This window comes from Phyllobates terribilis, unplaced genomic scaffold, assembly GCF_046119375.1.
Source record: "Phyllobates terribilis strain yellow unplaced genomic scaffold, ASM4611937v1 Scaffold_5__5_contigs__length_657084704, whole genome shotgun sequence".
NCBI lineage: Eukaryota > Metazoa > Chordata > Amphibia > Anura > Dendrobatidae > Phyllobates > Phyllobates terribilis.
Genome location: NW_027362765.1, coordinates 296,643,990 through 296,716,078, shown reverse-complemented (window position 1 = coordinate 296,716,078; position 72,089 = coordinate 296,643,990). Strand labels below are relative to the sequence as shown.

Below are 72,089 nucleotides of genomic sequence, written 5' to 3'. Positions count from 1 at the left end.
TAGCCAAAATAACTGCGAACAACCGCTTCCGGTAACCATCAATGAGTTTCTTACAATGCTCTGCTGGAATTGTAGACCATTCTTCTTTGGCTCCAGGTCCCTGATATTTGAAGGGTGCCTTCTCCAAACTGCCATTTTGAGATCTCTCCACAGGTGTTCTATGGGATTCAGGTCTGGACTCATTGCTGGCCACCTTAGAAGTCTCCAGTGCTTTCTCTCAAACCATTTTATAGTGCTTTTGGAAGTGTGTTTTGGGTCATTGTCCTGCTGGAAGACCCATGACCTCTGAGGGAGACCCAGCTTTCTCACACTGGGCCCTACATTTTGCTGCAAAATTTGTTGGTAGTCTTCAGACTTCATAATGCCATGCACACGGTCAAGCAATCCAGTGCCAGAGGCAGCAAAGCAACCTCAAAACATCAGGGAACCTCCGCCATGTTTGACTGTAGGGACCGTGTTCTTTTCTTTGAATGCCTCTTTTTTTTTCCTGTACACTCTATGTTGATGCTTTTTGCCAAAAGGCTCTACTTTTGTCTCATCTGACCAGAGAACATTCTTCCAAAACGTTTTAGACTTTCTCAGGTAAGTTTTGGCAAACTCCAGCCTGGCTTTTTTATGTCTCGGGGAAAGAAGTGGGGTCTTCCTGGGTATCCTACCATACAGTCCCTTTTCATTCAGACGCCGACGGATAGTACAGGTTGACACTGTTGTACCCTCGGACTGCAGGGCAGCTTGAACTTGTTTGGATGTTAGTCGAGGTTCTTTATCCACCATCCGCACAATCTAGCGTTGAAATCTCTCGTCAATTTTTCTTTTCCGTCCACATCTAGGGAGGTTAGCCACAGTGCCATGGACTTTAAACTTCTTGATGACACTGCGCACGGAAGACACAGGAACATTCAGGTCTTTGGAGATGGACTTGTAGCCTTGAGATTGCTCATGCTTCCTCACAATTTGGTTTCTCAAGTCCTCAGACAGTTCTTTGGTCTTCTTTCTTTTCTCCATGTTCAATGTGGTACACACAAGGACACAGGATAGAGGTTGAGTCAACTTCAATCCATGTTAACTGGCTGCAAGTGTGATTTAGTTATTGCCAACACCTGTTAGGTGCCACAGGTAAGTTACAGGTGCTGTTAATTACACGAATTAGAGACGCATCACATGATTTTTCAAACAGTGCCAATACTTTTGTCCACCCCCTTTTTTAGGTTTGGTGTGGAATTATATCCAATTTGGCTTTAGGACAATTCTTTTTGTGTTTTTTCATTGAAGACAAATTAAATGAAGATAATAATACCAAAGAATTTGTGATTGCAATCATTTTTAGGAAGAAAGTGAGTATTATCTGACAGAATTGCAGGGGTGCCAATACTTTTGTCCACCACTGTATGCTCATACAGAAGCAGAGGGAATGAAGTGATGAACCACTGAGAGAACGAATCCCTCACGCTAGAGTTGATTACTTTTCCTCGGGCAGGAAAACTTTTGCTTGAGCAATGTCAAACAGCATTCCCAGAAAAACAATACGTTGGACTGGTATCAGAGACGATTTTGCGGTGTTGATGATCAAGCCCAGACGAGAAAGTGTGTTCAGAGTAATCTGTAGAATCTCAAGACATGCTGAGGGGAAAGCCGTTCTAAGACCGAGACCAAAGTGTGGGATACTTTGATTAGGTCAACTTCTGACTGGGAGACAGCTGTAGCCCACTCAGGGGGTAACGCGCTCTCGCAGCGGGCAGTGGGGTTTCCTGGTGGGGGCATATTGTATGTATTACAAGTAGGGCAGATGGACGAGGTCTGACTGGAGGGAAACTTTATTTCAGGAAGAACATGCAAAGTGAAGTACAATAGGGGGAAGATGGGAGTGAGGCTCCCTGGGGTTAGGCATAGCTGTAAAGAGAGAGAGAAAAAAGTGCCAAGGTGTACTAGTGCTAGGGATAAGTGCTGCCCTCTCATTACCAGAGCTTACTGGGACCTTGGATCCTCTGAGTTTGCGGTGATGTTGAGACTCGATGTGCAGATTGCACTGCAGGGAGTGTGGAGCTGCTGCGGTAATCAGGATCCAGTATGGAAGATGGCGCTGAGCAGGGCGGGCGGTGTTTGAAAACGTACACAGAGTTCCCGCTCGCTGAAGCCGGCAAGGAGACAGCGTCAGGAGAAGGAGCCCAGTGTTCCCTTCGCTGGGAGAGAAAGGAGCTCCCTATTTGGCCGGAGGCGGGGACGTGTCCCGTCTCTAGAGAAGGCTCAGGCTGGAGCCGGTGACTAAATTTATACTCCGAGGCCACAGGGAGATAAAAGGGAGCGCGGGCGTCGCCGCAGGGCATAAAAAAGAAGGGGATTTATTATTCGGCAGGCAGGTAATGAGTCCGACACTGTGCTCCCGGTCTCTAGGGGTGATGACAACCACTCCATCACCCAGAATCACAAGCTGTATCTGAAAAATAGAAATCGTTAATAAAAAAAAAACAAACCTAAGTTAGAAATGGGGCTGAATGCAGCCCTGTGTCCACCTCCTACTTGACACTAAGCTAAAACTGATTAGCTTCATGCCAGTTGGTGGGTATATACTGCTGGGGAGGAGCTACATTTTTTGCATAGTGTCAACTTCCTAGTGGCAGCAGCATACACCCCATGGTTTCCTGTGTCCCCCAATGAAATCTCAGTTTGCAGACACTGTGTTTCGGGGTATGATAAAGTGTAAGATATGGTTTGGCTGGGTGACAGGCATCTGACCGGTATCCTTGCGGAGAATAACATGTTGGGTGAAACACAGTGTCCGCAAATTGATATTTTGGTTTTGGTTATTATCATAACTAAATCATGTGACAAGGCTCGTTGGAGAGTCAATATTGACTTTTAGGATTGCTACTTCCTATAGGTGGCCCTAGAGTTTTAGTACTCTTCCTCTCTGAAGAGACAATGTGCATGAAAAAGTTTTGAATGTTTCACGAAACGACCACAAGGTGGTAGTGCTGTTATATGAGTGTAGTATTTGATATAAATGACAATACTTAGACTTCAATAAAAGAAATATGATTTCTCCACAACCTTCTCCCAGACACTTATGATGTAGAAATTGCTATGCAGTTGGGTAACTAACTATATTAGATAGTGACCTAAGAAAGTAGAACTTAATATGTTCCTTTGCTTTTTTTTTTGTTCCCCCCCCCCTCTTTTTTTTTTTGAGAATGTCACTGTACTATGCTTGGGGAGGGTGTTTATTGTTTATCAGCGATTAGACAATGGAAGAGGTAAAATTGTAAAGTTCTGCGGAATATGTTGGCGCTATATAAATAAAAATTATTATTATTATTATTATTATTATTATTATTATTAAGTCAGCAGTATCTAAAAAATAAAAAAAAACAGGGAGGGGGATGGGCTCCCACGATGATAAGCAGTGCAATATTCCACAGTAACTGTGCGGGTCTGTTATCAAAGATGGCCATTGTGTGGCAAAAGTTGGTGAAAATGGCACCTTAGCAAGAAATTATATCAAGGGGAAGGAGGAGAAGGAGCTCCCGGGCGCCTATCAGTCCACAAGGCCCATTCACAGCCTGCCGTCGAGTAACCTGCAATGCAGACACCTGCAGCGTGAGAGTCCCAGTGTTCACCTACCCCTCAGCTTCTTCTGTGCTCGTTGCGAGCCACGCCGCCCAGTTGCTACAGGGATTCCCCCATCACCTCTCATCTAAAGGCTCTGGCGATGCTCGTCTTCTGGATCCCCGCCACAGGTCTGTAAAAGCGCAGGGTCCGGGTAGATGAGAGGACTGCAGGTCAGCAACCCACCACAGCAGGGAGCCTCCTGGAAAGCCGATGTAACGGGTCTGGGAGGCGGAACCTCTGAGCTACTATACAAGGGGGCGGTCCTTGTAAGGGAGCGGGTGGCGACCAGGCAGGCAGTCACAGCAGGTGACCGGGACAGTCTCTGGAAGAACGGGCAGGAGATCACGACAAGTGACCGGGACAGTCTCTGGGTAAACGGGCAGGAGGTCACGGCAAGTGACCGGGACAGTCTCTGGAAGAACGGGCAGGAGATCACGGCAAGCGACTGGGGCAGTCTCTGGGTGAACGGGCAGATGGTCACGGCAAGTGACCGGGACAGTCTCTGGAAGAACGGGCAGATGGTCATGGCAAGTGACCGGGGCAGTCTCAGGGTAAAGGGTTGGTACGACCTGTGGCGGCTGATGGAAGACTTGAGCTCCCAGGTGAGCAGGCGAGAGTCTCTGGATAAACGGGTGGTCACAGCATGTGACGGCGGAGCCTCCAGGAAGACCAACAGACAGGCGGCAGATGAGCGCTCCCAGATGAGCAGCCGAGAGTCTCTGGATAAGCGGGTGGTCACAGCACGTGACGGCAGAGCCTCCAGGTAGGCTAACGGACAGGCAGCAGATGAGCGCTCCCAGGTGAGCGGACAGGAGTCACTGGACAGGCAGGTGGTCACAGCACGTGACGGCGGAGCCTCCAGGTAGGCTAGCAGACAGGCAGCAGATGAGCGCTCCCAGGTGAGCGGGCAAGCTGGTCCATAGACAGACTGACAGGAGTTGGAAGGCAGACCGTCGGACCTCAGGCAAGCAGGCAGGTAGCTGAAGTGCGCTCCCAGGTGAGCGGGCAAGCTGGTCCTTAGACAGACTGACAGGAGTTGTAAGGCAGACCGTCGGACCTCAGGCTAGCAGGCAGGTAGCGGAATATCAGGCAGGAATAAGACAGCAAGCTGGCAGGAATCTGGCAGGTATCTGGCAGGTAACTGGCAACGGGACCTGAGGGCTGAAGCAGAGTAGTGAACAGTGCAACAACATTGCTCGGGCACCTCCATTTTGGAGGAGGTGCCTTATATATGGTGAAGTCCTCCGGCCATTGGCCGGGGACTCCTTAGGACGGCGCGCGCGGCCCCTTTAAGAGGGAGGGAGAGCGCACGCGCGCGCCCTAAGCACAGTGGCCGGGAAGGAGCGCGCGCTGCCAGCAGAGCGGGAGGAGGACGCCGGGCACGGAGCAGGGAGGTGAGGGGAACAGTGTCCCTGCCTAGCAGAGGGCAGGGACGCCGGCGCTACAGTACCCCCCCCTTTAGGCCCCCCCTTTTTTAGGCCAGACAGAAATTTAGCAAGGATAAGAGGGGCATGGATGTTCTCCCGGGGCTCCCACGTTCTCTCCTCAGGACCAAACCCCCTCCAATCTACTAGAAAAAAGGTCTTTCCTCTTACCCTTTTGGTGGCAAGAATGTTCTCTACCTCAAACTCGTCCTCAGCAGAAACCGGAGCAGGAGGCGTACCTGTAGACTTGGAAAAAGAGTTAAGTACCACAGGTTTGAGGAGAGATACATGGAAGGAGTTAGGGATCCGTAAGTTGGCCGGGAGTTTCAATTTATAGGCCACCGGGTTGATCTGACTGATGACCTCCAGGGGGCCGATGAACCGAGGCCCTAACTTGTAAGAAGGTATCTTGAGTCGGACATATTTAGATGAGAGCCAGACTTTATCTCCGGGACGAAATTGTGGAGGATCCAGGCGTTTTTTGTCAGCGTGTCTTTTCATCCGTTCGGACGACTGAAGGAGTGCGGATCGGGTACTCTCCCAAATGGAGGAAAATTTGCTAACGAGAGATTCCGCAGCCGGGTTGTCCACAGAGGTGGAGACAGGAAAAGGAATCCGAGGATGCTGACCGAAGACTACAAAAAACGGGGATTTGGAGGAGGATTCGCTCTCGTGATTGTTATAAGAGAACTCGGCCCATGGTAGGAGATCCACCCAGTCAGAATGATGGGCATTAACGAAGTGCCGGAGGTAACTGGTCAGGTTCTGATTGATCCGCTCCACTTGACCATTGGACTGTGGGTGGTAAGCGGAAGAGAAGTCCAGGGTGACATCTAGCAGTTTACAAGTGGCTCTCCAGAAGCGTGAGGTGAACTGTACCCCACGATCCGACACGATGTGGAGGGGCAGGCCATGAAGACGAAAGATGTGATGAATAAAGTCTTTAGCTAGCTCGGGTGCAGACGGGAGGCCTGGCAGGGGAACGAAATGAGCCATCTTGGAGAAGCGGTCAGCGACCACCCAAATGACCGTACAACCGGCAGAGACTGGGAGGTCTGTTATAAAGTCCATTGCTATATGCTGCCAGGGGGCAGCAGGTACTGGGAGCGGAAGGAGGCGACCGGCTGGCAGATGTCTCGGAACCTTGTTGCGGGCGCAGGACACACAGGCAGAAACAAAGTCTATTACGTCCTTGTGCAGGGTAGGCCACCAGTAGTGCCGGGTAATAAGCTGGAGGGTCTTTTTCTGACCGGCATGGCCAGCTAGTTTAGACGAGTGACCCCAGTGAAGGATCTTCTCCCGATCAGGTACTGATACGAACGTCTTTCCGGGAGGGAGACGATTTAGACTCACGGGAGCCACCTGCATTACTCTGGCGGGATCGATGATGTGTTTCGGATCTTCCTCGAGATCAGACACCAGAAAGGATCGAGACAAGGCGTCCGCCTTGACGTTTTTGTCAGCCGGGCGAAAATGAAGAACAAAATCAAAGCGAGCAAAAAACAAGGACCACCGGGCTTGGCGCGGGTTAAGTCTCTGGGCATGCTGGAGGTAAGCCAAGTTCTTGTGGTCAGTGTAAATTATTACCGGGTGAAGAGCCCCCTCGAGCAGGTAACGCCACTCCTCCAATGCCAGTTTGATGGCCAATAACTCTCGGTCTCCTATGGAATAATTGCGCTCTGAGGAGGAGAAGAGTTTAGAGAAGAAGCCGCAAGTTACCATCCTCCCGGAAGATGATTTTTGAGTAAGTACCGCTCCGGCTCCAGAGGAGGAGGCGTCAACTTCCAGGAAGAACTGCTTGTTGCCGTCCGGGCGATGCAGCACCGGGGCGGAAGAGAAGGCCTGTTTTAAGGAAAGAAAGGCCTCCTCTGCTTCGGGTGGCCACTCTTTGGGATTAGTACCCTTACGGGTGAGCGCGGAAATTGGGGCAGTCCGGGAAGAGAAGTGTGGTATGAAGAGGCGGTAGTAGTTGGCGAAGCCCAGGAACCGCTGAATGGCCTTCAACCCCTCCGGTCGAGGCCATCTCTCGATGGCAGACAGTTTCTCTGGATCCATTCGTAGGCCGGTCTGAGAAATAATGTAGCCCAAAAACGGAAGCGAGGTCTGCTCAAAGAGGCACTTCTCGTATTTAGCGAAGAGGTGATTCTGCCTGAGCCTGAGCAGGACCTGACGAACGTCCCTCCGGTGAGTCTGGAGATCCGGAGAGAAGACCAAGATGTCGTCCAGGTACACCACTACGCAGGAGTAGAGAAGGTCCCGGAAGATGTCATTGACCAACTCTTGAAAGACGGCAGGAGCGTTACAGAGACCAAAGGGCATTACCAGATATTCATAGTGGCCGTCCCGGGTGTTGAATGCCGTCTTCCATTCATCCCCCTGACGGATACGAACCAGGTTGTACGCCCCACGGAGGTCCAGTTTGGTGAAGATTCTAGCCCCTCTCAGACGATCAAATAACTCCGGAATGAGCGGAAGGGGGTACTTATTCTTCACCGTGATCTGGTTAAGGCCTCTATAGTCTATACAGGGACGGAGAGAGCCGTCCTTCTTTTTTACGAAGAAGAAGCCTGCTCCCGCCGGGGAGGTAGATTTCCGGATGAATCCCCTGGCCAGATTCTCCTCAATATATTCGGACATCGACCGGGTCTCAGCAGCGGATAATGGATAAATACGCCCACGGGGAGGAGTAGTACCGGGTAACAAGTCGATAGGGCAGTCGTATGGTCTATGAGGGGGTAGTGTCTCTGCTTCCTTTTTATTAAAGACATCAGCATAAGACCAATAAGGAATCGGAAGTCCAGGTAGATTAGCTGGGGTAGGAGAAGGACGGACGGGATGGACGGGAACCAGACAGGTCTTATGGCAGTCCTGTCCCCAGCGAAGGACTTCTCCGGTCTGCCAGTCAAGCACGGGTGCATGTCTCTGGAGCCAAGGTAGACCTAGCAGGAGGGCGTGAGAGAGTCCAGGCAGAACATGAAAGGAGATACTCTCAGAATGCAGCATTCCCACCTGCAGAGTAATGGATTCGGTGATGAGTTGGATGGGGCGTGGTAAGAGACCCCCATCCACGGCAGCAACAGACAAGGGTACAGCCAGAGGTTTGGTGGGGATGCGGTATTTCTCTACCAGGGACTGTGAAATAAGATTCCCGGCTGCTCCAGAGTCCAGTTGGGCTAGTTCGAAATAACGGTTCTCCCCGCAGACGATTGAAACTGACAGCAGCAGAGATGGAGAGGATTTATTCTTGTCTAGGTCGACCTCTCTGAGCGAACCTAGACACAGGCGTTTCCCGACCTCTCTGGGCAGGCACGGATCCGGTGCTCCTTACTGCCACAGTAGAAGCAGCTCCCCTCGGCACGGCGTAAGTCCTGACGGGTTTTGACCATCTTGGTCTGGTCGACCTGCATAGGCTCAGGAGAGTGTACCTGGGGAGAGACGGAGGGAGTGACGGGTTTCTGAAAAGTAGGAGCTAGACGTGGAAACCTCCTCTCACGGGTGACCTCTTTGGCACGCTCCTGGAAGCGTAGGTCAATCCGGGTGGCAAGAGTTATTAGGTCATCGAGAGTGGTAGGAACGTCCCGACCGGCAAGTTCATCTTTAATACGGCCGGACAGACCCTCCCAGAAGACGGATACCAGAGCGTCGTTATCCCAAGCCAGCTCCGAGGCAAGGGTACGGAACCGTATGGCATATTGGCCCACGGTGAGACTTCCCTGACGGAGGCGTAGCAGAGATGATGCGGATGAGGTCTTCCGTCCGGGTTCGTCGAAGACTTTCCGGAAAGCCGTGAGGAAGGCAGGCAAGTCGGACACCAGGGGGTCTCCTCTCTCCCATAGAGGATTTAGCCAGGCCAGGGCCTCCCCGGTGAGATGGGACATGATGAAGGCAATTTTGGCCCGGTCAGAGTTAAACTGGTGGGACAATAGTTCAAAGTGCAGGGTGCACTGATTAATGAAGCCCCGAGCCTGGGCGGAGTCGCCTCCGAAGCGAGGAGGTGCAGAAAGCCGGGGTCCGGGGAAGGATACCATGGTATTGGTGGGCAGCGGAGCTGCCGGGTTGCAAGTCATGGCACTGGCGGTGGTTGCTGGTGGAGCAGTCAGAGTGTCCAGGCGAGAATTGACATTCCGCAGGTGACCCAGGATGGACTCCTGTTGGGACCTCTGACGGGACAGTTCATGACAGAGGTCCGAGAGCGAGGGAGCTTGGGTGCCACCGGGTTCCATGGCCCGAGCAAACTGTAACGGGTCTGGGAGGCGGAACCTCTGAGCTACTATACAAGGGGGCGGTCCTTGTAAGGGAGCGGGTGGCGACCAGGCAGGCAGTCACAGCAGGTGACCGGGACAGTCTCTGGAAGAACGGGCAGGAGATCACGACAAGTGACTGGGGCAGTCTCTGGGTGAACGGGCAGATGGTCACGGCAAGTGACCGGGACAGTCTCTGGAAGAACGGGCAGGAGATCACGGCAAGCGACTGGGGCAGTCTCTGGGTGAACGGGCAGATGGTCACGGCAAGTGAGCGGGACAGTCTCTGGAAGAACGGGCAGATGGTCACGGCAAGTGACCGGGGCAGTCTCAGGGTAAAGGGTTGGTACGACCTGTGGCGGCTGATGGAAGACTTGAGCTCCCAGGTGAGCAGGCGAGAGTCTCTGGATAAACGGGTGGTCACAGCATGTGACGGCGGAGCCTCCAGGAAGACCAACAGACAGGCGGCAGATGAGCGCTCCCAGATGAGCGGGCGAGAGTCTCTGGATAAGCGGGTGGTCACAGCACGTGACGGCAGAGCCTCCAGGTAGGCTAACGGACAGGCAGCAGATGAGCGCTCCCAGGTGAGCGGACAGGAGTCACTGGACAGGCAGGTGGTCACAGCACGTGACGGCGGAGCCTCCAGGTAGGCTAGCAGACAGGCAGCAGATGAGCGCTCCCAGGTGAGCGGGCAAGCTGGTCCATAGACAGACTGACAGGAGTTGGAAGGCAGACCGTCGGACCTCAGGCAAGCAGGCAGGTAGCTGAAGTGCGCTCCCAGGTGAGCGGGCAAGCTGGTCCTTAGACAGACTGACAGGAGTTGTAAGGCAGACCGTTGGACCTCAGGCTAGCAGGCAGGTAGCGGAATATCAGGCAGGAATAAGACAGCAAGCTGGCAGGAATCTGGCAGGTATCTGGCAGGTAACTGGCAACGGGACCTGAGGGCTGAAGCAGAGTAGTGAACAGTGCAACAACATTGCTCGGGCACCTCCATTTTGGAGGAGGTGCCTTATATATGGTGAAGTCCTCCGGCCATTGGCCGGGGACTCCTTAGGACGGCGCGCGCGGCCCCTTTAAGAGGGAGGGAGAGCGCACGCGCGCGCCCTAAGCACAGTGGCCGGGAAGGAGCGCGCGCTGCCAGCAGAGCGGGAGGAGGACGCCGGGCACGGAGCAGGGAGGTGAGGGGAACAGCGTCCCTGCCTAGCAGAGGGCAGGGACGCCGGCGCTACAGCCGATCTCTCCTTGCCTGAGACCGAAGGGTAAGCCCAGAAAACCAGGTCCTCCGAAACTTCCCTGCAGAGGTCTGTCTGCCCGCCTAGAGGGAGATGTGAATGGGGGATGTATGCAGGTCTGATGGGGTATTTTTTTTATAATATTCCCCCAGAATAATTGGTCAGAATCGGGTTTTGAATCAGGAGCTGATCTGACACAAGTCTGGTGAGTCTGCTCCATTCATCTTAATGAGACTGCCAGAGATAGATGGGCGTAAGCTCGGCTGGTCTTCGGAACTCCAGTTAAAATTAATAGTGGTGCACTGTGCACGATCAACCTCTATTCAATTCACAGAGGCCTAGTTATGTGGATTGGTGGGGTCTCAGCAGTTAGACCTCTTGAGAATACCCCTTTAAAAAACAGTTCTACCCAAGTTTTCTGATGGTAATAAACCATTGGCTCCCATTTGTAGTCCAGTATTCAGTGCCTAAATTTGCTTACATACCATAGAGGAAGATCATGCAAGTGCAATGGGGTTGGTGGTGAGTGACGACCCGGCTCTGATATACTCTTCTCTATTTCTCTTTTGAAGCATTTAAGTAAAAGAAAGTGACTTCAGCGTCCAATAATAATCAACTGGCTTTATTATGGCATCACAAATACAGAAGCAGCAGCAAGGTTTCGACCTCTAAGTCCGTGTCTTTGTCAAGCTAATACAGTAGTGCACTGCCCTCCCATTTAAACCCCATACAACCATTCAAAACATGTGTACATATCTACCAATAAATACAATTCTGATAGCCAGCAGGTCATAAAACACTATAATAGCCTTACAAATATAAAGTAAATCTGTATGTTAAGGGCCAAGTGTGATTGAGTGAAAAATATATATAAACAATACAGAAAAAGATAAAATAAATTCATACCTCACAACTTTTACAGAACAGAAAGCTGCGCCCATTTACCATTTCTTTCTTCCCTGGCAGGAGGAGTTGTCAGAGGGTGCTGGTAGTGAGGGAAATTCAGCAGACGGCCGAGACTGCAAGGCGTAGACCCAAATCCGGGACTGTCTGTTGTATCCAGGACAGCTGAGACTAAAGATGAGCGGATGGATTCCCTGGTCTCTGGTTCACAGTCTAGTTCTACCTGGTGACTGGACAGGATGTTGCGAATCTCTTATTTTCCGGTGTCCTCGGCGCAGCTTTGATTAGTCAAGACTGGCGCAACGTCATCTGTGCATCATACTCATCTTTTTTTTTTTTTTATCAAGAATGTCATGCTCATCTCTAGTTGGGACCTATGGATTTATTTTTTGTTCATTCATTCATTCATAGTCTTAGCAGCCTGAACTTTCTCATCTTTATGTGAGTTTCACAATATGACATCTTGCTTTTTCTGTCTGTAAGGCCGTGTTCACACATTGCATAAATACTGTGTAAATACATAACAATCCTCTCAGATAATTGCATTTTTTTTCTGCCTTTTCCCTTTTATTTGATGCGTTTTTAGTGCTGATGTGAAGCAACGTTTTAATAGTACAGAAAATTTTGATTCTGCACTTAAAAAAGTACTGTATTTTTAAGACTATAAGACGCACCCTAAATTTGGGGGATGAAAATAGGAAAAAAATATTTTTAATAAAATGGGGGTCTGTCTTATAGTCCGAATTTACAGCAGATCACCTGGGGGGTGGTTGCAGTGGAGCGGGTTCACAGGAGGCAGGATCCATGCTGCAGGCAAGCTGGCGGCGGCAGCAGAAGTGAGGCAATGCTGGCCCTGGTTGGGAGGAGAGGGTGTCCCAGCGTTGTGAGGCTGCGGGTCCTGAACTGGAAGGAGGGGTGTTGGTGGTGAGGCAGAGCGGAGTGCATTAATTTCCCAGAGGCTCACCGCCGGGAAATCAATGCACAGAGTGGGGACTCCGCTACTGCCTCATCGCCGACACCTCTCCTTCCCACCCAGGGCCTTTGGCATCGCCTCACTTCTGCCGCCGGCTTCCAGCAGCAGGGACCCGGCCTCCTGTGACCCCACTCCACAACTGCCCACCCTTCCCCCCCAGTAAGCTACATTCGGACTATAAGACGCACCTCCATTTTCCTCCCAAATTTTGGGGACAAAAGTGCGTCTTATAGTCCGAAAAATACGGTAACTTCCGTTTTTTACATGCATTTTTATTAAGGCTCCCAATAGAAGACTTTAGAGATAAAAAAAAGTGCCAAAACTGCACAGTTCCACAAAATCTTCAGATGCACAAAGGGCGCAGTTTTATTAAAATCAAATTGGATTTGCTTGGACAGTTAAAATCAACAGTTAAAGACAACATGTGAACACGGCCTAAATGTCCAAGCAAAGTGGATGTGATTTAATAAAAACTCCTGCACTTTTGGTGCATTTTTTCACTATAAACTGTTATGTGCAGGCTGAAAAAATGGATGCCAAAAAAAACCTCTGTTGCACTCTTAAGTGTAGAATCAAAACTATTCTGTACTATTAAAAAAAGCAGTAAAAACTCTGCTTCATATGTGCACCAAAAACGCATCAAATAAGAGGGAAAACGTATAAACAAATGCAGCAAACATGTATTAATCAGGGAATTTGTTAGTTATTGCGTCGTGTGGTGCGGACACCTCCAGAAAACATGCAGAAAAAAGCGGAACAAAAAACGTTACATGTGAACACGGCCACAGCATTACATTTTTATTACATTTTTTATGGGTTCCATGGAGGAAAAAAAATCAATCACAGGATTTTTTTTTTAGCCTTTTACCAATCCCCGTAAATAATCTGATTGCTGTGTTGTGCGATTACAGGGTCACCAAATGTGACTGTTATTTGTTGATTTGTGATGTTTAGGATTTTTTTTAAAAAGCGTATTAAAAATGACATTTATGTAATTGTTTTTCATTATTTTTTAATAATTTTATAGGAAGAAAAAATCTGACATTTATCTTCCCTCTAGAATACAGGGTTATGGAAGAACACTTTGGGAATCATACACAGTATTGGATCATTATTGATTTGTTATATTGTGCTGTTTTGTTGCTATGCAATAAGGTTTGCCCTCTCTAAGTTTGTCCTTCCTCTCTCCTTGTCTTTCTCTGATGTAGCTTTGATGTCAGTAATCCCTTCCTTCTTCCACATTCTTCTTTCTCATTTACTATCTATCTATCTATCTTAGAAGCCCATGTATTTGAAGGTCTGGTCAGAAAAGTCTTTTTTACCTACTGTATGTGTGCATATCTACAAGAGTTCAGCTGGAAAATAAACATTCTTCTGGAATCTTCATACGTGCCTCCTGTAGTCGAGTTCAAGCTATCTGACGAGGAGACAGCCTAGAAACTGTGTCTCAAGCGCACTACATTCTCAGCCTAATTATGGAGTCAGAATAGTATCTCTATGTATCAGTATAATCTGCCTGTGGGTTCATAGCCTGTAATGCAGATTCAAGTATAGAAAATCCCTCCCATTCGTGTTAGTGTTTGCTGTGGCTCATAGCTTTAGCTGCTGCCTGCCTGCAATGATAGAGGCAGTGGGTTTGATTTCCGCGGAGACTAGATCAGAATTGTTTAATTAATGTAAGTTTGTACAGAGCAGATACACCAACCCTCCAAGGAGGAGGAGCTATGGAGCGATGAAGAGGCAAAAAGAAGACTTCGCACAGAGAGAGAGAGTGACAGTCCGTACAAAACCCTGAAAAATGGAATGCCGCCTCAAATCAGGGACCATCCCACTGAATCCGGGACGGGTGGGAGTTATGATAAATCTGTGGACTGTCACTGTAAACAAACCTAATTGATATGATCAGAAAAAGTATCACTGATTGGTTAAGACTTGAGTGCTAGCTAGTATAGCACTGAGGCAGTCCAGCATACTATGAAGGCCGACATTGGTCAGCATAAACTGGCTCCTCAGATCTAATTTGCTGCATCACTCATGTGATGATAAATGTGAGCTCTACAAGTAAGTCACAGGCGGTGACATAAGGAATGACAGCACTGTGGGTCATACTTAATAACTACTGTGAAATAATAACCAGTATATCTTAGATGAGAATCCATTTACAGTAGCTTTAATGATGGCACATATACAGTTTCAGTGAAATACATACTTATGGTGATATAATTAAGCATCTAGGAAATACAAATCTGAAATTTCCAGAATATACAGTAGAAATAAAGTAACTTTTGTTTAAAATTAGAATATTAGATAGAAAAGGAAAAAATGTCACAGCACTAGCAAGCAGAAAGAGAATGTTAATAAGGGTGCAAATCTTCCAGGCAATTACCAATTCTCGAGGTAGCTAAAAAACAAAGCAGTAGTCCATTTAAATAATTAGGAAAATGTGATTTAATAGCCATTTGAGGGCTCAGTAATACAGAAAGTCTGCATTATCACTTGTACACTGCTTGAGAAAAGTTCTCAACAGAACCGAAACGTTGCTGAGCCCCAATGGGCTATTAAATCACATTTTTCTAATTCTTTAAAGGGAACCTGTCATATCCTTTGTACTATTTAAAATGCCCCCATTGTGTTGTTAATTATGCAATGTGCATCACTAACACGCTTTTTTCATTAAAATCGGCGGTCTAATCATGTGTAAAAAATACTTTATATATTTATGTAAGGTGCCCCAGCAAGGTAGTCATGGGCGAGTTGTAGCCCCTGCTCGCTTTGACACCCTACAGACAATTTGTGTCCTCCCTCTGATGTGTGGCTGGGTATGTGACATTCTTCACTTACTTCACACCATCCGGTCACGGCTGTCTCCAGACATTTTTTTTCTGGGACCAGGGAAGGAATAAATTCAGAGGACACCAAGTTCTTAACCATAACTGGGACTTTACTTGGGGGAGAGGAGTATATACAGTATTTACAGTCAGGTACATTGAATAAGGCCCAACGGGTTTTCATCTCCCATACAGGTACTAGAAACATCTTCAGTCTTGGTGCCCTCTTTAGGTGAAGCATCTCTCTAACTCTATCATCTAGCTGAAGAGAAGTTTCCTCACCAGCGAGAGTGTATCCAGATCCTATATCGCCCTCATGGCTTAGCCTGGAGTCCTATCTTCCTCTGCTACCTGCAGACTAGAAGTGCCCCAGGGTCCTCAATACCTCTGTTGAGTTTCTCCGGCCGGCTAATGGGACTCCTGCGTGAGGAAATATTTACACTGCTTAACCACTGTCTGAGGGTAGCGAACACCCGTCTACCCTAGCAGCCAATTTCCCTGGCTTTCCGCCCGTAAGGCTTCCTGTCCGCCCGTAAGGCTTCCTGTCACAACTCTGACAGGACTCCAACTGACACTTTCTGGAAAATTCTCCAGAGGTTACCTAGGATGCCCCACCCCCAGCAGCAGTTAATTCCTCGCTGTCATTCTGGTAGCAGGCTCTCACTAATAGTTGCGCCCGACAGTGGCATCTTGTGACCGATTAAAAGTACTTTAGCCCCACAAGAAAATATGTCAAACTAAACCCCAGATATACTCCACTCCTGACTGAGACACTGCATTCCCCCCTCTACTCTAGTGACTGTACCACTGAAGCTAACCCCTTAACTTGACCCTACAGCAGTTCAGAGAGACATAACTATGGGAACATGTTATTCTAACTACTTTAGTACCAAAGGAAGGTTACACCCTTCTTCACTATTACACTTATATCATACCTGCTCGTTTAGTCATAGGGGTGTGATTCATTGCATTCAGTCCGGCTTGTTGCCACCCACGCCATTTTAATATAAAAAGCAGCGCTTGTGCAGTATGTCATGGCCAGCCGCGCTTGCGCAGTTTGTATATTGGCCAGCTGCGTTAGTCAATCTGGGAGCCGCGCATGCTCTTTGATGAGCAGCTTCCCGCGTGTGTGCAGTGAAGCTGTGTGTAGTTCCCAGCATCACTGTGTGCGGCCGGAGCCGCTCGTCACAGTGCATGCGTGGCTCCCAGATTGACAAGCGTGGCTGGCCAATATACACACTGCGCAAGCGCGACTGGCCATGACCTACTGAGCAAGCGCGGCATTTTAACACCGATACTAGTGACGTCAGCACAGACCCGGGGACAGTATTCAAATGGCATGGGCAGCGACAAGCCGGACTGAATGGGATGAATCACACCCCTATGACTAAACGAGCCGGTATGATATAAGTATATACAGTGGTTTTTACACATTATGTTAGCGCCGATTTTAATGAAAAAAGTGTGTTAGTGATGCACATTGCATCACTAAAAACGCAACGGGGGCAGTTTAGATACAAAGGGCTTGACGGGTTCCCTTTAAATGGAGTGCTGTTTTTTTTAGCTGGAATATTAGATAGACAGAAAGGAGGTTAAAAACTTTTGGCTGCCTTCAGTCACCATTAGGGGAAATTTTGGAGATTACTGCATAATGAGCATAGGTTATACTCAATAATTCTGTATGCAGTGCTCTCCCCCTAGTGGTGGCTGCAGACAGATGGGATTTTATCATTTAAAGGGAACCTGTAACCGGAAAAAATGCTATTAACCTGCAGATATTGGGTTAATCTGCAGGTTACTAGCGCTCTGAACCTGCCCAGCGCCTACACTTACCCGAACGTTGTGAGGAGAAAATAAACTTTACTCTCCCCAGCAGCGTCCTGGTCTCAATCATGTGGGTAGCGCTGGCGCTGGTTCAGTAATCGCTCTGAATATACAGAGCGGCAGCTGTAACCGCGCCCTCAGCCATGAGTGACAGTCTGCCCCAATGCTGAGTCAGTGTCAGTCAGGGCCGGGGGCGCTGTTACAGCTCCCGCTATGTATTCTCAGAGCAGTGAGTGAACCGGCCCAGTCCCTATGACTGAAACCGGATCACTGCCGGGGAAAAAAGTTGATTTTCTCCCCACAGCGTCCGGTTAAGTGCAGGCACCGGGCTGGTTCAGAAGACTATTAACCTGCAGATTAACCCCATATCTGCAGGTTAATAGTGTTTTTGCTGGTGACAGATTCCCTTTAAATGATAAAATCCCATCTGCCTGCCGCCACCAAGGGGCTGGTGACAGATTCCCTTTAACTCTATGTAAAATATTTTATTTGTAGCTATGACCTTTTCATAAAAGGATAATTAAAAGGTTATTCCCAGAATCGAAAGTTAGGCTTTATGCATAGGTTAGGGTATAACATTCTGATTACTGGGTGTCCGACTGCTGGGACCTCTAGTGATTCTGAGAATGAGGTTTTCTTCAGCAGTCCCATACTCGGTGAATAGTATGGAGATTGGAAATGCACACTTATGCTCCATTCAAGACTGGTTGTTCTCAGGATTGCTCGGGTGCCTGACAGGCTTATCACCATTGATCATTAAGGAATCTCCTATAATATGAACAGGGGATAACTTTTGACTATGGGAATGAATAAAGTATACCACCTCCATGAAATGAGCAAACAATTGGCCGTATGGCACTTTCAAGCTCTTCATCTTTTATAGACTTTCAGGAAAACCTTCATGATGATCTAGTGGTTAAAACTATCTTCTAATATGTAATCAAACTTCAAAGAGATCCACCAGATGAAAGCAGACATACATGTCCATCATAGTACTCATCACATCTACTCATGAATATTCTCTTGAAGCACATACCAGGGTTTTTTCCTGACATGGCTGCAGAAATCGCATGCATACAAACACTTGGAGGCTCCAGTCATATATAAGGGATTCATTGTTCAGTATGATGCATAAAGTAGGTATCAGTACATCGACTGGGGTGGGATTCCACATTGTGCCATCTGCAATAAATGGATAGAAATGAAAAGTATCTTAGTGTACATGAAAATAGGAGCTGATCCAACCAGCACCAACTACCTGGTCTATCTAGTGTTCATAAGTATGCAATTTGCATGTATGCATCCTCTTTCAATTACACAAGCTAGGCACGTCTACTCGGCATCTAACCACTTGTATGCTAATCGCATACTTGTGGTCATGTGAACTTGCTCAAAATCTGAAACCTGGGCTCACTCTTTAATTACTTGGGGGGTAGCAATAATGACCATAGTAGAAGGCATAGGTGAATGTGACTGACCGCTCTCACCGGTAATGTTGGTAACTGCAGACTTTATGTAGAAGTCCAGGCAACCCTTTTAAGTCATTTCTAGACCATGCTCCTGAATCCTTATGTACAGTCATTCTCTCGCAAGCTCAGCTCTTTGTGCTCCAACATCTCCAGTCCTCGATACTTATAGCAGTAAGTAGCTGTTTGACAGTGACCATTGCCACCTCTCAACTGGTAATCGCTGCCTTTCAAGGTTTCTCTACTTTTTTAAAACCAAGATTTTGACCTACAGTACAGACCAAAAGTTTGGACACATCTTCTCATTTAAAGATTTTTCTGTATTTTCATGACTATGAAAATTGTACATTCACACTGAAGGCATCAAAACTATTTATTAACACATGTGGAATTATATACTTAACAAAAAAGTGTGAAACAACTGAAAATATGTCTTATATTCTAGGTTCTTCAAAGTAGCCACCTTTTGCTTTAATGACTGCTTTAAACACTCTTGGCATTCTCTTAATGAGCTTCAACAGGTAGTCACCGGAAATGGTCTTCCAACAATCTTGAAGGAGTTCCCTGAGATGCTTAGCACTTGTTGGCCCTTTTGCCTTCACTCTGCGGTCCAGCTCACACCAAACCATCTCGATTGGGTTTAGGTCTGGTGACTGTGGAGGCCAGGTCATCTGGCGTAGCACCCCATCACTCTCCTTCTTGGTCAAATAGCCCTTACACAGCCTGGAGGTGTGTTTGGGGTCATTGTCCTGTTGAGAAATAAATGATGGTCCAACTAAACGCAAACCGGATGGAAAAGCATGCCGCTGCAAGATGCTGTGGTAGCCATGCTGGTTCAGTATGCCTTCAATTTTGAATAAATCCCCAACAGTGTCACCAGCAAAGCACCCCACACCATCACACCTCCTCCTCCATGCTTCACGGTGGGAACCAGGCATGTAGAGTCCATCCGTTCACCTTTTCTGCGTCGCACAAAGACACGGTGGTTGGAACCAAAGATCTCAAATTTGGACTCATCAGACCAAAGCACAGATTTCCACTGGTCTAATGTCCATTTCTTGTGTTCTTTAGCGTAAACAAGTCTCTTCTGCTTGTTGCCTGTCCTTAGCAGTGGTTTCCTAGCAGCTATTTTACCATGAAGGCCTGCTGCACAAAGTCTCCTCTTAACAGTTGTTGAAGAGATGTGTCTGCTGCTAGAACTCTGTGTGGCATTGACCTGGTCTCTAATCTGACTTGCTGTTAACCTGTGATTTCTGAGGCTGGTGACTCGGATAAACTTATCCTCAGAAGCAGAGGTAACTCTTGGTCTTCCTTTCCTGGGGCGGTCCTCATGTGAGCCAGTTTCTTTGTAGCGCTTGATGGTTTTTGCAACTGCACTTGGGGACACTTTCAAAGTTTTCCCAATTTTTCGGACTGACTGACCTTCATCTCTTAAAGTAATGATGGCCACTCGTTTTTCTTTACTTAGCTGCTTTTTTCTTGCCATAATACAAATTCTAACAGTCTATTCAGTAGGACTATCAGCTGTGTATCCACCAGACTTCTGCACAACACAACTGATGGTCCCAACCCCATTTATAAGGCAAGAAATCCCACTTATTAAACCTGACAGGGCACACCTTTGAAGTGAAAACCATTTCCGGTGACTACCTCTTGAAGCTCATCAAGAGAATGCCAAGAGTGTGCAAAGCAGTCATCAAAGCAAAAGGTGGCTACTTTGAAGAACGTAGAATATAAGACATATTTTCAGTTGTTTCACACTTTTTTGTTAAGTATATAATTCCACATGTGTTAATTCATAGTTTTGATGCCTTCAGTGTGAATGTACAATTTTCATAGTCATGAAAATACAGAAAAATCTTTAAATGAGAAGGTGTGTCCAAACTTTTCGTCTGTACTGTATATCAGATTAGTATGTTTGTGTATGTAAGGAGATGGACATATTTCCCTGTTGCCCCTTGAAGACTTCAGTGCTGTGTACAATGTAAAGTATATTGATTATAATGTCATACGTTATTGTGAGGGTGATGTGAATTGTGTTGTGATTAGTGTTGAGCGATACCTTCCGATATCGGGAAATATCGGATCGGATTGGATCGGACCGATACCGAAAAAGTATCGGATATCGCCGATTCCGATACCGGAAACCAATGCAAGTCAATGGGACAGAAATATCGGAATGAAAATAAACCGTTTCTTTCCTTGTAGGTTAATTCTACATGAAGGAAAACAACTAAGAATAATGTAGAATGTATTGGGGGAGGTGGAGGAGACAATAAAGGCATAGAGGTTTAGCCCAATCAAATGGAATAGCAGGAATTAATATTTTTTTTAAGACGTTCTGAGTTACGGAAATATTGACTATGTTAAGTATTTTTATATTTTGTCAGATATTTATGTTTCACTACTTCCATGCTCTTCACCTTCTTTTTTACTTCTCCCACACTTTCTCCTTCATCATCCTCAGCATCTTTTTCATCCACTTCTTCTTCACCTTCTTCATCTTCTTCTTCTTCACCTTCTTCGTATTATTCTTTTTTTTTCATTCTTCATATTCTACTTCTTCATCTTCTTCATATTCTTCTTCTTCATCATATTCTTATTTGTGACAGGCATTCCTGTAGTTGTTATCTATAAAAGGTTGGACATTACACTTTTCGTTCTGCCCGTCACAAAAGATTTACAACAGGATTTGTCAGCGTTCAGTTTGGCCTGCAGCAGCAGGTCTTTTCCAGGGGCACCACGAGGAGGAACGGACTCACTCCCATACACTGCTTAGTCATCTTCTGCTTATAATTTAGATATTATCTTTTGCTCTGATTTTTAGTCTTATGCTTAATGTTCTTCCGCTTTTTGTTCTGCATCTTCTTGTATTTCTGCTTCTTGGTTTTCTGTCTCTTGTTCTTCTGTATCTTGGTGCTTGTCTTCTCTTCTTTGTCCTCTTGGTCAACTTCTTCAGGGTCATCTTCTTGGTCTTCTTCAGGGTGGTCTTCAGGGTCGTCGTCTTCGGGGGTCCTCGTCTTCGGGGTCCTCGTCTTCTTCGGGTTGGTCTTCTGGGTCCTCGTCTTCGGGGTCCTCGTCTTCTTCGGGGTGGTCTTCAGGGTCCTCGTCTTCTTCGGGGTGGTCTTCAGGGTCCTCGTCTTCAGGGTCGTCGTCTTCGGGGTCCTCGTCTTCTTAGGGTTGGTCTTCAGGGTCCTCGTCTTCAGGGTCCTCGTCAGGGAGATCCAGAGTGATTACCAAGAACCATTTCAAAAAGCTTGAACTTGGAAATGTAGCAGAAGGTACAAGAAAGCTGAGGAACTACCAAGGACCAGCTGACGGTAATGGAACCCGGATGGGTAGCAGAAGGTACAAGAGCCAATGGAACTGCTGAAGACCAGCTGACGGTACTGGAACTCGGTTACTAAGCAGGAGGTACCTGTGCCAGAAAGCACTACCAAGGACCAGCAGACGTTGGTGGAACTTGGATACCGAGAAGGAGGTACCTAATCCAAAGGCACTGCCGAGAACCAGCTGACGGTACTGGAACCCGGATGGGTAGCAGAAGGTACCCATGTAAAAAAAAGTTCAAGGCCGCGAGCCGGCCGCAGTTACCAAAACCCACAGTCCTATAGGGGGTGCTTGTCCTATTGGCACTATGGAACCAGCCTTCATTGCCAGATCCCGCAGCCCACATAGGAGTCACCTAAACTGCAGGCACCATAGAGTCGGCTAACCCGACCACAACACGACAGGACAACGCATTGGAGGCAAAGTGACGTTGACACTACCCGGAAACAGCTGGCGTGCTGGAACCAGGCTGGGCAGGAGGGAGTACCCGTGCCAAAGTCACTGCCGAGAACCAGCTGACGGTACTGGAACCCGGATGGGTAGTAGAAGGTACAAGAGCAAATGGAACTACCGAGGACCAGCTGACGGTACTGGAACCCGGATGGGTAGCAGAAGGTACAAGAGCCAATGGAACTGCCGAAGACCAGCTGACAGTACTGGAACTCGGTTACTAAGCAGGAGGTACCTGTGCCAGAAAGCACTACCAAGGACCAGCAGACGTTGGTGAAACTTGGATACCGAGAAGGAGGCAATTAATCCAAAGGCACTGCCGAGAACCAGCTGACGGTACTGGAACCCGGATGGGTAGCAGAAGGTACCCATGTAAAAAAAAGTTCAAGGCCGCGAGCCGGCCGCAGTTACCAGAACCCACAGTCCTACAGGGGGTGCTTGTCCTATTGGCACTATGGAACCAGCCTTCATTGCCAGATCCCGCAGCCCACATAGGAGTCACCTAAACTGCAGGCACCATAGAGTCGGCTAACCCGACCGCAACACGACAGGACAACGCATTGGAGGCAAAGTGACGTTGACACTACCCGGAAACAGCTGGCGTGCTGGAACCAGGCTGGGCAGGAGGGAGTACCCGTGCCAAAGACACTGCCGAGAACCAGCTGACGGTACTGGAACCCGGATGGGTAGTAGAAGGTACAAGAGCCAATGGAACTGCCGAAGACCAGCTGACGGTACTGGAACTCAGTTACTAAGCAGGAGGTACCTGTGCCAGAAAGCACTACCAAGGACCAGCAGACATTGGTGGAACTTGGATACCGAGAAGGAGGCACCTAATCCAAAGGCACTGCCGAGAACCAGCTGACGGTACTGGAACCCGGATGGGTAGCAGAAGGTACCCATGTAAAAAAAAGTTCAAGGCCGCGAGCCGGCCGCAGTTACCAAAACCCACAGTCCTACAGGGGGTGCTTGTCCTATTGGCACTATGGAACCAGCCTTCATTGCCAGATCCCGCAGCCCACATAGGAGTCACCTAAACTGCAGGCACCATAGAGTCGGCTAACCCGACCGCAACACGACAGGACAACGCATTGGAGGCAAAGTGACGTTGACACTACCCGGAAACAGCTGACGTGCTGGAACCAGGCTGGGCAGGAGGGAGTACCCGTGCGAAAGACACTGCCGAGAACCAGCTGATGGTACTGGAACCCGGATGGGTAGTAGAAGGTACAAGAGCCAATGGAACTGCTGAAGACCAGCTGACGGTACTTGAACTCGGTTACTAAGCAGGAGGTACCTGTGCCAGAAAGCACTACCAAGGACCAGCAGACGTTGGTGGAACTTGGATACCGAGAAGGAGGCACCTAATCCAAAGGCACTGCTGAGAACCAGCTGACGGTACTGGAACCCGGATGGGTAGCAGAAGGTACCCATGTAAAAAAAAGTTCAAGGCCGCGAGCCGGCCGCAGTTACCAAAACCCACAGTCCTACAGGGGGTGCTTGTCCTATTGGCACTATGGAACCAGCCTTCATTGCCAGATCCCGCAGCCCACATAGGAGTCACCTAAACTGCAGGCACCATAGAGTCGGCTAACCCGACCGCAACACGACAGGACAACGCATTGGAGGCAAAGTGACGTTGACACTACCCGGAAACAGCTGGCGTGCTGGAACCAGGCTGGGCAGGAGGGAGTACCCGTGCCAAAGTCACTGCCGAGAACCAGCTGACGGAACTGGAACCCGGATGGGTAGTAGAAGGTACAAGAGCAAATGGAACTACCGAGGACCAGCTGACGGTAATGGAACCCGGATGGGTAGCAGAAGGTACAAGAGCCAATGGAACTGCCGAAGACCAGCTGACGGTACTGGAACTCGGTTACTAAGCAGGAGGTACCTGTGCCAGAAAGCACTACCAAGGACCAGCAGACGTTGGTGAAACTTGGATACCGAGAAGGAGGCACCTAATCCAAAGGCACTGCCGAGAACCAGCTGACGGTACTGGAACCCGGATGGGTAGCAGAAGGTACCCATGTAAAAAAAAGTTCAAGGCCGCGAGCCGGCCGCAGTTACCAGAACCCACAGTCCTACAGGGGGTGCTTGTCCTATTGGCACTATGGAACCAGCCTTCATTGCCAGATCCCGCAGCCCACATAGGAGTCACCTAAACTGCAGGCACCATAGAGTCGGCTAACCCGACCGCAACACGACAGGACAACGCATTGGAGGCAAAGTGACGTTGACACTACCCGGAAACAGCTGGCGTGCTGGAACCAGGCTGGGCAGGAGGGAGTACCCGTGCCAAAGACACTGCCGAGAACCAGCTGACGGTACTGGAACCCGGATGGGTAGTAGAAGGTACAAGAGCCAATGGAACTGCCGAAGACCAGCTGACGGTACTGGAACTCAGTTACTAAGCAGGAGGTACCTGTGCCAGAAAGCACTACCAAGGACCAGCAGACATTGGTGGAACTTGGATACCGAGAAGGAGGCACCTAATCCAAAGGCACTGCCGAGAACCAGCTGACGGTACTGGAACCCGGATGGGTAGCAGAAGGTACCCATGTAAAAAAAAGTTCAAGGCCGCGAGCCGGCCGCAGTTACCAAAACCCACAGTCCTACAGGGGGTGCTTGTCCTATTGGCACTATGGAACCAGCCTTCATTGCCAGATCCCGCAGCCCACATAGGAGTCACCTAAACTGCAGGCACCATAGAGTCGGCTAACCCGACCGCAACACGACAGGACAACGCATTGGAGGCAAAGTGACGTTGACACTACCCGGAAACAGCTGACGTGCTGGAACCAGGCTGGGCAGGAGGGAGTACCCGTGTGAAAGACACTGCCGAGAACCAGCTGATGGTACTGGAACCCGGATGGGTAGTAGAAGGTACAAGAGCCAATGGAACTGCCGAAGACCAGCTGACGGTACTTGAACTCGGTTACTAAGCAGGAGGTACCTGTGCCAGAAAGCACTACCAAGGACCAGCAGACGTTGGTGGAACTTGGATACCGAGAAGGAGGCACCTAATCCAAAGGCACTGCCGAGAACCAGCTGACGGTACTGGAACCCGGATGGGTAGCAGAAGGTACCCATGTAAAAAAAAGTTCAAGGCCGCGAGCCGGCCGCAGTTACCAAAACCCACAGTCCTACAGGGGGTGCTTGTCCTATTGGCACTATGGAACCAGCCTTAATTGCCAGATCCCGCAGCCCACATAGGAGTCACCTAAACTGCAGGCACCATAGAGTCGGCTAACCCGACCGCAACACGACAGGACAACGCATTGGAGGCAAAGTGACGTTGACACTACCCGGAAACAGCTGGCGTGCTGGAACCAGGCTGGGCAGGAGGGAGTACCCGTGACAAAGACACTGCCGAGAACCAGCTGACGGTACTGGAACCCGGATGGGTAGTAGAAGGTACAAGAGCCAATGGAACTGCCGAAGACCAGCTGACGGTACTGGAACTTGGTTACTAAGCAGGAGGTACCTGTGCCAGAAAGCACTACCAAGGACCAGCAGACGTTGGTGGAACTTGGATACCGAGAAGGAGGCACCTAATCCAAAGGCACTGCCGAGAACCAGCTGACGGTACTGGAACCCGGATGGGTAGCAGAAGGTACCCATGTAAAAAAAAGTTCAAGGCCGCGAGCCGGCCGCAGTTACCAAAACCCACAGTCCTACAGGGGGTGCTTGTCCTATTGGCACTATGGAACCAGCCTTCATTGCCAGATCCCGCAGCCCACATAGGAGTCACCTAAACTGCAGGCACCATAGAGTCGGCTAACCCGACCGCAACACGACAGGACAACGCGTGCTGGAACCAGGCTGGGCAGGAGGGAGTACCCGTGCCAAAGTCACTGCCGAGAACCAGCTGACGGTACTGGAACCCGGATGGGTAGTAGAAGGTACAAGAGGAAATGGAACTACCGAGGACCAGCTGACGGTACTGGAACCCGGATGGGTAGCAGAAGGTACAAGAGCCAATGGAACTGCCGAAGACCAGCTGATGGTACTGGAACTCGGTTACTAAGCATGAGGTACCTGTGCCAGAAAGCACTACCAAGGACCAGCAGACGTTGGTGGAACTTGGATACCGAGAAGGAGGCACCTAATCCAAAGGCACTGCCGAGAACCAGCTGACGGTACTGGAACCCGGATGGGTAGTAGAAGGTACAAGAGCAAATGGAACTACCGAGAACCAGCTGGCGGTGCTGGAACCCAGGGTAAATACTAAAAACAGAGGAGCCAGAGGTGTATTTGGAGGAGGTTTTAAATCAGTAGTACAGTGGATGTGGACAGAGCAGGAGAAATTGCCGTCCGCACAGCAGGGGAACAGCTGACGTTACTGAACCCCAATAACACGGCAGCAAGTGTTGACTGTGCAGACGGCACTTCCAAGCGCCAACTGGCGGTGTTGGAGCTCAGGGATAATACTGAAAACAGAGGAGCCAGAGGTGTAATTGGAGCAACTTTAAAATCTGTAGTAGTGAGAATGTGGACAGAGCAGGAGAAATTGCCGTCCGCACAGCAGGGGAACAGCTGACGTTACCGAACCCCAATAACATGGCAGCAAGTGTTGACTGTGCAGACGGCACTTCCGAGCGCCAACTGGCGGTGTTGGAGCTCAGGGATAATACTGAAAACAGAGGAGCCAGAGGTGTATTTGGAGGAGGTTTTAAATCAGTAGTACAGTGGATGTGGACAGAGCAGGAGAAATTGCCGTCCGCACAGCAGGGGAACAGCTGACGTTACTGAACCCCAATAACACGGCAGCAAGTGTTGACTGTGCAGACGGCACTTCCAAGCGCCAACTGGCGGTGTTGGAGCTCAGGGATAATACTGAAAACAGAGGAGCCAGAGGTGTAATTGGAGCAACTTTAAAATCTGTAGTAGTCAGAATGTGGACAGAGCAGGAGAAATAGCCGTCCGCACAGCAGGGGAACTGCTGACGTTACTGAACCCCAATGACACGGCAGCAAGTGTTGACTGTGCAGACGGCACTTCCGAGCGCCAACTGGCGGTGTTGGAGCTCAGGGATAATACTGAAAACAGAGGAGCCAGAGGTGTAATTGGAGCAACTTTAAAATCTGTAGTAGTAAGAATGTGGACAGAGCAGGAGAAATTGCCGTCCGCACAGCAGGGGAACAGCTGACGTTACTGAACCCCAATAACACGGCAGCAAGTGTTGACTGTGCAGACGGCACTTCCGAGCGCCAACTGGCGGTGTTGGAGCTCAGGGATAATACTGAAAACAGAGGAGCCAGAGGTGTATTTGGAGGAGGTTTTAAATCAGTAGTACAGTGGATGTGGACAGAGCAGGAGAAATTGCCGTCCGCACAGCAGGGGAACAGCTGACGTTACTGAACCCCAATAACACGGCAGCAAGTGTTGACTGTGCAGACGGCACTTCCGAGCGCCAACTGGCGGTGTTGGAGCTCAGGGATAATACTGAAAACAGAGGAGCCAGAGGTGTAATTGGAGCAACTTTAAAATCTGTAGTAGTGAGAATGTGGACAGAGCAGGAGAAATTGCCGTCCGCACAGCAGGGGAACAGCTGACGTTACTGAACCCCAATAACATGGCAGCAAGTGTTGACTGTGCAGACGGCACTTCCGAGCGCCAACTGGCGGTGTTGGAGCTCAGGGATAATACTGAAAACAGAGGAGCCAGAGGTGTATTTGGAGGAGGTTTTAAATCAGTAGTACAGTGGATGTGGACAGAGCAGGAGAAATTGCCATCCGCACAGCAGGGGAACAGCTGACGTTACTGAACCCCAATAACACGGCAGCAAGTGTTGACTGTGCAGACGGCACTTCCGAGCGCCAACTGGCGGTGTTGGAGCTCAGGGATAATACTGAAAACAGAGGAGCCAGAGGTGTAATTGGAGCAACTTTAAAATCTGTAGTAGTGAGAATGTGGACAGAGCAGGAGAAATTGCCGTCCGCACAGCAGGGGAACAGCTGACGTTACTGAACCCCAATAACATGGCAGCAAGTGTTGACTGTGCAGACGGCACTTCCGAGCGCCAACTGGCGGTGTTGGAGCTCAGGGATAATACTGAAAACAGAGGAGCCAAAGGTGTATTTGGAGGAGGTTTTAAATCAGTAGTACAGTGGATGTGGACAGAGCAGGAGAAATTGCCGTCCGCACAGCAGGGGAACAGCTGACGTTACTGAACCCCAATAACACGGCAGCAAGTGTTGACTGTGCAGACGGCACTTCCGAGCGCCAACTGGCGGTGTTGGAGCTCAGGGATAATACTGAAAACAGAGGAGCCAGAGGTGTAATTGGAGCAACTTTAAAATCTGTAGTAGTGAGAATGTGGACAGAGCAGGAGAAATAGCCGTCCGCACAGCAGGTGAACTGCTGACGTTACTGAACCCCAATGACACGGCAGCAAGTGTTGACTGTGCAGACGGCACTTCCGAGCGCCAACTGGCGGTGTTGGAGCTCAGGGATAATACTGAAAACAGAGGAGCCAGAGGTGTATTTGGAGGAGGTTTTAAATCAGTAGTACAGTGGATGTGGACAGAGCAGGAGAAATTGCCGTCCGCACAGCAGGGGAACAGCTGACGTTACTGAACCCCAATAACACGGCAGCAAGTGTTGACTGTGCAGACGGCACTTCCGAGCGCCAACTGGCGGTGTTGGAGCTCAGGGATAATACTGAAAACAGAGGAGCCAGAGGTGTAATTGGAGCAACTTTAAAATCTGTAGTAGTGAGAATGTGGACAGAGCAGGAGAAATTGCCGTCCGCACAGCAGGGGAACAGCTGACGTTACTGAACCCCAATAACATGGCAGCAAGTGTTGACTGTGCAGACGGCACTTCCGAGCGCCAACTGGCGGTGTTGGAGCTCAGGGATAATACTGAAAACAGAGGAGCCAGAGGTGTATTTGGAGGAGGTTTTAAATCAGTAGTACAGTGGATGTGGACAGAGCAGGAGAAATTGCCATCCGCACAGCAGGGGAACAGCTGACGTTACTGAACCCCAATAACACGGCAGCAAGTGTTGACTGTGCAGACGGCACTTCCGAGCGCCAACTGGCGGTGTTGGAGCTCAGGGATAATACTGAAAACAGAGGAGCCAGAGGTGTAATTGGAGCAACTTTAAAATCTGTAGTAGTGAGAATGTGGACAGAGCAGGAGAAATTGCCGTCCGCACAGCAGGGGAACAGCTGACGTTACTGAACCCCAATAACACGGCAGCAAGTGTTGACTGTGCAGACGGCACTTCCGAGCGCCAACTGGCGGTGTTGGAGCTCAGGGATAATACTGAAAACAGAGGAGCCAGAGGTGTATTTGGAGGAGGTTTTAAATCAGTAGTACAGTGGATGTGGACAGAGCAGGAGAAATTGCCGTCCGCACAGCAGGGGAACAGCTGACGTTACTGAACCCCAATAACACGGCAGCAAGTGTTGACTGTGCAGACGGCACTTCCGAGCGCCAACTGGCGGTGTTGGAGCTCAGGGATAATACTGAAAACAGAGGAGCCAGAGGTGTAATTGGAGCAACTTTAAAATCTGTAGTAGTGAGAATGTGGACAGAGCAGGAGAAATTGCCGTCCGCACAGCAGGGGAACAGCTGACGTTACTGAACCCCAATAACACGGCAGCAAGTGTTGACTGTGCAGACGGCACTTTCGAGTGCCAACTGGCGGTGTTGGAGCTCAGGGATAATACTGAAAACAGAGGAGCCAGAGGTGTAATTGGAGCAACTTTAAAATCTGTAGTAGTGAGAATGTGGACAGAGCAGGAGAAATTGCCGTCCGCACAGCAGGGGAACAGCTGACGTTACTGAACCCCAATAACACGGCAGCAAGTGTTGACTGTGCAGACGGCACTTCCAAGCGCCAACTGGCGGTGTTGGAGCTCAGGGATAATACTGAAAACAGAGGAGCCAGAGGTGTAATTGGAGCAACTTTAAAATCTGTAGTAGTGAGAATGTGGACAGAGCAGGAGAAATTGCCGTCTGCACAGCCGGGGAACAGCTGACGTTACTGAACCCCAATGACACGGCAGCAAGTGTTGACTGTGCAGACGGCACTTCCGAGCGCCAACTGGCGGTGTTGGAGCTCAGGGATTACAGTTCAGGTGGTAGAAACATGAATAGAACAGGAGACCTGGATACTGTTGCCAACCAATTATTTATTCTGGAAGAGGACTGGCAAATTCATGAGAGATCCAGGGCTTGTTCATTTTGAGAAAAGTAAGCCGGTCAACGTTATCGGAGGATAGTCGCATGCGACGGTCTGTTAGTACACCACCTGCGGCACTAAAGACGCGTTCCGATAATACACTAGCAGCAGGGCAAGCTAGCACCTCCAATGCATACTGACTAAGCTCTGGCCATGTATCCAGCTTACAGACCCAAAACTTGAAGGGAGAAGAGCCGTCTGGGAGTACACTAAGAGGGCAAGACATGTAGTCTGTCACCATCTGACGGAAACGTTGCCTCCTGCTGACTGGAGCCGTCTGTGATGGTGTAGACATTTGTGGCGGCGGGGACACAAAACTTTGCCACATTTCGGCCATACTGGTCTTGCCTTGTGCTGAGGCGCTGCTTCTGCTCCCTCTTTGTGCAGAGCTTCCTCCACTGCCTCGACGCACTGAGCTGCTTTGTAAAGCACTAGCAGCACTGCTCTCGGTTGGAATGGAGAACATGATGGAATGCACCAGTGCGTCTTGGTACTCCCGCATTTTACGCTCCCGGTTCAACGGTGTTATGAGGCTTTGTAAGTTGTCCCAGTAGCGAGGATCTAGGAGGGTGGACACCCAATAATCAGCCGTGTTGAGAATGTGGGCGATGCGGCGGTCGTTTCTCAGGCACTGCAGCATGAAATCAACCATGTGCTGCAGACTGCCAACTGGCCAAGAAACGCTGTCCCCTGCTTGAAGCGTGATCTCTGCCTGCTCTGCATCACCCCACCCTCGCTCTAGATGCTGACTACTAGAGCATTGTGTACCTCCCTCCTCTGGACAGATGTCTTCCTCATCCATTGACTCCTCCTCATCCTCCTCACAAAGTGTCCCCTGCCTAGGCCTTTGTGAGGAACCACGTTGCGCAGACTGTAGAGAAGGAGATGGCATTTGTGACTCCTCATCCTCCACCTCTTCCAAAACCTCGTCCCTTAGTGCTTGCAGTGTTTTTTCAAGCAGGCAGATAAGGGGGATAGTCATGCTGACTAGTGTATCATCTGCACTCGCCATCCGCGTGGAATAATCGAAGGCACGCAAAACGTGGCAAATGTCCTTCATAGAGGCCCACTCAGTGGTGGTGAAGTGTGAACGGCGCGCACTGCGACTTCTTTGCGCCTGCTGCAGCTGGTACTCCATTACTGCTGCCTGCTGCTCACACAACCTCTCCAACATATGTAACGTTGAATTCCACCTGGTGGGTAGGTCACATATGATGCGATGTTCCGGAAGACGTAATCGGCGCTGCAGAGCTGCAATGCGTGATCTTGCATTGCTGGAACGCCGCAAGTGAGCGCACTCTATGCGGACCTTGTGAAGCAGTGCATCAAGATCCGGATAGTCCCTCAAAAAACTCTGCACGACCAAGTTGAGCATATGTGCCAGACATGGGATGTGAGTGAGGTTGCCTAGGCCCAGAGCTGCCACCAGATTTCGGCCATTGTCACACACTACCATGCCTGGCTGGAGATTCGCTGGCACAAACCACACGTCGCTCTGCTGCTTGATGGCATTCCAGAGCTCCTGCACTGTGTGGCTTCGATTCCCCAAAGAAATTAATTTTAATATGGCCTGTTGACGTTTGGCCACGGCTGTGCTCATATTGGTCACCATAACAGGTAACCGTTCACGGGTCGATGTGGAGGTAGACCGTGACGGCTCCTGCAGCGCTGATTCAGAGGAACTGGAGTATGAGGAGGAGTCAATGTGTACAGACTGGATTCCTGCAATCCTTGGAGTTGGCAGAACACGTACAGCGCCACTCTCAAGATCTGTACCCGGCTCCACAACATTTACCCAATGGGCAGTGAGGGAAGGGTATCGTCCCTGTCCATGCTTACTGGTCCACGCATCGGTGGTCAGGTGGACCTTGCTACTGACGGCGTTTTGTAGCGCATGTTTAATTTTTCCCTCCACATGATGTTGCAGGGCAGGGACGGCTTGCCTGCTGAAATAAAAGCGGCTGGGCACGTTGTATTGTGGGACTGCCAATGCCATAAAGTTACGGAATGTGTCAGTCTCCACCAGCCTGAATGATAGCATTTCAAGGGCCAGTAGTTTAGCAATGCCAGCATTCAGAGCCTGTGCTCGGGGGTAGTTTGCCGAGTATGGGCGCCTTTTCTCCCATGCCTGTGCTAACGATGGCTGTAGACTGGCCTGGGAGTGTGAGGATGACTGGGAAAGTGGTGCTGTGGGTGGAATTACACTGTGTCTCTGTACAACAGTGCCAGAGATTCTTCCATGGCGATTCTGTGAGGAAGCCGAACCAGCTGTGTGTGAGCTGGAGGAAGAGGCTACAACACGAGCTGAAGAGGTGGTAGGTGGCGCTGTAGGTTGGCCTAGGTCTTCAGTGTGTTTTTGTAACTCCACCACGTGCTTGGTCCGCACATGTTTCCACATATTTGTGGTATTGAGGTTGCTGACACTTTTCCCTCTTTTCACCTTCTGATTACACAGCTTGCATTTGACAAAGCAAATGTCATCTGCAACTGTGTCAAAAAAGGACCAGGCACTGCAAGTCTTGGGAGCGCCCGCTTTGGATTTTGGAAGAGCCATGCTCCTAATGGGTGCCGAAGTGGAGGCAACAGGCAACCAAGTCTGCCCCCTCCCTCTCCCTCCTTTTTGGGCTGTTCGGGGAATCTCTTCCTCAGAGCTGCTCCCACCACCTTCCTGTCCCTCATGCCATGATGGGTCAAGGACCTCATCATCTACACCACCCTCTTCAAACAACTGCTTCTCCTGGGTAGTCTCGACAGCACAGTACGCACCAGAAAGTGGCACCTGAGTCTCATCATCAGATGCGTACTGAGGTGTGCTGCTGACCATAGGCACTGGCCCACCCGCCTCTTCAGATTCAGAGAGACAAAACGGTTGCGCATCACTGCATACTACCTCTTCTTCAAATTCTCGAATTCTGCTTGGCTGGCCCCCTCTTTCCAAGCCAAGAGATTCAGAGAACAGAAGTAGAGATGGCTCCTGTCCAGGGCTCTCTGACTGCCTGGGCAATTTGGCAGGTGGTGAAGAGACAGATGGGTGCTCTTCAGTGCTCAGGACCTGAGAGGATCTGGAACTAATTGAAGTCGATGCGTTAGCTGCCATCCATCCGACAACGGCTTCAATTTGGTCCTCCCGCAGCAGTGGGGTACGGCTAGCTCCTACAAAGCTGCGCATAAAGGACTGTTCCCTGGTAAAACTGGGGGATGCTGAGTCACTGGTGCCCGCAGCAGGCACAGAATCCCCACGTCCTCTCCCTGCAGGCACAGAATCCTCACGTCCTCTCCCTGCAGAAACTCCACGCCCACGACCACATGCCTTACTCCCTGCCTTCTTCATCTTGGTAGACTGATAAAGATAGGCAGAAAAGTACTAAGGGCTTAGTGTGCTTATTCCTGAACAGCTGCTAACAGGTATAAGAAACACTAATTTTATAAAGTGTGGACTAGACTTTAATATGAGCTAATGTGGCCTACACAACTGTAAAGTGGAGTGTTTGGTGAACTTTATTTAGGTTTTTTTTGTCACAAAAAGACACTGGATGTGCCTAAAGATGTAATAACGATAGTATCACAAACTTATTGTAGCTATTACAATGTAGGAAGGTAACCTACAATGCAATAGATGAGGCTACAAAAAATAGGCTAATACTAATCTGGCTGGGGCTGCAGGGCCCAATGCTGCAGAAAGGCTCCTCTATCTACTCCTATATAGTGTGTTTGGAACCAATGTAGCTGAATACGGATGGAACCACACTAATAGGAGAAATCAGGAAAAATTATGAATTGGCAAAAAAGGACAATGTATGAGGCAGTGACACACACTGAGTGCACTACAACAAGACGTGGTTGAAGCACACACTACAGGGTGAGCTGCACTCACACACACAGACCTTGCAGACAGCGGTGAACAGTACAGATGCAGAGCACTGTGCACTAGCGCTGCAAGACCAAAAAAATTTCTCTATCTACTCCTATATAGTGTGTTTGGAACCAATTTAGCTGAATACGGATGGAACCATCACACTAATAGGAGATATCAGGAAAAATTATGAATTGGCAAAAAAGGACAATGTATGAGGCAGTGACACACACTCAGTGCACTATAACCAGACGTGGCTGAAGCACACACTACAGGGTGAGCTGCACTCACACACACAGACCTTGCAGACAGCGGTGAACAGCACAGAGAACTGTGCACTAGCACTGCAAGGCACAGCGATTTATAAAGTAGCTTGGGTAAAGCAGAATAGACCAAATAGGTAGCTAAAACTGTCCCTCAGAACAACAGCGTCCTATCCCTAACTGAATTCACAGCAGACTGAGCTCAAAATGGCGGCGGCGGCTTTTATAGTGCATCATGACATCATTTCAGCAGCCAATCACAGCCATGCCATTAGTTAAGATGCCTACATGCCTAACAGGATGTGCCCACACTTCTTAGGATCCTCATTGGCTGAATAAAATGAAAATGGCTCATTGCATTATGGGAACTTCCGATTCCGGTATACGATATTGCAAAAGTATCGGAATTAAGTATCGGAATTCCGATACCGCGAATATCGGCCGATACCCGATATTTCAGTATCGGAATGCTCAACACTAGTTGTGATGCATTGTAGTGTTCTGTAAATCAGAAGTCGCTTTTACAATGTTAGTTTGTAGAACATTAGAATGAGGACTGGAGCGACGCTGGAAACCGGTGAAGACGGCATCCGTGAGTATATTAATACAGAATTCTAGTCCTCTTCCTCTCTGAAGAGACAATTTGCATATTTCCCAGAGGAGCATTGCGGCTTTAAAAGTCTCCTCACCGTTTTGTGCTTAACATGTCACTCTCCGCAAGGATAAATGTTGCCCCTTGGATTTATTAATACACCTACACTACACTGCATATGCATTACGTATACATTTAGACATGATTAGGGAATAAAAAAAATTGTGGGAGTGCTTCTTTAATTCAATTGGTGTTACAATGTGATTAAATGTTCCCTTCATTATATTTTTAGCAATTTAAATATATTATAGAATTTTTACCTTTCTGGAGAATCCTTAACATGTATTTTGACTGGTGGAGGAACACGAGAAAATAACCATTCATCACCATCAACATCCCGAAAACCCTTGGCAAATGGGTTGCTGGCAATCTTCAGTTGTGTAATCTAGAAGAACGTTAATATATATGATATAAATTATAGTTATTAATTTATGATGATATATCATAGACTGTCTTTTGTGAGCAACAACTAATGGAATCCGGCACTCATTTGAAGATTTTTATGCAGATCAAAGAATAATGTATAGAAAATTATTTTGACGTTTCGGTCTCTATGTACTTCTTCAGAATATAAATTAGAGATATATAATTTAATATCTATACACGTATAACGAGACAAGATTCCGGCTGATCAGAATTCAACAAAACAGCCCTATCTTCCTGGGCTCAGGGGTATACTGTATGTCTGGTGAGGTTGCACAGTGGAGGCATGTGTCGCAAGAGAAGGAGCCAATGCCTATGTATCCCCTGTAGTCCTAAGTATGGGTCTGATGTGAGGGCAAATGTGGCCTGTGTCGCCGTCTCAGCTAGTATGTGTCATTGGCTCCTTCTCTTGCAACACATGCCACCACTGTGCAACCTCACCAGACATACAGTATACCCCTGAGCCCAGGAAGATAGGGCTGTTTTGTTGAATTCTGATCAGCCGGAATCTTGTCTCGTTATACCTGTATAGATATGAAATTATATAGTGGAAATTGATGGATATTCCCTCCATTTCCGACATAATTGACATTATGTTCTCCCATAACTCTCTACCTAAATATAATTCCAAATGGTCCCCTTGGAACGCAATTTTTCCTCTAAGCAAGAGAAGCCTCTTTATATGATGTTTTATTACTTTGCCAGAATTCTTTTAATCTGAACTTCATTCTATGTTGTTTTTGCACTTGGTATGTTAACTTTGTGGTGCAACTATGTTAAGATGATCTTCATTTCCTTTTTTTTTCTCTCTCTCCTCTTCCTCCCTACCCCATTTTGTCTTTTCCTTTGTTTGGTTGCCTTTCCTTTCCCTACATCCCTTACCTGACCCCTTGTCACCTATACTGTAAAAATCCCCTAATAAAAAGAATTTTGGAAGATCTGAAATTATATATCTCTAGTGTATTTTCTGAAGGTCATGGAGACCGAAACGTCAAAATAATTTTCTATACACTATTCTTTGATCTGAATAAAAATCTTCAAATGAGTGCTGGATTCCATTAGTTGTTGCGTTATAAGGATTGGGACCCTATCCGTGCACCTCTAGAATTAAAGGAGTGCTGTTCTTTTCATAAATTGTCTTTTGTGAGCATCAGCTGTTGAATCCACCTGTGTGAGCCTAGCCTTAGACTTGTCCAGAGCTTCCTAAACTCTCAAGGTTGAATACAAATTAGCCACACATAAAGAGCTAACAAGAGTCATCTCATAGTTCTGCAATCAACTGAAGTTCTATGTAAACTTCCAAATCACAGCATTTGATGCCTTACCGAGTTTTGTCACGGGTGCCTTTTATAGCATTCATATGTCCTTTGCAGGCTTCCCATTGGTCCCATTGTACAAGCTTTTATACTTGTATGTATCAAAAAGAGCAGAGACTCACCCTCTCTGGGTCCAGTGACGACTTTCCACCGATGCTCTGGTCTATGCAGTTTTGCTTCAGTGGAGGCATCACGTCGACAGTGCACATCACCACTGCAGCCAATCACTGTGCCAGAGATGCCGGAGTCACTGAGCTGAATGATTGACTGAAGCGGTGCTGTGATCTGTCGAAGTAACGTCACCACTGCAGCCAAAACACAGAGACCAACGCAGTGGTTGAGAGCCAGCTCTGCACCAGGGGAGGGTGAGTACCAGCTCTGTTTGTTGTTTTACAGCTATAAAAGCTTTTGGGGACCACTGAAGAAAGTGGAAAACCCCTTTAATCCACTCCTGGATAAAAGACAGTGGCGTAACATATGACTGCAGCTAATTGATTTCTCATTCTAGATGCACTGAGGCAATATTAAAAAAAACTGCAATTATATAATACCTATCTATATAATTGTCTTATCCCATCTGTCTGTCTGTCTGTCTTTCTGTCTGTCTTTCTGTCTGTCTGTCTGTCCAGGAAATCCTGGGTCGCTGATTGGTCCGGCCACGGCCAATCAGCGACGCGGCATTTCAGAAAAACATGGCGGCCATTAGCGGCTCATGTGCGGCACGGAGGTCAGCGGCGATGCAGCCGGCTGCTCGCAGCATAAGTCCCCCGACCGCAGGCGCCACTGACCTACATGCGGCTATCGTCGGAAGATCAGCGGCTACAGCCGCCTATCTCCCGAGGACAAGTGTGACGCCCCTCCCCTCCCCTCCCCTCTCCTCTCCTCCCGTCCCTCCCCCCGCTCGATCAGGACCCCGGCACCCGGCGTCATACTTACCCCTCCCCGTGCCTGCGCAGCAGCTCATGTGTCTTCCGCTGATGCTCTGTGACGTCTCAGGTCAGAGGGCGCGGTGACGTCTTTACACCGCGCTCTATCCTGAGCGGTCACAGCGCACAGCGGGAAGATGCCGGCTATGCTGGAGTCCAGAGAAGCAGTGAGGTGAGTATTGGATTTTTTTTTTTTTGTATGGGGCCATAGGGGACCTGCATGGGGCACTATGGGGGGATGTGACATCCTGCATGGGTTATTATATAGGGGGGATGTGACAGCCTGCGTGGGGCACTATGGAGAGATGTGACATCCTGCATGGGGTATTATATAGGGGGGATGTGACATCGTGCATGGGGCACTATGGAGAGATGTGACATCCTGCATGGGGCACTATGGAGAGATGTGACAGCCTGCATGGGGCACTATGGAGAGATGTGACATCCTGCATGGGGTATTATATAGGGGGGATGTGACAGCCTGCATGGGGCACTATGGAGAGATGTGACATCCTGCATGGAGTATTATATAGGGGGATGTGACATCCTGCATGGGGCACTATAGGGGGATGTGACATCCTGCATGGGGTATTATATAGGGGGGATGTGACTTCCTGCATGGGGCATTATATAGTGGGGATATGACATCCTGCATGGGGTATTATATACGGGAGATGTGACATCCTGCATGGGGTATTATATACGGGGGATGTGACATCCTGCCTGGGGTATTATATAGGGGGGATGTGACTTCCTGCATGGGGCATTATAAGGGAGGGGGGGATGTGACATCCTGCATGGGGCATTATAAAGGAGGGTCGGGAGTAGAGATGAGCGTTGTTCAACTCGAACTGTTCGCCAATCTCAAATTCGAGCTGTTTTGGGCGGTGTTCGAGCCGTTCGGCGAACACGAACGATTTGAGAAAAATTCGGCTGTTCGAGGTTATGTTCGATAACTGTTCGTGCACCAAAATCATAACTGGATTTTTTCTCAGTAATGATGAAAATTAATGTTAATACGCAGTTTGAGTGTACAGTGGGGTGGGGGGAGGGGCAGGGGATGGATCTCTGCAGGAATAATGAAAATCTCCATTTTTTTTTCTCTTTCCCGCATTTACAGTGGGGAGGTGCAATCTGTCAGCCTATCAGCAGCGCACACACGGAGCGAAGTGCTTTTTTTCCACACAAGCAAGGGCATGTGTCATTGGCAGTGTATGTCACATGTCCTTGCCCTATAAGACCAAGCCATTTTCCTCGTCGCCACCATTTTCTCACTGCTGCAGCTGCGTGTTAGACGGCACTGCTGTTGCTGTGTGCGCTATACCTTGTTAATTTCAAGCCAATTTTCGCACAAATCTACAGATAGCTTGGGAGTAGGGAATAGTTGTGATTGCAGTCCTTTTAAGGACTAGGTTACAGCATTTCCTACGACTTTTATCAGGCAGGTCTGTGCTCTTAAATAGATAGATTGTGGGAGTAAAGACTAATTGTAATTGCAGTCCTTTTCAGGACTAGGTTACATCAGTTCCTATCAGTTTTTGCCAGGCAGGTCTGTGCCAGTGCTGTGCAAGTTTTTTTCACAGCATTTGGCTGAATCTAGCAAAGCTAATCCTTTTTGGCCTATTGCAGAGTGTGTTAGTCAGTGGAGTAGCCTATCTGTGTTGCAAGATATACCACCTGTGTATAGAATACCAATTTTTTTACTGCACCTAGTGAAGTAAAATCTTTTGGGCATAGCATCATTCTATTAGTCCATCTATACTGACCTCCATCAGGTTGCAAACTGAATATAATTTTTTTCTGCATCTAGCTCTGAAAAAATATTTGGCCTTCTAGCAGTGTGTGGGACTTTCTCTATTAGTCCATCTATACTGACCTCCATCAGGTTGCAAACTGAATATATTTTTTTTCTGCATCTACCTCTGAAAAAATATTGGGCTTCTAGCTGTGTGTGGGACTTGTTCTATTAATCCATCTATACAGACCTCCATCAGGTTGCAAACTGAATATAATTTTTTTCTGCATCTACCTCTGAAAAAATATTGGGCTTCTAGCTGTGTGTGGGACTTGTTCTATTAATCCATCTATACAGACCTCCATCAGGTTGCAAACTGAATATAATTTTTTTCTGCATCTACCTCTGAAAAAATATTTGGGCTTCTAGCTGTGTGTGGGACTTTCTCTATTAGTCCATCTATACTGACCTCCATCAGGTTGCAAATTAAAAATAATTTATATCTGCATCTAGCTCTGAAAAAATATTTGGCCTTCTAGCAGTGTGTGGGACTTTCTCTATTAGTCCATCTATACTGACCTCCATCAGGTTGCAAACTGAATATATTTTTTTTCTGCATCTACCTCTGAAAAAATATTGGGCTTCTAGCTGTGTGTGGGACTTGTTCTATTAATCCATCTATACAGACCTCCATCAGGTTGCAAACTGAATATAATTTTTTTCTGCATCTACCTCTGAAAAAATATTGGGCTTCTAGCTGTGTGTGGGACTTGTTCTATTAATCCATCTATACAGACCTCCATCAGGTTGCAAACTGAATATAATTTTTTTCTGCATCTACCTCTGAAAAAATATTTGGGCTTCTAGCTGTGTGTGGGACTTGTTCTATTAATCCATCTATACAGACCTCCATCAGGTTGCAAACTGAATATAATTTTTTTCTGCATCTACCTCTGAAAAAATATTTGGGCTTCTAGCTGTGTGTGGGACTTGTTCTATTAGTCCATCTATATTGACCTCCATCAGGTTGCAAACTGAATATAATTTTTTTCTGCATCTAGCTCTGAAAAAATATTTGGCCTTCTAGCAGTGTGTGGGACTTTCTCTATTAGTCCATCTATACTGACCTCCATCAGGTTGCAAATTAAAAATAATTTTTATCTGCATCTAGCTCTGAAAAAATATTTGGCCTTCTAGCAGTGTGTGGGACTTTCTCTATTAGTCCATCTATACTGACCTCCATCAGGTTGCAAATTAAAAATATTTTTTTGTCTGCATCTAGCTCTGAAAAAATATTTGGCCTTCTAGCAGTGTGTGGGACTTTCTCTATTAGTCCATCTATACTGACCTCCATCAGGTTGCAAATTCAAAATAATTTTTTGTCTGCATCTAGCTCTGAAAAAATATTTGGCCTTCTAGCAGTGTGTGGGACTTTCTCTATTAGTCCATCTATACTGGCCTCCATCAGGCTGCAAATTAAAAATAATTTTTATCTGCATCTACCTCTGAAAAAATATTTGGCCTTCTAGCTATGTGTGGTACTTGTTCTATTAGTCCATCTATACTGACCTCCATCAGGTTCCAAATTAAAAATAATTTTTTGTCTGCATCTAGCTCTGAAAAAATATTTCGCCTTCTAGCAGTGTGTGGGACTTTCTCTATTAGTCCATCTATACTGACCTCCATCAGGTTGCAAACTGAATAGATTTTTTTTCTGCATCTACCTCTGAAAAAATATTTGGGCTTCTAGCTGTGTGTAGGACTTGTTCTATTAGTCCATCTATACTGACCTCCATCAGGTTGCAAACTGAATACAATTTTTTTCTGCATCTACCTCTGAAAAAATATTTGGGCTTCTAGCTGTGTGTGGGACTTGTTCTATTAGTCCATCTATACTGACCTCCATCAGGTTGCAAATTGAATATAATTTTTTTCTGCATCTAACCCAGCCAATAGTTTTGGCCTAATACCACAGTTTGGCCACTCAGCTCTGCTCGGTTCCCATCCATTGTTTTTTTGTGCAAACAACTCCAGAGTTGTGAATTAGTTAACCACCAAAATGAGTGGAAAAAGGCCTGCTGCTGGTGGAAAGGGGAATAGGCGTGTTGGGAAGGGGAAAAAAGGTTGTGTCCGTGGGGTAGGTGTTAAAGCAACAGTAACATCTGCAGAAGAAAGACCATCTTCCAGCCAAACTAAAATGTCTACTTCTTTTAGCGGACAATGTGATAAGATCCCTTTCTTACGGCCACGCCAATCGCTACAAATTCCAGATGAGGCACAAAAACAGCAGGTGCTTCAACGGATATCAAGTGCTCCTTTAAGTGGGCTCTCCTCCACATCAACTTCAACATCACAAATACTCCAGTCCTCAGAGGTGTCACCCCAATCGCACTTGCTTCCTCACTGCTCCCAAGTCTCCAGCTTCCCGTCTGAGTATGGGGTAGAACAGATGGTTGAGTCTGCAGAGCTGTTTACTCATACTATAGCCTGGGAATCAGAGGTCGACTCCAGCGCTTCTGTGAATCCAGACGAGGAAATGATCTGCACTGATGCCCAGAATCTTTATGAGTCGGATCCAGGACCAGACGCAGAAGGTTCTGACCATAATGTAGACCCTCATTCCCAAACTGTAACTCCTGTTGGTGGAGACAATGAGGAAGACGATGATGAGACTCAAATACCTGATTGGAGCGACAACTTTAGTTTTTTGTCAGGGCAGGAACAGGTTGGCTCTGAGGACGACGGGTGTGATAACACACAGGGTGATGATGATGAGGTTGGAGATCCCACTTACTGTCAACCTACAGTCAGCCAAGACATGAGGTCAGCAGAGGAGGTGGAGGAAGATGCTAGTGACGACGAGGTCAGGTTGCGCCTTCCTGGACAGAGACGTAGTACTGGAAGCACGTCAACAACTGCATCCTCAAACACAACTCTGCCTCTCACCACAAGTCGTGGTGGCTCTTCAGGTCGCATGGGTGCTAAGCCTTGCATAGCCTGGGCATTTTTTCAGATCGATAACGATGACCCAACTCGTGTTATCTGTAACATTTGTCAGCAAAAGCTAAGTAGAGGCCAAAAAATACATAGTTTGAGTACTTCATGCATGAACCGGCACATGGACATGAAGCATAAGTTGCAGTGGGAAGCTCAGTGTGCTACAATGCGGCCTAGCCGGCCGGGCCAACCACCGTCTGCCATATCTTGTGCATCCGCGGCCTCTTCATCCTCTGTGACTGGGGGGACAGCAGTCACACCTGTTTTGGGGCGCAGACCTGCCACCTCTTTACCCGCAACAGCCAGCGTGATTGGCAGGTCATCATTTTCTTTGGAGGTGGTAACACCAGCTGGTGTTGAGCGCTGTCCGACATCGATAGCACCACCTTTGGATCAAGGCAACCTAACATGTCCGCCTGCATCTTCCTCACAGACCGGCAGTTTGCCGGGGACACCCTTATCAACCCCGTCTAAGCACAATAGCCAGCACTCGGTCCCTCAGATGTGGACAAGTAAAAGACCATTTCCTCCTAGCCATGAGAAAGCTAAGAGGTTGAATTTCACCATCTGCAAGCTCTTGGCTACAGAAATGCTGCCTTTCCGCCTGGTGGACACAGTGGATTTTCGAGACCTTATGTCCGTCGCAGTGCCCCAGTACCAGATGCCCAGTCGGCACTACTTCTCAAAGAAAGGTGTGCCTGCGCTCCACCAGCATGTCGCACACAACATCACCGCTTCTTTGAGAAACTCTGTGTGTGACAGGGTGCATTTCACCACAGACACTTGGACGAGTAGGCATGGACAGGGGCGTTACATGTCGCTGACTGGGCACTGGGTAACTATGGTGACAGCAGGACAAGGGGCTGCTGTCCAAGTCTTGCCGTCCCCACGAGTTGTGCGTCAATCCTCTTTATGTCAAAGTTCCTCCACTGCTTCTGCCTCCTCAACCTCCTCTCGGTCTTCCACCTGCACCCAAAGCCTGTCTGGTCATGCCACAAGCTTTCTAACTGCGCAGAAGGGATCCTGCACACCTCCTTACTATGCTGGCAGTAGGGCTCAACGTCATCAGGCGGTTTTTACTTTGAAATGTCTGGGAAATGTGAGTCACACAGCTGAGGAGTTGTGGTCAGCTCTGGAGAACCAATTTCATGAATGGTTGTCTCCACTGGACCTGAAACCAGGGAAGGCCGTGTGCGACAATGCTGCAAACCTGGGTGCGGCCCTTCGCCGGGGCAATGTCACACACGTGCCTTGTATGGCTCACGTGTTGAACCTGGTTGTCCAGCAATTTTTAGCCCACTATCCCAGACTAGATGGCCTTCTGCAGAGGGCACGGTCGCTGTGTGCTCACTTCCGCCGTTCGCATCCCGCAGCTCAGTGACTTACATCTCTACAGAAGTCGTTGGGCCTGCCACTTCACCGGCTAAAATGCGATGTGCCTACCCGGTGGAATTCAACTCTGCACATGTTGCAGCGACTGTGGCAGCACCAACAAGCCCTGGTGCAATACGTTCTGACGTATAGCCTGGGCCAACGAGATCCAGAGGTGGGGCAAATCACGCTGGAGGAGTGGTCTCAGATCAGGGACCTATGCACCCTTCTGCACAGTTTTGAAATGGCGACGAAGATGTTTAGTGCTGACGATGCCATTATCAGCATGACTATTCCGGTGATTTACATGCTGGAGCACATGTTAAACAGAATTCGGAGTCAGGTGGTGGCACAAGAGGAGGTGGAGGAAGTAGAGGAGGAGGAGTTGTATGCGGAAGGGCTAACATCTGCAAGGTCCAGACGGTCGGCAGCACCAAGGCGGCAGGCATGTGAGGGTGGGGGAGATGGTTTTACCAGGGCGCATGGTAGCAGCCAAACTAGTGAGGAAGGTGCAGGAGCCCAGGAAGAAGTGGAGGACGAACTGATGGAAGACTCATCAGATGAGGAAGATCTTGATCACATTTCTGTTGTGCGAGGTTGGGGGGAGAGGACAGAGGAAGGAAGCATGATTGTTACCTCGCCACCAACACAACAGGGACTTGGTGCTCCTGGATGCGCAACACACATGAGTGCCTTCTTGCTGCACTACCTGCAACATGACCCTCGAATTGTGAGAATTAGAAATAATCCTGACTACTGGGTTGCCACACTGTTAGATCCCCTGTACAAAAGTAAATTTGCAGAAATTATTCCTGCCATAGAAAGGGATGCACGCATGCAGGAGTATCAGCAGAGACTGTTGCAGAATCTTACATGTGCTTTTCCACAAAACACCAGTGGTGCACGTAGTGAATCTCACAGTTCCAACTTGCCAACCGTGGGACCGTCAAGTGTTCAGCACTCAAACCGTAACAGAACCACAGTATCTGCTGGTAACATCAATTTTGCGGAATCATTTCACCACTTTTTTAGCCCATCCTTTGCAAGGCCACAGGAGACAAGAAGTCTGACACATAGTCAACGCCTAGAGACGATGGTACAGGAGTATCTCCAAGTAAACATTGAAGCCATGACTGTGTCACTGGACCCTTGCTCTTTTTGGGCTTCCAATCTGGATAAATGGCCGGAGCTAGCCACTTACGCCTTGGAGATCTTGTCATGCCCCGCAGCCAGCGTTCTGTCTGAACGTGTGTTCAGCGCTGCTGGTGGTGTGCTGACAGATAAGCGCACGCGGCTCTCCACTGATAATGTAGACAGACTCACGTTCATAAAGATGAACAAATCATGGATCCGAAACGACTTTTCTACCCCTGTGTCATCCTGGGGAGAGTAAAAGCTTGATGATTGGTTAAAATCACCCTACCAACCATTTTAAGCTTTCAAATTACTAATCATGTTTATCTGTATCTTGGCTGGAAAATAATTTGGGCTTTGTAGCAGTGTGCAGCACTGATTCTATTAGGCCATCTATAATAAGCTCCACCAGATTTAAAATTACTAATCATGTTTATCTGTATCTTGACTGGAAAATAATTTGGGCTTTGTAGCAGTGTGCAGCACTGATCCTATTAGGCCATCTATACTAAGCTCCACCAGATTTAAAATTAATAATAATATTTAGCTGCATCTAGCCCGGAAAATAATTTTGGGGCTCCGAGATGCGCAAGACACATAAGTGCCTTCTTGCTGCACTACCTGCAACATGACCCTCATATTGTGAGAATTCGAAGTAATCATGACTACTGGGTTGCCACACTCTTAGATCCCCCAAACTTTTCGATCAACCTTTTCATTTTAATAAAGACCAAAAAAATGGTCATTTTTGAAATTATAAGCATTAGCAGGTTATTAGAAACTGAAATCAAACAGTTTTCAACTCAAAACTTTATTCTAGGTGATGTTACATTTTCACATAGGACCCCTTGTTCGAAAGGAGCTTCTGAACTCTCTCGTCCATTGAATTTGTCAGGTTTTGGATGGTTTCTGCTTCAATTGTTTTGCATGAGGACAGAATACCCTCCCAGAGCTGTTGCTTAGATGTGAACTGCCTCCCGCCATCATAGACACTCCTTTTGATGATGCTCCAGAGGTTCTGAATGGGGTAGAGGTCAGGGGAGCATGGGGGTCACACCATAAGTTTGTCCCCTTTTATGCCCATATCAGCCAGAGATGCAGATGTTTTATGTGCAGCATGAGATGGTGCATTATCATGCAAAAAAATGATCTTGCTGTGAAATACACGGTTCTTCTTCTTGAACCATGGCAGGAAGTGCTGTTTGAGAAAATCCACATACATTATGGAGTTCATCTTTAGCGCCTTCAGGGATCCTAAAGGGGCCGACAATCTCTCTCCCCATGATTCCAGCCCAAAACATTACTTCACCTCCTCCTTGTTGGCGCTGTAGCCGTGTTTGCGTGGGGTGTCCATCAACCAGCCATCCTCCACTCCATCCATCTGAACCATCGAGCGCTGCACGGCACTCATCCGTGAACAAAACAGTTTTGAAATCAGTCTTCATGTAATGTTTGGCCCACTGGAGCCATTTCTGCTTGTGTGAAGTGGATAGAGGAGGTCGACAGGATGGCGTATGCACAGCAGCAAACCTCTGAAGGACCCTGCATCTTGTTGTTCGGGGGACGTTGGAGGCACCAGCAGCTTCAAAAACTTGTCTGCTGCTATGACAAGGCTTTTTTGCCGCTGCTCTTTTAACCTGACGTAATTGCCTGTAGGAAAGAGTCCTCAATTTGCCCTTATCAGCACGCACACGTGTGTACTGTGAATCAGCTACATACTTCTTGATTGCCAAGACACTTCATCCTGATCATCGCACAATGTTGATTGTAGTCATGCCTTGACCTAAACACTCCACAATTTGTTGCTTCTCAGCAGCCGACACATCCTTTTTCTTTCCCATTTTGGCAGAAAATGTAGGCTGCTTAATAATGTGAGACAGCCTTCTTAAGTAGTCTTGCCTTTCATTTGACACACCTGCCAAACTAATTAGCACAGGTGTTTGCAATTGCTTACAGTGATATAAAGAGCCCTGACACACATCACCATCAATGAGTTTAACTGACAAACAAACAAATTCTTCCCTTATCACTCCTAAACACTTTTTGCATAATAATTTGGAACACAGTGTACATGTGCTTTTCCACAAAACACCAGTGGTTCACGTAGTGAATCTTACAGTTCTAACTTGCCAACCGTGGTCTGTATGGAGTTGTTCAATAAAGGGCCCAAAATTAAGATAACATAGATGGGAGAGGTCTCTATGAATAGGAATTCCTAAGTATTTGATACCCTGTGAGGGCCAGGCAAAGGGAAAGTTGGACTGGATGGAATCCTATATGGATTTGGGGAGGGAGACATCGAGGGCCTCAGACTTCGCTGCATTGATTTTAAAATTTGACCATGTAACAAAGTGATCTATTTCAGCCATAACAGCATGGATGGATATATGTGATTGAGTGATATATACTAGGACATCATCAGCAAATAGAGAGCACTTGTACTCGGTGCCTCCCACCTCAATCCACCTAATATTGGGGTTATGGCGAATTGATGAGAGCAGGTGCTCCGTCACTAGGATGTATAAGAGAGGGGACAGAGGACATCCCTGCCTTGTCCCATTGGTGATTGTGAAAGGTGATGAAAATGTTCTGATGCACCCCCTGGGCCTTGGGACACCCGGAGCCGGACCCTTTTTGGTGGATGCTGGTGGTTGTAGTCTTCGTGGCGGCGACCCGGTTCCATGGCTCAGGGTGGTCAAACCAGTGGCGGAACTATTTATGTGGTTTTGATGTTTAAATGTCCGACTACGCCACCCGTGGATTGCGGTCAGAGTGAACCGCCGCTGCAGGGCAGACCGCTGAGGCTGGTGTTGTGGGTGCAGCAGAGCGTAGCATAACTCCCCACGGGAGGAGTATAGCCTCAGGGCAGTGTATGCGGAGGATGGGGGTGATGGTGCAGGGCAGCAGCAGTAACGACACGGAGTCAGTGATGCAGTCCAGGGCCTTTACTCACAGTTCTTACTATCCAGACCACGTCTGCAGGTAACGGCTGCCCACGTCATACTGTGCTCACCAGGTGAGGGTTCAGACAACTCCCAGATAACTTTGGAGCCCTTCACAGGACCCCCTTTGTGTGTCCTTTGTCTGGCCTTTCTTACCAACCCTTCTGTCCGGCTGCCTCGGGCCTCCTCTTGGTAAACTTGGCGCCAGTTTCCCTGACCCTATGTGGTGCCTTCCTAGCGGGTGTAGCGAGGGGCTGCGCCACATAAAATGTCACAGCCTCCGGTTTCTAGCTGAGGGTCGTTTCCTGCCTCCACTAGTTTCGGGGACCGGTCTCCCCCTTTGGCCTGACCCCTCCACGCAGGTGGATTCGGGCGTGCGGTGACGACTCGCCAGTCCGCACCCCTGGGATCCCTTCATTCCTCGTTCCTGGAGCCTTCTCCGCTCCTCTTCCTTCCTTCTCCCTCTTCCAGGCCTGGGCCTCTGTTACTAGGCCCGCCTCCGGAGCAGAGCTCATGCAGAGCCCCTGCTCCCTGCCACTTCTGCTCAGACTTCTCTGCACTGAACTAAGATGGTGCCCACCTTTTATACTCCCTTCTCAATGCACCCAGGAACTGCTTCCTCCCTGCTCCTGCACTACAGGGTTCCCCTTCCTCAGTGTTCCCTCCCCGCACTCCAGCCAGGGACAGGGACTGTCGTGCCCATCTCAGAGGCATATTGGTCGCCCTGCCCCACGGCAATGTGGTGTAATGCATGCAGGTGTCGGGTCCTGATCCACACTCCATCCTTACCTGAGAGTGAGATATCACACCTCTGGGTGAGGTGCAATACCTCTGTAGCAACCGAGCCCTCAGGGTGCTACAGTTCCATTTATCTTCAGCCTAGGTGACGTATTGTGATACAGGGCCGTGATTTTGGCTATAAAAGGGTCCCCTAGACCCCTACCCCAAGCTTTTTAAGAGAATCATATATGGCGTGCCAGGAGACTCTATGGAATGCTTTCTCAGCATCCAACGAAAGTAACTAATTACAAATTTTTAACTGCATCTAGCCCAGGAAATACTTTGTGCCTAGTAGCAGTGTCTGCTAGTCAGCGGATTATCCCGGCTGTTAAGCAAGCTACACCACCTGTAGTTTGGACACTTAATTTTTTCAAAGGAAATGCTTCGGGACCACGGGATACTCAGTGAAGAGCATCAGGAGGCACCCCAAGGCATAGGGGCTGGGACTGGCAGTAGGATGCCTTGCAGTGGACAGCCGAGCTCGATCCTTATAAAAGCTTTTTAACTGCAGCAGCTTTAGTGGACGCTACTGGAGCTGGAATTACGCGGCTGCTGGCATGAGACTTGCCCTCCAATAGATCCTTGTAAATGGATTTAAAGTGTATTCATTCAAATTAGAGAGACAATTTAAATTAAAAAGCTTAGAGCTGCCTCCACCACAGGGGGGCTCGCTCGACCCACCAGCGGACAGGCACCAGTATTGGGAGAGGGGGGCTGGCCATCAGGATTCACCGCAGCTCTGGCACAAACCCGGCGACACGGAGGTGGCACGGGCAGGAGCGGACTGAACGTGTCGGCTTCTCAATTTTTGGATTTTAGAAGGGCATGACATGCCTATATCTGTGTCTCCCCCTCCTTTTACTCCTCCACCTCTTTTCTTTTCGCATGACTATATGTACTTGTCACTTTTCCATGTGTTAGTTGTGTCTTCTGAGCAGTTTGTCAGCTTTTGGACACCTTTGAAGGTGTTTTCTATGTGTTTCTATGTGTTTTTGTTTGCCTGCCATTGGTTTTAACGGTGTTCGAAGGTGTTCGACGAACAGTTCGACGAACAGTTCGGCGAACACACGGGTGTTCGACGAACCGAACCGAACTCGAACACTATGGGGGTGGCTCAACACTAGTCGGGAGACATATGCTAGAATACCCGATGCGTTAGAATCGGGCCACCATCTAGTATTATATATGAATGCATATAAGAATGTCTTTAGGAAAGACTGTCACTTACTCTATGATTTTGATATGCCGTCACAGCCGTGAACTGAGTCTCTGGGAAGATAAATGATACAAAGTTTTGTGCAGCTCGAGCTTCTCCACCTTGATGCTGATCAGAGAGCAGAATGTGGAGCCTGGGCTGGTAACGATGCATCGAGTTTAGAATTATCTGCAGATTCACATCATTAATAACACAATATTGGGAAATGTTACTTTATATCGTCTATAGTTTCACAATTGACTATTTCAGCCCTACACTATAAACAGTTTGTTAAAAGTTAAAGAGAACCTGTCACATCTTCAAACTCTATTAACCTGCAGATACGGGGTTAATTTGCCGGTTAATAGCCTTCTAAAGCTGTGCGGCCGCCACACTGAAAGCCTGGCTACTGGGAGGAAATTAACGTTATTCCTCTCTGCAGCTTTCAGCCATATAGGCGCAGCTTTAGTCACTGCTCAGTATATCACGCTCAGGGGCGTGATGACATGCATAGGGGGATGACTAGTCTGGGGAAACTAATGCCCCACCGACTAGTCAAAGGTCTAGTTAGCATAAGAAAAACGGACCTTATAAATACATTTTTAAACATGAATAACATTATACAGGGCAGGAAATTTAGCAATACATATACGAATGCTGCTGGGTTGGAGGGCATGGGGGACCTGACAGATTCCCTTTAAGCCTATAAGTAAATATATGGTTATGGGTTGGATGTAAAATGAGGACTAAACGCAAAGATACATTGTACGAGCAGTTGGAGAGATATCATATACCATATTGCATTTATGCATTTTTCTTACATGTCCTCTCATATCCTGTGCATTGTTAGTGAGCTTAAGTCGGTCAAAAGAAACAGTTTGTCGCATCCAATGAGATCCTCGCGCAGGAGAATCTGGGTGGAAATGGAGACGTCCTGGAGGTGCTGGATCTGCAGTGCCTGAAACCAGCCAGGAGGAGGAGTGAAACGCATACCTAAAGAAGAAAGTGATACCTACATGATACATGCCCATATAGGAGGAAAGTGTCAGCCATAGCACAGCACAGGATCCAAGTAGACTTTTTATGACTTACTAGTTACTACACTTCGCAAATCTATAGTACAATGTAGACAAAAGCTTCAAAACCAATTTACTGGCATAATGACTAAAATATTGGAGATTTACCTGTGCCTGAACCTATGAACCATCGTGACTGGTGGAATTTAGTTTGTTATTGAGCTCCATGGACATCACTAAATAATTTGAGTTCTCCTCTATGTGCTATCTAAAGCTTAGAAACACTCCTTGTAGCAGGTGTGAGCCTGCCATTGAAACAATATCAAGAATGCTGTCTGGGCACAGGAATTGATTCAACAGATGCCTTCGCTTGATTGATTCAGGACCCCAAATAAAATAAAAACAGTGTATACTCACCTCATTCAGCTGCATCATTCCAGTGATATCGGCGTCCCCGTTCCAAAATGGTGACTTCCCTTGTTGTGCTGACTGAACGTGACACAAAACATCATGCCAGTGACGCGCCCCCTGGGCCAGTGCTGTAGTGCGGCGCGCGCGCGGGGGATACCCGGAGCCGGATCCGATGGGGGTAGTAGTCTTCTTGTGGCGGTGACCCGGTCCGTGCCCAGGGTGGTCAAGTTAAACGTGTGGCAGTCTTTGTAGATGTTATAAATGTCGACTACGCCACCCGTTGATTTGCGGTCGCAAGGCCGCCACTGCAAAACAGTCCGCTGAGGCCGATGGTATATATGTGCAGCTATGGTGGTATAACCCCCAACGGGAGAGGTATAGCCTCAGGGCAGCTGGTGCGGGTGAAGGGAGTGATAGTAAGAGCGTCCCGGTACCTATGGTGCTGGTGGTGCGATGGAACACAGAGACTGATTGCAGTTTTCATTGCTTTACTCACAGTTGTTATTAACGTCAGTCCTGCAGGTGATGACGACCCGAGCCATGCTGCGTCCACCAGGTACGGGGCTCGACCAACCCCCAGGCAGTTCCAGAGTGTGACCTTGAACTCCTTTCCCCGTTCCTTTCTCTGGCCGCCCCCACTAGGGACCCACCCATGTCCAGCTTCCTCGGGCCTTCTGGTGGCGAAACCTTTCTCCGGTCTCCCTGACCCTATGTGGCATGCCTTCGTGGTGAGTGTAGTGAGTGGTCGCGCCAAGACGTGGCCACGTCCTCCGGTTCCTGGCTGAGGATAAGTGGCCTCCACCAGTTTGGGATCCGGTACCCTGATCTGCCAACCCTTCACCCGCTGACTCCTAGCGTGTTCGGGTTCCTTCTTGCTTCATGTCTCTGGCCCTTTTCTTATGTTTCATTCTTTCCTTGCTTCTTGTTCCTTTCTTCTTCACTCTTGCTCCCTCCAGGGGCAGCACCCAGACAGGGCTGCTGCTCCCTGTCACTCCTCTTCTCACTCTTCTTCTGTCTGACTGAACTGAACACTGTTCTAAGATGGTGCCCACCTTTTATACCTCCCTCTATGTGTGAGCCCAGGTGACTAGCAACCAATGGGCTCCTACCTATGCCCAGAGACCCACCCCTATCTGCTCCTACACCACTGGGTTTTCCTCCTCCTCCCCACTCCAGCCAGGAACAGATGCTGTCGTGCCTGCACTTCTGTCTAGTGGGAGCACCGTTGAGCTGTCCCTCGGAAATGGGGTGTGTGTGGTGCATGCAGCTTACTGAGTCCTGGTCCACACTCCATCCTTACCCGGGAGTGGAATACCACACCTCTGGTTCGAGGTGCAATACCCCTGTAGCAGCCGAGCCCTCGGGGTGCTACACCAGCATCTGGGAACATCGGTGCCAACATCACTGGAATGGTGCAGCTGCAGGAGGTGAGCATACATTGTTTTTATGTTAATTACTATCCTGAACGGATTAAGCTGGGGTTGTGCAGTAGTGGACAAGCCCTTTAACATGAGGATTATCTCATCACATCATAAAAGGGGAAACTCTCGCTATCATACTCAGTTCATCCATATGCTACATGGTTGGTCATTCATTTAAATGGCTGGCATGCTATTTATGACTGTCCATAGCTTCCCCAAATGATAACATTTAGTCAACAAAGGTTTATGAATGTGGATCCACCATGACTATATTGCAAAAGCCTATGAGACATCCCATTTTTGGTTGTCCTAAATTGTTAACAACTCCTGCTATGGGCAGACATAAATCTGTGCTATTTACGTTAGTTTGCCATAAGTAATGTTCCTTTTTTTTTACTCTTTTTCTCTTCACTTTTGACAAATTTTGAAGTAAGTGGCAATATTTTCAGCCCAAAAAAATGATGAAGAACATTTCATACATTTTTCCTAATGACTATCCGGGATATGTGGAACTCTGTATCAGAAAAACAAAGCATGGTGCAGACTGACTGTTGATGCATTGGAGCTTCGGCCCGTTCAGCTGACAAGTTCTGTGGTATGCATTCCAAGTACAGACACCTCATCACAGCACTTGTCAGCTGAAGGACCAGCACTACAAAGCATCAGCAGGATCTGTGCAGAGGAGAGTGAAGTCTGTGATCTGAGCATGCATGCTCAGACTCCTGTCAATCATTGAAAGGTAGCCCGCACCCATCAGTAACGTCATCTTCTCATTCCGTCTGATTCTGGACGCTGTCAACCATTAAAAGGTAGCCCCGTCCCCATCACTGACATCCTCTTGACATTCCGTCCAATTCTGGATCCTGTAAACCATTGAAAGGTAGCCCCGGCCCCATCAGTGACATCCTTTTTTCATTCCGTCCAATTCTGGATGCTGTCAACCATTGAACGGTAGCCCACCCCCATCAATGACGTGCTATTTCATTCTGTCCAATTCTATTGCCCAGGTTGGAAAAGAGAAGGAGGCAGTGGCTGAATGACAAAGGGTTATATGACCCGCACAGAGTTGCACTCATAGAAGCAGCACAGGGAATAAAAGTATATTAGAAAACTGTTTGTTAAGAAGAGTTAGGACACATGAAAGGGGCTCAAATTGTAGTGGAAAATCCCTTTAATCAAGGTGGCTGCTATTTACCCTCTTAAAGAGAATCTGTCTCTTTGGAAAATGCTATTTACTTGTAAGGTTAATCTGCAGGTAAACAGCATTACAATACTGCCTGGTCATCTTAATAACAGTGCAGCTACCGGGAAAAAAAATGAACTTATTTCCTCCTGGGAGCCACCGGCTTTCAGTCATGGAGGTGTACCCTGCCACTTTCACAGCTTGCAGTGCAGCGCATCTGTGAGCTGTCAATCAAAGTGCCAGGGCGTGCTTACAGCCATCACTCACAGTATAATGAGTGATGCTCTGAGCGATGACTGTAATCGCTCCCTTCACTGCACCTATGACTGAAAGCCGGTGGCTCCTGGAGGAAATACATTTATTTTCTCTCAGTAGCTGCACTTTCAGTAAGCTGGCCAGGCAGCATTGTAATACAGGGTGGGCCATTTATATGGATACACCTAAATTAAATAGGAATGGTTGGTGATATCAACTTCCTGTTTGTGGCACATTAGTATATGGGAGGGGGAAAACTTTTCCAGATGGGTGGTGATCATGGCGGCTATTTTGAAGTCGGCCATTTTGGATCCAACTTTATTTTTTTCAATGGGACGAGGGTTATGTGACACATCAAACCTATTGAGAATTTCATAAGAAAAACAATGGTGTGCTTGGTTTTAATGTAACTTTATTCTTTCATGAGTTTTTTTACAAGTTTATGACCACTTATAAAATGTGTTCAAAGAGCTGCCCATTGTGTTGGATTGTCAATGCAACCCTCTTCTCCCACTCTTGACACACTGATAGCAACACCACAGAAGAAATGCTAGCACAGGCTTCCAGTATCCGTTGTTTCTTATACATTCCTCACATGTATTAAAACTGTCAAACAGTCGCAAATCATGCACACGGGAGTGATTCAAAAATAACACCGAGCAGCTGTAACTACTCGGTGCTCGGCCGAGCATACTCGGCGAAAGGGTTAACAGAACATACTCACTCATCACTAATTACTATGCCTTTAAACAATACTGGACGGCCCATATGATGATGTCATGTGTTCAGAAGCTTCTGATAGTTTTTTTGGCAACATCTGAGTTAGTTAGAGACACACCTGTGAATGTATTTTAATGCACACCTGAAACACACTGCTTCTTTGTGTAGCATCATGGGAAAGACTAAAGAAATCAGCCAAGATATCAGGAAGAGAATTATGGACTTGCACAAGTCTGGCTCATCATTGGGTACAATTTCAAGATACCTGAAGGTGCCTTGTTCATCTGTACAAACAAGATGGGAATGTCCAGCCATCATACCGCTCAGGAAGGAGACAGGTTCTGTGTCCCAGAGATGAACGTGCTTTGGTCTGATATGTCCATATCAACTCAAGTACAAAAGCAAAAGATCTTGTGAAGATGATGGCGGAAGCTGGTAAGATTTTGTCAATAACCACAGTGAAACGAGTACTGTATCAACATGGGCTGAAAGTCCATTCTGCCAGGAAGAAGCCATTACTCCAAAAGAAACATAAAAAAGCCAGATTAATGTTTGCAAATGCACACAGGAACATAGACCTTAATTTTTGGAGACATGTCCTGTGGTCTGATGAAACTAAAATAGAACTTTTTGGGCATAATGACCATCGTTATGTTTGGAGGAAAAAGGGAGAAGCTTGGAAGCCTAAGAACACCATCCCAGCTGTGAAACACGGAGGTGGCAACATCATGTTGTGGGGTTGTTTTGCAGCAGGAGGGACTGGTGCACTTCACAAAATAGATGACATCATGAGAAAAGAAGATTATGTGGCAATACTGAAGCAACATCTCAAGACATCAAGCAGGAAGTTAAAGCTTGGGCGGAAATGGGTCTTCCAAATGGACAATGACCCAAAGCATTCTGCCAAAATGGTAACAAAGTGGCTTAAGGATAACAAAATCCATGTTTTGGAGTGGCTATCACAAAGCCCTGATCTCAACCCTATTGAGATTTTATGGGCAACGCTGAAAAGGCAGGTGCGAGCAAGGCAACCTACAAACCTGGATCAGTTACACCAGTTTTGTCAGGAGGAATGGGCCCAAATTCCGACCAACTATTGTGAGAAGCTTATGGAAGGATATCCCAAACGTTTGACCCAAGTCATTCAGTTTAAGGGCAATGGTACCAAATACTAATGAAATGTATGTAAACTTTTGACTTTGCAGTAAGTAACAAAAATGCCTTAAAACATTCTCTCCCTCTCTCATTATTCTGGTATTTGGCAAATATTGAAAATTAATCCTAATTGACCTAAAACGGGAAATGTTTATTCTGATTTCTTGTCAGATATTGAGAAAAACATGCAGATGTGTCTTTTTATATAGTGTATGTAAATTTCTGGTTTCAACTGTATATATACCTATATTTTTATATGATCAGAGCAACGGAAAACAGCTGGGTGCAGATTCATCATTACACGCACACAAGCGGAGCCTGAGTGTCCTCATTGACCATAGTGAGCTTCATCAAGCTTTCCTTCATATTTCACACCTAAATCCTTGTTCTTATAAGTCCACACTCAGGGTGTCTCCTCAGCGCTCCTCTCTGCCCTCAGGCAGTTTCCCCAGTGCTCCTCTCTGACCTCAGGTCATATCCTTTGTGCCCTCAGGCCATCTCCTTGGCATTCCCCTTTGCCCTCAGACCAAGGCATGTCGCAACTTTTAATGTCACAATGTGCCCTGCAAAAAGGGCACAGTTCAGCATCTGAAAAGAGGCTGTTGATAACTCTTTAAAGAGGCTTTCCCCTTTCAACCTTCTGTACACCACTACTCACCTTCTGCTCTAGTACCGCTTCGCCGCCACTGCTTTGGTCTTTGTTTACAGGATGCAGTAAACCGGCATTAGTGCTGAGCATTCTGTCTTCTCAGGGGAGAGCAGAACCAGGACACTGGGGATTCTTATACATGAAGATGCTGCATCAGACTGGTCATCTGGAGAGCGTTGGGCAGCATGAGCTTAGTAGGTCAGTGCCGTGTTTCACAATGTTTCACTAATGATTCATTCAGCGGATTGTCCAACACAACAAGACAGAGACCCAAGTCTGGGGCTGTCCTGCTGTATCTAGGACAGTTGGGATCTATGGATTAATTTTTTGTTCATTCAGAGTGGATGACAAGTTCAGTAGTCAGGGTGAGAGAAATATATGGCTGATTAGTGGAGAAGGAAGCAGGTTTCTCTCATGAGAAATATTACAAAGTTTCTTATATTCGCCTGTACTATTAAATTATGCAAAGTTAGTTTAAAGTACTGTTCCATTTTAAAGAAAACCACTAGGCCCTATAGTTCAAAATAGGCCAGGCCATAAAACCCACCTTTCACAAGAGTCCATCGAACCCACCAATTTTGGTTGGCCCAACCGACCATCTGATGTGTATTTGGGTCTAACAACTCTCCCCCAACAGATGATGTCAGGGAAGAGAATGATAGGGTAATTGGAATTTCAACACCTGATCCTTTAGTTTTCAGCTTTCTTCTCTCCTCCTGTTGAAAACATATGAACACTTGTCATAGTCGGGCGATCAGCCAGATAGCTATCTTCTAACTGAATGTCCAACCAACTGCTATCTGATGTGTAAGGCAGCCATAGTTGTTAAATTGGAAAATTGCTGTCAGCTGCTCATTTTCCACACAGTGGAATCTGCAGGGTAAATGTTGTATGACATCAAGGTAAATGTTGCATGACATGCTGCAATTTAAATGAATGGCCATCAATAATATTGAATACACTAGCTTTGCCAGAGTGAGAGCCACCAAGTAGAAGCCCCTTTATGATGTCCAAATGGCCTAGCATGGAAAGTCCTAAACTATATCAGAATGGAACCAATGGATAACCATACCCACTTACTGTACTATAAATAGTCAGATTTCTTATGAAATAAGAGCTCTTTTCATTCTTTTAATTTACCTGTATCGCTTGTCACCAACCGGTAAGAAATCAAGAAGAAGAGAATATTCTGCAGTGGGATCCATTCCCCAAATACGAACTTGGAAAAGTGGAAACATTCTCCTAGGTAGAAGATATAACATTGCAGAAAAAATTAAAAGGAAAGCAAAGTAAACAAAATATATTAATATGCCATCAAAAACTTAAAAAAAATCCTTGCTCTTGCTTTGTACTTGACCTAGTAAAATTCTCTTCTCACCTTCCCGCTTTAGTCACAATCATCTCTGTTCCAAGACTGTTAAATGTTTCCCATAGTGCCGCAGTCTCCAGGCTGACCATAATACCACGCAATGCAGGGTTTTTTCCAGAGACGTCGGTCTGAGGAAGTCGAGGTACATCTGGAATACTTGAGGTCCAAGGACCAATGTCAGGAGATCCAAAACAAGTAGAAGGAACGTTGTGTGCATCTGAAAGGAGCTTAGCGTGAATGGAATTGAAGGTCACTCCAGTGATAACACCCAATTGTCTTGTTACTTCATTGGTGAACCATTATGCAATTGTTCCATGATCAAAATACAGACAGATTTGTGTGCCCATTTTATGGCCACAAATTCCAACCTTAACCTACAGCACCTTGGGGATCTATGGTGCCATCCGATCTGGCCATTATACCTCCTGTCGAGTAGAATATATGGTCATAACCTTCTTACCAGAAATTTGCATTTTACATGAAACCTGTCTTATTTATGGACTTCAACGTGCATTGATCACTTAGCAGGTAAAGCAATTCATGTACAGATTGTGTGAGCCATACAGTAGATTTTATTAAAGTGAATGATAGGTCCTGTCACCTCCAAATACTGATGCAATCCATTTTAACCTCTTTAGGATTCAGCAGTTTTTGTTTTATTCCAATAGCCTTTTTTATTTCTTTGGTTACTGACCTGTATATATTTTGACAATAATTTGTGGGTATATAAGTTAATATTAGGTTTATACAGTTATATGAAAAAGTTTGGGCACCCCTATTAATCTTAAGCTTAATGTTTTATAAAAATTGGTGCTTTTGCAACAGCTATTTCAGTTTGATATATGTAATAACTGTTGGATACAGTAATGTTTCTGCCTTGAAATGAGGTTTATTGTACTAACAGAAAATGTGCAATCTGCATTCAAACAAAATTTGACAGGTGCATAAGTATGGGCACCCTTATCATTTTCTTGTTTTAAATGCTCCTACCTACTTTTTACTGACTTACTAAAGCACTTTTTTTGGTTTTGTAACCTCATTGAGCTTTGAACATCATAGCCAGGTGTATGCAATCATGAGAAAAGCTACTTAAAGTGGCCACTTGCAAGTTGTCTCCTGTTTGAATCTCCTCTGAAGAGTGGCATCATGGGCTCCTCAAAACAACTGTCAAATGATCTGAAAACAAAGATTATTCAACATAGTTGTTCAGGGGAAGGATACAAAAAGCTGTCTCAGAGATTTAACCTGTCAGTTTCCACTGTGAGGAACATAGTAAGGAAATGGAAGAACACAGGGACAGTTCTTGTTAAGGCCAGAAGTGGCAGGCCAAGAAAAACATCAGAAAGGCAGAGAAGAAGAATGGTGAGATCAGTCAAGGACAATCCTCAGACCACCTCCAGAGAGCTGCAGCATCAACTTGCTGCAGATGGTGTCACTGTGCATCGGTCAACTATACAACGCACTTTGCACAAGGAGAAGCTGTATGGGAGAGTGATGCGAAAGAAGCCGTTTCCACAAGCACGCCACAAACAGAGTCGGCTGAAGTATGCAAAAGCACATTTGGAGAAGCCAATTTCTTTTTGGAAGAAGGTCCTGTGGACTGATGAAACCAAGATTGAGTTGTTTGGTCATACAAAAAGGCGTTATGCATGGCGGCAAAAAAACACAGCATTCCAAGAAAAACACTTGCTACCCACAGTAAAATTTGGTGGAGGTTCCATCATGCTTTGGGGCCGTGTGGCCAATGCCGGCACCGGGAATCTTGTCAAAGTTGAGGGACGCATGGATTCCACTCAGTATCAGCAGATTCTTGACAATAATGTTCAAGAAACAGTGACAAAGTTGAAGTTACGCAGGGGATGGATCTTTCAGCAAGACAATGATCCAAAACACCGCTCCAAATCTACTCAGGCATTCATGCAGAGGAACAATTACAATGTTCTGGAATGGCCATCCCAGTCCCCAGACCTGAATATCATTGAACATCTGTGGGATCATTTGAAGAGGGCTGTCCATCCTCGGTGACCATCAAACTTTACTGAACTGGAATTGTTTTGTAAAGAGGAATGGTCAAAAATACCTTCATCCAGGATCCAGGAAATCATTAAAAGCTACAGGAAGCGACTAGAGGCTGTTATTTTTGCAAAAGGAGGATCTACTAAATATTAATGTCACTTTTCTGGTGAGGTGCCCATACTTATGCACCTGTCAAATTTTGTTTGAATGCAGATTGCACATTTTCTGTTAGTACAATAAACCTCAGTTCAAGGCAGAAACATTACTATGTCCAACAGTTATTACATATATCAAACTGAAATAGCTGTTGCAAAAACACCAATTTTTATAAAACATTAAGCTTAAGATTAATAGGGGTGCCCAAACTTTTTCATATAACTGTATGAATTTTATATTATAGTACAATGGCTTAAAAAATCCACCATTTCTGGGGGGAAGGTTTCCACTGTTATGCCAGGGCTAACAATGGAAGGCATAGGAAGACCACTCTGTTTTGATGCTGCCAATATTAAACATGAATGACCCCAAACTAAGAAGAAGTAAATCTCAGGGAAAAGAAGTGTGCACTGCACATAGGTCCAAAAAGTAATACATCTTTCTTAAATAGCAATAAAATTACAAGGTAATATTAACTAAAAAGGTGCCTTAAAAAGGGGACATGGCAATCAGTCCAATGAACTATGCAGTAGTATATACAGTCAAAGTTGGAACCATGTCAGCCAAACATAGATGACACTGGATAATCCAGAAAAATTCATATGAATCACTGTACTGCAAAAGATAGTGGACTTGAGATTTACTTCTTCTCAGGCAATGGTTGTTGAGCTTATGTGTTGAAGTGCTGTCCTAGAAACCTATGTTTTACACTTTAAATGGACTATTGTTGATGATCAATATTAAGCATGGTATCAGCAGCGAGGACCTGAATATTCATCATATCATAATTTGCAGAGGATTTGACTGCTGTCGATCTAAACAGATATATCCAGGTCGCAAGGTCCTACCTTGGGTCGCAATATATTTTTGCCCTCTTTACATAGTTCTATGCCCACCTACCACTTCCATTCCTTCTCATATAATATTTTACATCGGCACCATGTTAGCTTTGTCCTTGGATGTCCCACTATGACAGACTCCAGATTTATTTTCCTTTGCACAGTTCAATCTATGATCAGATTCAATAACTTTCGGGTGATAAATTGATCTTTCCAGCAGACTTTGGCCTCAATTCAACATGAAGCTGCGTGAAAATTTTGCGACTTTTAGTTTTTTCATGCTAATCAAAGCAAGATCCATTAAAGTGGGAGGTATACCACACAGGCACCTTTGAAGGTATAAAGAAGTTGTAGGAACACCATTTCCATGATCTTAAAGGTGATGGGCATGGTTTATAAGGCAGGTTTATGAGGAAAAAACGGGTGACAGGTTTCTTTTAATAAGCTGGCCAACTGGCACTAATGTTACAATATTAGTCTAAAGTCGACTCATTCATCAGGTAGAATTCAATAACGAATCATCATTTTTGCTGACCGATGACAGATCGTCATTGTCTGGAAAGAGATGGAATGTGTTTAAACTTTTTGCCTGATAACCATAATTCCAGATCTTTCTGTAGAGAACCATCCAAGGACGTTCACAAGCTTCATCATGGAGATGACAAGTTCTAGGATAAGTCATGAACATAGAGTACGCTTTTCATCCATTATAATTTTCTGACTCTACATTGTCGTATACAAGATGTAATAACTAATGGTTAGTGAAAGAGACTACATTAAACTTCATCAATGCGACAACAAGCTCTCGAATTCCTTTCACATTTATTTACTACAAATAGTGAAATACCACATATAATAACTAGAGTAGAATCCATGATGACATTAAGATTCTTTATTGAGACAACGAGCTCTAGAATAAGGCATAAATGTAGATTGCACATTTACTTCCCTACAATTGGAATACACATAGTGGGATACCGCATTTGTGACAACCGGTGTTAGGAGCATAACTACATGATAATTCCTCACGTAGGCAACAAGCGCTAGGGTAAACCATGAACTAGAGTAGACACTTCAGTCACTATATTTTTGGCTACACACAGTGGTAATCCCCATATTTAATAACCAATGTAAAGTCCATGACCAGATAATTTTTTACCATGAATGCAATATGCTGTAGGATAAGCTATTAATATAGAGTAGACACTTCATTCCCTACAATTTTTGAACTATGAATGATGGTATACTACATGACCAAAGTTTAGTAATTTCTACTGCATGAATCTTTATCATTGAGACAACGAGGTCTAGAATAAGTCATGAATATAGAGTAGACACTTCATTCCCTACAATTAAATTGAACAATACATGGCTTTTAACCATACATGTAGGAAGCAATGTACAGTCCATGACTTAATTAAGCTTCATCATGAAGACAGCAAGGACTAATATAAGCCATGAATACATAATAAATATTTAATTATTTACATATTTTGACTATACATAGTGTACTACATATGTAAAACCCAATGTAAGATCCATGTCTGCATGAAGCATCTTCATGGAGACCATCTCTAGAGAAATTCTTGGACAACATATGGTGGAATACCACATACTTAGCAAGGTTAATTATTGCACGATTTACCTTGGAGACAAACAGTTTCTAATTTAGGAAAATTGGGACAATTAGGACAAACATCTAAAAAAATATAAATTGTCTATAAAGGAGATTTCTCCAATATATCTTACCTAGCGAGTGAGAATGGTGCATTGTTACTTCAGTACAGCTCTTCTTTGCTCTATCTCAACCCGTGGTGCTCTCCAACCCTAATATGATCCGCTCACTTTCATTTACACTGTCACTTGGTATCTCTTTCCCCTGTCTGGACACTTTGGTCTTGGTGTGTCCTCTCAGTCTGTCCTCTAGACCTTCCCTCTTTCTGTCACTTTAAGAGCATCCGCTGCGACTTTAGATATACACTTCAGGGCTACTAGGCCTTCTCTGAATATCAAAAATGTTCTTCAGGGTGAAGTTCTGAACTCAATCAATAACTTCTAATGAGATTATTGTTTCAATGTCAACACCTGCCCATATCTGAATGTTCAAGCTTTACACACTAGTGCCGGGACAGTCCCCATGAGTCCAAGGAGCAGTACTCAATGTACACACGTCAGGCAGGTGCGCTCTCATTCTGCCCCTAGCAGTCTCTCATCCATCTTGAGTCTGCCACTTGCAGTCACACTATGTAATAAGTTCCATTAATCTCTCCCTGACAAGACTTGATTAATGAGGCCTGCTTCCGACATCAGGAAAAAAAGGAGAAGGGGAGGACAGGCACATCATGCAGTTGTTATAATCAAATGGCTACAGCACACTTATGTCTAACAGGAGATGGCACTCGTCAAAATTTTGATCTCCCATAACAACACCTGTCACCCCATAACCACAGGAACTTCAATAGAAAAAAATTGTATAGAATAATTGTATGTCTTAATGATGTTAAAAAAAGCATATATTCAAGATCCGGGCTGATGCCATTCCAAAAAGTGAGTACATATGTTTTTTTTTGTTTGTTTGTTTTTTTAATCTGGGGGACTTAAGTATTTAAGAAGTGGTTATCCACCAGTAGACAGCCCCTTTAAAGGAGCACAAAACCATATAAAGTTGTAACTTCAAAATAAAGCTACATACCTTACATATACAGTATATCTCAAGATTCTCTGACCTGCAGATAAACAAAGTAAAGTAGTTATCACAGCGGCAGGGATTGTTCTCGACTTGGTGGGACTAATTTTATTGAAGAACAATACAGTCCATTTCCTCCCCCTTTTCCTAAGTGTTGATTACAAAGAACAAGAAAATGCTTTACTCTGTAATGAGAATGCGATAAATTGGATGGCAAAACCTCCTCTGCCTCCTGCACTTAGACTCGAGAACAACTGATAATGCCCCCAATTCATCCCGGTGCCTTTTTACGAATTTTGTGAATCTTTCGCCTGCCATGTACTACAAGAAATGTACTCCAACCAGCGACTGGAGTACAGTACAATTCTGTCATAATTTACACCACCTTTGTGGTAGTAAATTATACCGAATTTGTCAGCCACGACCCTCTTTGCTAAACTCTGTCAACTTTTCAAAAAGTTGGCAGTGCAGTCAGGGATTAGTGTAAAACGCCAAAAGTCACAAAATGTTTGCGCAACTACAAGTTGCCATAATGTCCAAATCTATAATAATTTTCAGTATTTTTTCATCCTTTTTTGCTGTTAAAAAAAATGAAACTGCTGCCAAATGGTTTTTTTTAGTAATTTTTTTCTACTTTAGGGCATGGAGTAGAGTCATGAAAGTTGGACACCCTTCTAACTAGTTCATATGCCCTTATAGGCTCTTTTTATTTGACAGCATAATGTTATAAAGTCAATAGAGAAAATTCTCAGAAATAGTAGAAGAGCGCTCAGACATTATAAGGATGCCATCAAATCAATACAATGTCTAAAGAGGCACAAAAGAATCAAAGGCAGCTACACAGGGGTCTAGTAGTTGGTAGAAGGGATGCTGCTGCCTCTTGAAAAGTAGTTTCCTACAGTCTATCAGATTGAATGTACACTGAGCAATGGCAATGGCTCACAAATACTGATGTAGTACTATGGACATAATGTGTCATTATAAGCTAGGTGCCCCATATATTGCACAGGGATCCCTACTGTTTTTATCTGTTTTGAAGCATAATAGTCAAAAATATAGAGAGAGAGTCATATACTCCATCATCAAGGTTTAAGGTTAGGAGTTAAAGGAGTGTTCCAACATACAAATTAATTTTCTTTCTAAATCCCTATCAATTCGGTGCCATAATCTAAACAATTTTCTAATATACTTTAATGAAAAATTCACTATCTTTCCATAACTACACTATCTAACTGCTTTTCTTTTTTTTCCTACTTCCTTTTTGATGATGCTGAGAATCCCAGCACATGCTGGGAGACTCAAACGAAGCAACATCAGGGGGGCAGAGGCTGTGATCACTACCGCACCCTCAGTCCCCTCCCTGAAAAGAAGCGTCATCAGTCACCTTTGTTTCAGGTGCTGGACTAGCCCCTCTGCACTGTGCACAAAGTTTTCTCTGTTGCCGGGTCAGATAAGCAGTAACGAGCCGGCACCAGATCGCATTGTCAGTGTGCGGTGTCAGAATACCCGGCGCACTGGGTAATCTTATAACTCACATTAACAGTTCGCTCTGGTGCCAGCTCTTACTTCTGATCTGACCCGACAACAGAGAGAGCAAAGTCTTTGTGCACAGCGCGCAGGGACTAGCCCAGCCCCTTAAACGAAGGTCACTGATGACATTTCATTCCAGGGAGGGGACAGAGGCTGCCGCAGTGACCGCAGCCTCTGCCCCCCTGATGATGCTTCGTTTGAGTATCCCAGCATGCACTGGGATTCTCAAATGAAGTGTCAACAAAAAGAAAAGCAGTTAGATAGTGTAGTTAGGGAAGGATAGGAAGTGTAAAGAAAACAAGAATGCAGTTGTCACAGGGATACCACAACAGAGCGGGGTCAGAAGATCGCGGCATCTGGTTATACAAACACCTGGACGTATTAGATCTGCTTCACTTTCCTTTTAGAAGTGTAGGTCTTCCTTGCTCTGTTATTGCAAGGGTTAATCAGGTCTGTCTATACCTTGGAGCTCTCCATCATGAATTGTCTCAGCTGTTCTGTGTTGGCCACTCCACTGGGGTATATACAGTACAGACCAAAAGTTTGGACACACCTTCTCATTTAAAGATTTTTCTGTATCTTCATGACTATGAAAATTGTACATTCACACTGAAGGCATCAAAACTATGAATTAACACATGTGGAATTATATACTTACCAAAAAAGTGTGAAACAACTGAAAATATGTCTTATATTCTAGGTTCTTCAAAGTAGCCACCTTTTGCTTTGATGACTGCTTTGCACACTCCTGGCATTCTCTTGATGAGCTTCAAGAGGTAGTCACCGGAAATGGTCTTCCAACAATCTTGAAGGAGTTCCCAGAGATGCTTAGCACTTGTTGGCCCTTTTGCGTTCACTCTGCAGTCCAGCTCACCCCAAACCATCTTGATTGGGTTCAGGTCTGGTGACTGTGGAGGCCAGGTCATCTGGCATAGCAACCCATCACTCTCCTTCTTGGTCAAATAGCCCTTACACAGCCTGGAGGTGTGTTTGGGGTCATTGTCCTGTTGAAAAATAAATTAGGTCCAACTAAACGCAAACCGGATGGAATAGCATGCCGCTGCAAGATGCTGTGGTAGCCATGCTGGTTCAGTATGCCTTCAATTTTGAATAAATCCCCAAGTGTCACCAGCAAAGCACCCCCACACCATCACACCTCCTCCTCCATGCTTCACGGTGGGAACCAGGCATGTAGAGTCCATCCGTTCACCTTTTCTGCGTCGCACAAAGACACGGTGGTTGGAACCAAAGATCTCAAATTTGGACTCATCAGACCAAAGCACAGATTTCCACTGGTCTAATGTCCATTCCTTGTGTTCTTTAGCCCAAACAAGTCTCTTCTGCTTGTTGCCTGTCCTTAGCAGTGGTTTCCTACCAGCTATTTTACCATGAAGGCCTGCTGCACAAAGTCTCCTCTTAACAGTTGTTGTAGAGATGTGTCTGCTGCTAGAACTCTGTGTGGCATTGACCTGGTCTCTAATCTGAGCTGCTGTTAACCTGCGATTTCTGAGGCTGGTGACTCAGATAAACTTATTCTCAGAAGCAGAGGTGACTCTTGGTCTTCCTTTCTTGGGGCGGTCCTCATGTGAGCCTGTTTCTTTGTAGCGCTTGATAGTTTTTGCAACTGCACTTGGGGACACTTTCAAAGTTTGCCCAATTTTTTGGACTGACTTACCTTGATTTCTTAAAGTAATGATGGTCACTCATTTTTCTTTACTTAGCTGCTTTTTTCTTGCCATAATACAAATTCTAACAGTCTATTCAGTAGGACTATCAGCTGTGTATCCACCTGACTTCTGCACAACACAACTGATGGTCCCAACCCCATTTATAAGGCCAGAAATACCACTTATTAAACCTGACAGGGCACACCTGTGAAGTGAAAACCATTTCCGGTGACTACCTCTTGAAGCTCATCAAGAGAATGCCAAGAGTGTGTAAAGCAGTCATCAAAGCAAAAGGTGGCTACTTTGAAGAACCTAGAATATAAGACATATTTTCAGTTGTTTCACACTTTTTTGTTAAGTATATAATTCCACATGTGTTAATTCATAGTTTTGATGCCTTCAGTGTGAATGTACAATTTTCAAAGTCATGAAAATACAGAAAAATCTTTAAATGAGAAGGTGTGTCCAAACTTTTGGTCTGTACTGTATGCTCACCTCTTGCACTAGGGAATTGCTGGTGATAGTTTTCAAATTCCTGGTTTAGTGGTGAAGGAGAGTTCTGAATTAGTAGCAGTCAGACGGTGGTGTTTACAGGAGATGGATTTGGTATTGCCTGTTAATCCTTATCCTCTTTCCCATTTGTTTTGTCCCTCCTACGGTTCCCTTGATTTCCACTCGGTTGTTTTGTGAATGTGTTTGTATGATAGCTTTCTTTTATCCCTGTCTGTTTTCCCTGGCTGTCAGGTTTGTGTTATCCTATTCACTCCGGTCCCATACCTCCCTAGGTGGGGAAGGAAACAGATAAGCGTGTCTATAGGAACATAACAAGGTACGAGATCCCAGCATCTCCACCATCAGGGGTAATCTGGGGAACAGGGATAACCTAGGGTCCTCTTAGTTTGAGGGACAGGGAAGGAGCCCGTTTCTCCAGGAAATCCCGCTACAGAAACGTGACAGCAATGATTTGGAAATCTTATAGCCATATTTTATTCGTAGCAGAACACAGAACAGAAGGTTAAAGTTAGACATTTTTCCATTTCATTTGAAAAAAACTAACTCATTTAGAAATTGATGGTGGTAACATATCTAAAATAAATATACCTGCAATAGAAAGGCTAACACAAAGGAAAATTACAAAAAATAATATTAAAAATAAATGTTTCTATTAAACAGATAAAGCAGAAAAAGAAGAACACAAAAATGGCAACACCACTGGATGGATAATAGAACACATAAATAGATAAAAATTAAATAATTCATACATGTACCATACTAAAGTAATACATAAGTGCATACAAATATGATTAATTACAATGCCAAAGAACAAAAGCTAAATCCCTGTAGGTAAAAGTGACAAGTGCAGAGGTAGATGAATGTAGGAAATCCATAAAAAAGTGAAGCACAATGTAAATAAATAATATGTACCCATGAGGTAGTGTAGAAAATACAAGCCCTCTGGGGATGTTGCCAACCCCAATGCTCGTTTCGGTAACTCCTTCATTAGGGGTTGGTGTCACCCTGATGGGTAATGCCTTAAAGATGCCTAGTAAAAAGACAAACTTCCCTGGATAGAGATAATGAAACCAATCAAAGGCTGTGACTCAAGTGGAGTCATGCACAGAACAGGTAAGTTATATGTAAATATATTAATATATATATTATTAAGATTATAAAATCAATTGAATTTAAACCGGTGTGCGACCTGCCAGATTTCTCTAGTGATTGCTGGGAAAGCTGGAGGTCACTTCTCAATTTAAATCTACGGGATCCAGAACGAGGATCTCATAAACTTGCATTGAGAGCTTGTAACCGTCACCTCTAAATTCTGGTCAGTCAAAAGTTGCCGTCACAAGATAGCGGATTGGGACCGGAGCAGTGCCAGAAAGAGCAGAAGATGGCGGCTGGTAAGTATTTTACTAGGGGCAGGGAACATGGATTAGTACATATACTATCGGGGGAAAAAAAGGCTGGAGTGGTGCTTGAACACGAGATGAATCAATAAATTCATTGGCTCTCTCAATATTAGGATATGACATTCAATTGCCACAGGAGAATCATCTCCACCTAGGACCCCTTCCAAATGGCTATATATGGTTTGTTGGTTTATAATGACTTCTAGCTAGATAATCTCATAAATTTTTCGATCTATAGTATGTGCCTTAATATCTGGCTGTAAGGGAAAGTATTGTTTAAATGTAGAATCTGACAGCAATATTGGCCAATATTTAGACATGCAGGACTTCATTTCCATCCATCGTGAGTGATATTCAATAATTACTCTCACAGGTTGTTCTTGATTGTACGAAGGAGAACAAACAGGAGTTGATGATTCTAGTTGTGTTTCTTGCACATGTATAAGCGTTTCTGATAGAACTTATGTTATACCCTCTATTGATGAACCTTGAAGGCAAATCATTAGCTTGTTTCTCAAAGTCCTCAGAGTTGGAACACATTGTTTTTAAAGGGAATCTGTCAGCCGGTTCAACCCTCCTAATTCATCTATAGATCACAGGAAGCTGAATAAACGGATAGCTTGATATCTGCGATCTAATGTCTTATTCCAGAGAAATTTTAGTTTTTCTCATATGTAAATGAGCTGCTCCAGGGTTTGGGTCGAAAACTAATCTGCATGAGAATCTGCCTTCAGAGATTATTTTACATGAAAGAGAGAGTTACCATTGTGATATGTAATGGCCGCTCTCTGCTCTCCTGATCTCACTGCAGAGCTGTGTGTGATTATAGCTGTCATCTGTAGGTTCCTCTCAGCTTCCATCTCACAGACAGACAGGGTTACAATACAGCAGAGCTGAGAGAGCTGCAGCAAATGTGTTTGTAAGGAGACAAGGTTCAGTGTAACGCTACCTTTCATTTATAATAATCTCTGGCGGCAGATTCGAATGCAGATCAGTATCCACGTCATAGCCTGAGACAGCTCATTTACAGATAAGAACAACGTGGATTTCACTGGAATAAAATAGAGGATCGCAGATATCAAGGTAACATTTTATTCTACTTGCGATGACCTACATGCCCATATAGACGGCTTAGGTGGATTGATCCTACTGACAGATTCTCTTTAAGCTAAAGATTTGTCCACTGGGAGCGGCAATGATGGTCTGATGAGGATGCATGAGGATATGAATTCACGGCAGTCTCTCTATGAAAAACATAATTTTTAATAAATCTCTTCAGATCCTGCATGATTGTTACATCAAGGAAGTCAATCTTACATAAATCATATCTTTAAGTAAAATGAATATTACGATTATTATTATTAAGATGACAGATAATGAACACATCATCAATGTAACATGCCAACATTATGACACGGCCCATTAAGACGTTAAAATCTGACAAGGGGAAGTCCCTTTCCCACAGGAACCAAAAAGCATACAAAGGCGCACAAGCCAGCTCCATAGCAGTAAAAAGAAGGACCCGTTGAAGATAAAAAAATTCTGAAAAAGTGTAAGGGGGGAATTCGGCCAACATCTACTTCCATGCCCCTCAACACCTTAGATAGGGATATATAACCAACATGAAGGAAAATATCGATAGTTCATAAAAAATGTATCTTTATTATAAAATTCATAATAAAACCGTACACATAGAAAACATGTATAATGCGACCCAACACGTAGTTAAAAATCATATATAGTAAAACAGCAATCAATATATCTAATCCATATAGATGAATGCACCATTACTTGAAGCCATGATGTACCTGGAGCTGTCTGGAGCCTCTACACCTCGACCTTAGATAGGGATCCCTAGGTGTGTGAACCCGCATTTGCTGTAACAACCATTACTCTCAGTGTGAATTTGGCAGTATTCTGATGCAAATGGGGATATTTTATTTCTGTGAAGAAGGAGTCAGACATAGTTGATAAAATAAACTCTGATATGCTGTTGATTAATACTATATACATTAGGTAGCAGGTGGAACACTTGTATTTTTTATCTTCTGCGCAATACAGAGGCCCATTCTTGGTGATCATGGACGGCAGCACAATACGTGTGATGAACGTTAGACACATGATGTCTAATGTTGTGATGAACATTGCTTAGGAACAACAGGACAAATTGGGTAACTCCATTTTCCTGGTACAGGGAAACACGCTTCAACGTGTAACGCTGTGTCCACTGCACCCTGACTGTCTGTGAACAGTGTAAGGGAGCTCTCACTAGCTACCACCTTACAGACGTGCCCCAGCCTGGCTGATCCCGTAATCTTTCACTGAGACCTCCAGGTCTGGCTAACACTGACAATTTGCACTACTAATCTCTTGCAACAGGTCCCCATCTTGCCTGCAATGGATGTTTCTGCTGTCTCTGTTACAGTGGTGATGAGGAGTGCGCTACCTTCTGTTAATTCTACTCTACATCTGGCACACACACCCAATATGGATTTTTGTTTCTGAGAGATTCTCTTCTTTCTTTCACTAAAATTCCAACTCTCTCTAAAACCAGAAAGCCTACATTATATGGGTAGGTAGGATCCTGCTGTAATTAAAACCGCTACAGGCTTATGGGTGGAGTGCGTGGTTCAAGAACCTATATATAAAAATAATAAAAGACTGACCATCACTTACAAACAGAAAACTGGAGTGTACAGGTGCGTACTAGGAGTAGCCATCTTTATACATAACTAACAAGACTGATGGGTGGTGGTTTTAATTACAGCAGGATCCTACCCATATAAATGTAGGCTTCAGCCTATGAGAGGATTCACATTAGGATAGGTCCCCAGAAAAAGGAGATCACCTTGTCATTGGCTGCTGGGCATGCATGAATTGGCCAAATGATGTGCTAAGTATCTTCATTTTTTCCTAGTATCTAGAGCAGTAATGCTAATCAAATGTCATATATTTCATGTTTACATGCTATAGCACTTCAGAATGCAACTTTATTTGTTTGTTACCCCAGAAGAGCGAATCTTTTCTTTCTGATCCCAATTG

General features: G+C 46.2%; 1 protein-coding gene across 1 annotated transcript; it reads right to left on the bottom strand.

Moving 5' to 3' along the window:
• Positions 1-17,410: 17,410 nt before the first annotated feature.
• LOC141271548 (T-box transcription factor TBX10-like) lies at positions 17,411-61,641 on the bottom strand. The gene is made up of 7 exons (XM_073681602.1): positions 61,581-61,641; positions 58,250-58,457; positions 58,012-58,113; positions 50,883-51,054; positions 50,095-50,250; positions 35,503-35,627; positions 17,411-18,213 (listed from the first exon to the last, which is right to left on the bottom strand). Exons 1-7 carry the CDS (start codon positions 61,639-61,641, stop codon positions 18,144-18,146), a joined length of 894 nt encoding a protein of 297 aa, XP_073537703.1. The 3' UTR covers positions 17,411-18,143.
• Positions 61,642-72,089: the final 10,448 nt, after the last annotated feature.

Excerpts from the sequence above, each read along its gene's own strand:
- LOC141271548 (XM_073681602.1), bottom strand. The coding sequence starts at position 61,641 with ATGCCCATCACCTTTAAGATCATGGAAATGGTGTTCCTACAACTTCTT. Across the intron at positions 58,114-58,249 it reads ATTGTGACTAAAGCGGGAAG|GAGAATGTTTCCACTTTTCC; the intron begins GTGAGAAGAGAA and ends TCTTCTACCTAG. Across the intron at positions 35,628-50,094 it reads CGGCATATCAAAATCATAGA|ATTACACAACTGAAGATTGC; the intron begins GTAAGTGACAGT and ends ACGTTCTTCTAG.